This window comes from Cottoperca gobio, chromosome 17 (assembly GCF_900634415.1).
Source record: "Cottoperca gobio chromosome 17, fCotGob3.1, whole genome shotgun sequence".
Lineage (NCBI taxonomy): Eukaryota > Metazoa > Chordata > Actinopteri > Perciformes > Bovichtidae > Cottoperca > Cottoperca gobio.
The window spans coordinates 15,722,784-15,783,731 of NC_041371.1; the positions used below are offsets into that span (position 1 = coordinate 15,722,784).

Here is a 60,948-nt window from a genome sequence, read left to right on the forward strand (position 1 = left end):
AACATGTATTGCGAATGGCACATATGGATTCATACAGTGTATCAAACTCTTGGAGTGTCACGACTTTTATTTGTACCCATGGGGTATGATTATATTTTGTTAAAATTTCCATGTTTGGAATTTTTTTTTACATTTGTCAGCAGAGGTCTTATGACAGAGCAAATCAGATTCCACTACAATTGTAGCTATTAGTCCATTTCAATTTGCTTGGGGACACTGGAACAAAAATGTTCTGAAGCTTTTGTATGTTTTATTTGACCAGCACCCATAGTGAGCCACCTGTGATACCCTGCCCGTCCAATCACCACCACTGTGCACACAACAGTTTGAAGTAGTGGTAGGTTGGGGGTCATGTGTTTTTACTGGACCTCATCTGAATGGAGAAATGTCCTGGTTTATAAGAAAACGATGTTGGAAATGCACATGAACTGTTTTTCACTTGACCGTAACATTTTACATTTAGAGAGCTGCAGTTCAAACCATGAGAGAGATGTTTGATCCAGTGCTGATGTTGAGATGATTCCACTAACAGTTAGTTGCTAAGTGTTGTTTCAAGTGTTTCATTCATTAATGGCTCTTTGGTGTTTCTTTAGTGTTGAGTTTATCACTGGCAGCTTCGATTTTTCTCACAGTTGAATTCAAAAGTACCATTTTGCTGTGCAGGTGAAGCAGCTGCCCGACTTTGGAACATTTCTAAACTGATGTTCGCAGTTAACACATGTTCATCAAAGGCATTTTGCTGACTGACATGATCTCGGTGTGCTGAACGTGCAGGTGACAATGTCCACTTTTCTAACGTGCGCAGAGAGGGTTGCTTGCCGCCTCCTGTGTGGAACCAGCTGCTGCCTGCTCCTCACAGCCGAGGATCGCGGTCGACTCGACACTGAACGGGTGAAAGTTGACCTGCGCAGTGTCGTACTCCCACGCTTGCCTCATGGCGAAGTCTGTAAAGGTTGTATTATTGATGGACACCAGGGGTTCCATACCGTTCCTGAAGCTGGCTGTGCGTACTGACGCGTAACTTGTGTCATCGCTGTTTAGAGACGGGGGGGAGTGTTGATCTTCTACCCAGTCGATGTTGTCACCACGAGCGTCCTTAATGTGGGCCGCTGTACTCTTCAGCTTCTCACAGCCCTTTAGCAACAGGTTCTTCCGGCACAAAATGTACACCCAGGGGTCTAATATGGGGTTGAATGAGGCGAAGCGGATCGCCAACAGGTCGCTCCCGTAGTCGGGCTTCCCTCCAGCGGAGATATAAGATGGGTCGTATAGCTGGTTGACGAAGATTCGCACCTGTCAGATAGAAAGATAATGTTTTAATATCACATAAAATAGAGAGCAATAACTATAAGGCATGCAGTGTGCGCAAATATTGTAATACACAGCATACATTAAAGAAAAAGAAAAGATGTCCTTACTACTAAAGGGATGGAGCAGACCAGGAACACGATGGTCATGAAGATCAGAAGCCAGAACATTTGGATCTCCGCTGCTGAGGTTACCGACGGCAGCCGGGGGAAGCGGCAACGTGATCCTCCCCGCTCACACAATGTCCTCTGGTTCATCCCCACCAACGACCTGCACACCGCCAAATTACACAAAACTGTCACTGCGATCAGCACCACCATCACTCCGCCGTACAGGAAGGAGTAACAGGCTCCGAGTGAATCCATTGCCCTCCAGTCCAGAAAGCACCAAGTCCCAGGAAAGTGCTTGACGTGCTGTCCGAAGCCAAAACTGGGCATAATGCACAATACTATGTTAGCCAAGTAGGTAGCCAGGAGTGCAAAGCGCGCCATTGTCCGATCTATGTACTGGGAGTAGAAATACGCATGGTTTATGGCCAAGTATCGTTCCACAGCCATGGCGCACAGGATGGACATTCCAGCGGAGCCAAAGAAGAGCATGGAGAAGGAGAAGAAGTGGCAGAGCAGCACCCCTCCGGGCCAGCGGTTGGCCACATATGTGGCGATCACCACCGGGCTCGTGAAGCATGTTCCCAGCAGATCCGTGATGGCCATCCCGCACACCAGAGTGTAGAAAGTGGTTTCTTTCTGCTCCTTTTTGGAGATGCACAGCACGACTATGGCGATGAGGTTCCCCAGGACTCCCACGGCGAACATCGTGGCTGAAGTGACCAGAGACTTGGACTCCAGCAGGAGCGCACGGGACACACTTTGGTTGTGGCTGAGAGCGAGAGGCGGCAGCGGCTCAGAAACATTCGTGTCCAGTTCTCCAAAGGCAAGAGTGTCGTTGATCATTATTAAAACCAACAATACACAAGGCTTACAGTGAAATAAACGTTCTGCTTTGTTTACAAAACTTGCTCTGGGAATTTAGAGTGCTAGTAATAATAAATCCTTAACTGTAAAGTTGCATTCTGAAATTTTCCGTTTCAGACAGAGCATACAGTTCATTACATTAAAGTGCTTCTTCTGTTTAATTTCCAGTAGTGGGTTGGTCTCCCGATGCGCCCACATGAAGGTGTGCCTGCTCGTGTTTACACCGCTCTGTGCTGCGGGTATTTAAGCTGTGTGCTTATGTCAGGAGAGTGACGTGCGGGCTGTGAGCTCAGCAACCCAGGTTTCCCAGGATCACATTTCTGCAGCCAAATTATTATTATTAAATACTTTTCATTGCTGGCCATTTATCGGCATGAGAGGTCCAATGCCAGCAACGTTAAACACAACAACCAACATGTCCACATCTGATGGCATAAACTTAAAACACTTAAAAACATGCTTTTGTAAAGACCATCATTTGCGCATGAATTTGCTTTATCTTTGCTCACAATTAAGCTTCCATAATAAAAACTACAATATCTATTCTTGGGTCCCAAAGTCCAACTGAGATAACACAATATGTCCATGAATGAGAAAATGCACACTATTATGGTAATAACTACCTGTGATTCAACAAGCTGGACGGGTTAACTTTAAAAAATAAAACTAATCTGTGTAACCATATAAGGTCCAAAATTCAAGTAAAGACATCAGGTCATAAATCCTAAACTTCAGCACCAAGGTCAGCGCCTTGAACACAATCAGCACCCGCACAGAGACAGTCATCACGCTGCTGCTGTTTAACACATTCAGCATTTAACCATTTATTGATCGCTGTGTGCCTGGTTGAAGTTGCAATCGATGGCACAACACAGACCATAGTTTGGAAGTGCATGAAGTAATCCATAATTTCACCAGATGCGTAACTGAGAAAGTGTTTTGGTATCATCCAAACCAATAAAGATCCATACCTTTAAAATATTTCCAATGCACCACCAAATGCATTTCTAGCCTGATTTCTGATAAAGTTGTGATCCTGTTTGTATTCTGATGTCAAAATAGAGCACACATGATGAAAAGAAGAGCTAATAAATCTAATTAAATATATGTATGGCTACATCCCCTTCGCTTTATCTGTAGACTGGTTTTGACTTTTAGGAATTGTCACAGGCGAGAACCTTTTTTGCGATAACAACACAGTTTCAGTAAGAAGGAAAAACTATCCTGAGTGAGTTTTTTATATTTATTTTTCCCCCAGGCCTTTTCAAAAAATCATATCAGCAATGTACAACACATGAATAGTTGTTCTATTCAAACTCCTTTTGAAAAAAGTTTTGAGGCACTTTGTCTTTACAGAACACGAACAAAGCACTGCTGACTGCCCAAATAGACTGTGAATTTGAATGAGGACAAAACACTACAAAAGGTGTCAGCCACGTAGAGCCCTGCTTTCTATTCACTTTCCAACTTATTTCTGAACCTGGAGTCGTGCGTAATTTACCTCCTAAATACGTACAATGCCCATAGGAAAAAAAACGTCTTAAGTAACATACCCAAAATTAGTATTAGCTCCTAAACCTTAAGGCTTTTATGCATCTGTCTCCTTTGAAAGGTAAGAAGCTAATGAATATGAATCCGTTGTAAGTTAACCTATATCTATTACCTCAAGAGTAAATGAAGAGGCAATAAAGGAAACATTTCTTATGTGTAGTATAAAGTACAACATTTCAAAGGCAAACTCACCATAATAACAAAGATGCCATTAATAATGATGCAACTGAATGTCTTCTCCTACGTTTATACAACTGTAACTGTACATTTGATGAAAATACACTAAAATATACAATTTATGAAGATATACTCAGATGGCCTCCTGGTTTTGACTATGTTTACATGTTGACAGTTTACTGGGAGTTTTACTTCAAAACACTATTTATTACCATACATGTCACAAATAACATTAATCTCCCCAAAGCATTGGAAAAGATACAAACACAATGGATATTGATTGAAGAGCTCTGTGTTATACAGGCAGATAAATGGATAAAGCAAGGTCCCACAGAGCTGTATGAGGTATCCACAGATTATTCTCAACCAGGTGAATACAGTCACACGAGGCTTGTTGGTGTCAGTGCTTCGATACAGTCACCACATGGCCACAAACAGTCAGAGCTCCCACCAGTGAAAGTCAGTCAAAATTGACTCGGGTGGCTGACTGCCGGCCCAAACTTCACTCTAGAACCATAAATAACTAAAGTCTTTAGATTTGGGTGAAAAACAAAACCTTGGAGAAATATTTTGGCAAGAGCATAAAGTTTGCTTTAGAAAGCTTGGAATTTGTAGTTTACAGTGATACCAAACATGTTATTGTAGACTGAAATGATCCTGGTTCCTTTGAATAAAATATTTTGCAATGACACATAGTTTGGACCCCACGCTTTCAAAACAGTATAACGTGCGTGACCTTCTATAAATAGATGGTTTTTCATCGCGACCTTCCGTTACTACACCACAGGGTCGTGTCTAAAAGGTAACCCTAGATTTGCAAAACTGCGAAACTGCGAAACTCTTTAGAGACTTGCTGCCCGGCGACCTATTGTAACCTTAACCATTTGAGGTCAACTCCAAACCTTAACTATCTTGCAAGAGTTTTGCAAATCTTGGGTTACCTTCTAGACATGACCACTCCACCACAGTGGGGGACCTGGTACCGCGTCCGTCTGGCTCCATTAGCTCCATTAGCTCTTCCTCTCTCCTCCGATTTTTCATAAGCTCTTGTGGGTCTATAATGCCATCGCTTCTCTTTTTCATTTCCTTTGAGTTCGTTTGATAAATCATACATTATAAATAACCCCACAGCTCACAGTCTATTATAATTTCATGAGTAATCATAATTAATAATTCAGCAGTTCTCATCTGAAATCCCTCCCATGGTGCATCTTCTTTGTAAAATTGGTAATCTCTGACAAATTATATCAATTTGTGCCTCCCGAGCTGCAGCCGCAGACTGCACCTGCAGGGCATCCTTCGGCCCTGAATGCCCCGTTAACCAGGGGCTAGTTATGCACAGATTTAGAGAACACATTTAATGTGTAATACACTTCATATGTGCTGCGTGTGCTGTGGAAATCTGGATTCAGGTGTTTTGATAGCATCGCTACGTCCTAAATTTTATTTAGGAGATATGAGTCACTGAATTGAAATGAAACATGTTGGCAAGTTGCTGTTCTGATGGGAGTTTTGGTTTATAAAGTATGTTTCTGCAGCTGTGTATGGAGAACATGTCCAGATCCAAATCTTAGTTAAGTATATGTATGTAAATATTATTATCAGAATGATTTTAAGTTATAAAAGTAAAATTACTTAATGCAAATAGTCTATGAAGTAGCCTACATACTACCTTACATCATCATATCACTCTTTAATAAGCATTTAACGTTTGCAGTTGTTGCAGGTGAAGCAAATGTTTTAACCATTTAAATAGGGTTGGGTACTTTATTCTACAACAGTTCATTACGTACTATAAGATCATCATATGTATTATACGTGCAACTATAACTGTCATTTTAGTTGAAAACTACAATATTTACCTCTGACAGTAAAGTAAGCTTACAATGGAAACACTCAGTATAGTACAAGCAGCTCAACACTGTACTGGAGTAAATGCATTTTGTTACGTTCCACCACTGATTGGTTATAGCACTGTTGACGCTGTGAAAGACTTTTAATGTTATGAGGTCAGTTAAAGTGTGTATGAATCGAGAACTTTCCGCTTTGATCAAACTAAAGCAAAGTTCAGATTTGTGCATGTGATTTTTAGTACAACATATAGAGCATATACTGTAACATGTTACATACATGGCCTATCAAAGGGTATACAGTTATATGATGTAAAGTGGATAATTGAATAAATATTCTATAATTGGTACTACAATAAATAATAGTAGCATACATTATGTCTAAAAGGCTAACTTTATAGCACACGCATTTATAAGCTTATAAAACACACACACACACACACACACACACACACACACACACACACACACACACACACACACACACACACACACGCAGCAGCAGATAATCTAATCTGTTGAAATGAAAGAATTCATCATATAAAATGAGAAAAAGTTTGCCGTCTGATGGTGACGGTGGTGGTTGTTGTGGCTCTTTGTCTCTGTCTGTGTAAGTGTGTTTTACTCCTCCTCTCATGGACCGATGCCTCCTGGGAATGTGTGTGTGTGTGTGTGTGTGTGTTTGTGTGTTTTACTCTGCCCTCTGTGCTGTAATAACCCTTTGAGATGTCAGCAAAATGAGGCCCACACATAAAAAATACACTCTTTCTCTCTCTACACACACACACACACACACAACCTGAGGGACTCATGGCCGCCCACACTGAGCAGAGCGGAGTGGATTTAATAAAGTTTCCTTCAGTGTGTGTGTGGTTATATATACGTATATGTGTCTCGCCTGGCACATATAGTCTTTGGGGATTCCCTTTTCTAATGACAGCACAATAATCTCTTTTCAGAGCACCTAATCAAGTGTAGGGTATGTGCAGTCTGGAAGGATGTGGAGACATTGATACACACATTCATTAGTTTGGCTGTGAAAGGAGGATGCTGATATATACTGGAAACCACACAGGCTTGTTTTAATGGTTTGAGTAGTTCTCACCAAGCAATAAGGCTCAAGAGCTTTGGCAGATTCTCACTGCTTATTACAGACAAAGCACAATAATCAATCTTCTGTGTCGAGGGGAATCAATATGCAAGTTAGGTATTGATCAGCATGTGATGCGTTTTCAATCAATAAGTCAAAGCTTTATAATGGGCGGACTGTAATTAAAACAATTTATTTGATTCAAGTGATTTTTATATTATGTTGTTATTTTTAGAATAAAAATGACTTCAGCTGGGATAAAAATAAAAAACAAAACAAATGAACAGGCTCTGTGTTCCTGCAGTTTAACTGTTCTGCAGGTTGGTATTAAGGAATATTTGCGTTCGCTTCGAGAGTTAGATGAGTGATTATTAAGCGACAGCCAGGAGACGGTTAGCTTAGCTTAGCATAAAGACTGGAAACGGGGAAACAACTAACCTGCCTGTCCAAAGATAACAAAATCAGCCGTATATCTTGTGTGATTAATCCCTCTAAAAACTCCTGTAAATATGACACGATGATACGAAAGTTCTTGGCCAGAAGCAGTGACTCTCTGAAAGTCTCCAGGGAGCAAGAAATGCAAGAAATAACATGTTAATTATTGAGCTTTAGATGTTCGTGTAAGCATTTGTGTTACCTTGGACCAAGCAGGCTAGCTTTTCCCAACTGTTTCCAGTCGTTATGCTAAGATAAGCTAAACCTCAGTAGCTTCATATTCACTGTACAAACATAAGAGTGTTTGCAAAAATGTAATAAACGTAGTACATAGAAATGTCAAACTATTCCATTCATTAAATGAAAATAAGCACATTTGCTATTTTCCTAATTGTATTACTTGTATAACAAAACAGCTGCAGTAGTTCCAACAAAATAAATCTATGCCAAAGGTTTTTGGCTAAATATCAGAAATCGTCACATCCTGCACAGGTGAGAAGACAATGAGCAAATTCATGTTTCAATAAACGTGTCAGCATTCGTCAAAAGAGTACTATGATAAAAGTTTTTAAATCGCTTTTTCTTTCTCTAAAATGTTTCTTTATTCTTCCACACACAGGATGCCCACACCTACACTTAGTCACAAGCTTGAATACGTCTAGGGGCGATATTGCAAAAATGTTTTGCTTTTCCGCTGACGTATGTGAGTTAATTAATGTTGATGATATTTGTCCCCAGTTCGGAAGCAATAAGGATTTTAGTAATAACAAGATGTGTTTAAAAGAGTGCGCAAGGAGAAAGAAAGAAAACAGATTAAATGAGCTCTCATCAATTAGTCTAGTTTGCTCCTGAGGGATACGTAGTGATGGCGAGTTTCCTTTCTGGAAAAAGTGAAAGAATGAGGTGTGTTGATGGCAACATGTAGGTGACGTCTGCACCGCTGCTGTAATTTGAAGGTGATGCTGTCTTTATGCCGTCACACTGCTCGGTGCTGGCGGGGGTTATCATCCAGCTTTATCTGATTTTTCTTCTTCCACCTCTGCTGCCTCTCCACGCAGGCATCCAATCACACTGCAGCTCATTGCTCCGGGGACCTAAGGCTCATTTACTGTCTACTCTACTCCATCTTATTTCTTCTTCTGCTCTATGGATCTCTCTCTCTCTCTCTCTTGTCCCTGTCGTCCAATTAAGTCTTTGAATTTCTATTTTTTCTTTCTTTTTTCCTTTTCAGTTATACTTCCCCTTTTGTAGCAAGGTAACATTTTTTATTTATTGTGTTTTATTGTGAGCTTGTTAATAAAGTTGTTTATTATTCCTTTGTGTATGTAATGGTAAAGGTAAGATGCTTGTTGATTTGACAATAATCTGTGCATGTGGGTGCACAGTGTGATCTATTGTACATTAGATGGCTGCGATAAACCCCAGGGCGACACCCATCTGTTCCTCACACACACACACACACACACACACACACACACACACACACACACACACACAGATGAATTACCTGACAGTTCTTTTGTCATGTAGTTTGAATGCTAACATCCCACACATGCCCAGCTACTTGGCAGTGTAGGTCAATTGTATGCAAAGACGTGTATATATGTTTATGTGCGTCACACACCTCCATCTTTCAGGTTGCCTGATGTTAGGGAGCCTGGAGCTCGCAGGACAATGTAAGTGATGAACTCATTGGCCGTCTCTTTGCTGTTTGAGTCGCTTCTAGGTGAATAAATGGGATATGAAATTACTGATAGATTATTCCGGTGTTATATTTTCTATGGAATGACAAAAACACATCAAACCTAAACTCAAAAAATGTGTTTGGAGAGCGACAGTTTAGCAGTAATTTGCATTTTGGAGAGTGATGGGTAATTTCCATACAATCCACTCCCATGTAAATTGAAATGGGTTTTGTGTCTAATTGCTTTTAGTCTTGTATTTGTGACAAAAAAGAATGTCATCATTATCTTTCTCATTTAGTGGAGACAATAACTGGCTCAGCCTGCTCAGTGCTAATGGTCCTCCATACTTTGTTTTTCACATCATGTGTCAGGTGGCTGCAGGATATTAAAAATGTTTATCATGTGAGCCACTACTAATACAACCGCACAGCTGAAAATACTTGTAACATAAAACACACACACACACACACACACACACACACACACACACACACACACACTTCTGACAGATCTGGAAAGCTTTTGAAAAACAGATGTTTAATATCTCGATGCAGATGCCAGTCTAATTAGAGTCTTAATTTCTCGGTTGGGAGAAATTCTGTGAAAGTACTCATCTTGATTGTGTGTGTGTGTGTGTGTGTGTGTGTGTGTGTGTGTGTGTGTGTGTGAGAACACAATTATTATTCCAAATTCAAACACACTACCAGTGTTTTGGATTCTAATTTGAAATCCTACATAGACTGCACATAATGAATCCAAGAGGGAAATCAGCTGCTGCAGTGTTTGGATGACCAATCTGCTGCTGCGGCATCTGTATCTGACTATATGCAATACACTCCTTAATATCCAATGACAAATAAAAGCCACAAATCAATGTGGCTTTGTTGCCTCAAAGTTTGCTTGTGATAAATTGTTCACTTGTCTGTCCAGTATGTTAGCTTGGCTGGTTAGGGGGCGGGCACAGCAAGGCTTGAGCCCTGCTAGCATAACATGGACAAGTTTGTGACAGGGCTCCCAGGGGGGGCTCGAAAATATTCTTATCTACAAAAGGGGGGCCCTGCAGAAAAGGTTTGGGAACCTCTGCTCTAACGAATGAAACTTCTACACCGCTTGGTTTTATTAAAGCGTTTTGTCTTCAATGGCCAATTCTGCCTTTTTTCTTTTTCTGAAATGTAGTTTTCCCTTGAAAAAAATACAAAAAACACTTTTGCACAAAACAAAAGTTGAATATCTGTGACTGTCTTCGGTATGATATTGAGTTCTTTTGTAAAACTAAAGTGCTGCTTTCCCCTCATCACAGTAAAGACAGTCTACTGCCCACTCACTATTATTAATATGACAGTCATTAGTATAATTTAAAGTCATCTCACCTCGTCTTTCCTCCAGTTAAACCCCCGAACAACATTAACTGCAACCTCCACAGTTGCAACCTCCGCAATTCTCAAGCATTTACTGTAATGTAAATCCCATCATGGTTACTTAGAGTATCCGTTTCACACAAGTGAGCCAGTGAGAGGAAGAAATCACATTATTCACAGAATCTTGACGAATGTTTAATAAAACTAAAACCTGCCGAATGAGGGATGAATTTCATATCTCTAATAAAAAGAAAATGGAGACATTCACATAATCTTTCATTGTGTGTAAAGAAAACAATATTATGTTTTTTTAGGCGATATCGACACTATGGAGGTAATTGCTAAATATCTGTAAGAAAAACAAAGACAAAACACACACACACACACACACACACACACACACACACACACACACACACACACACACACACACACACACACACACACACACACACACACACACACACACACACAGCCACAGTTTAGAAAAGCTTCAAATACACAGGCAGTGTGTGGTATGTCGGCATTGAAGGCACAACATCCAACGTATAATGAACAACAAAATGCAAAGTTGGAGTCTACAAGAGATGAACTTTGGAACAGAAGTTCTGTGATTGGCAGCAGGCTAACTGATCTAACAGCTGATTAACTGACAGTGGCTGCTGTTAGCACTAGTTAGCGGTTAGCATTACAACGAGAAAAACCTTCATGAACATGTACTTATTAACATGTTCCTGTCTTTATGCTAAGCTATGCTAAGAGGATGCTGGGTAGTGGATTTATTTTTCTCATCTATCTCTCGGCAAGAAATCCCTGTCACAGCAGCAACATAAGTTATTCATTAGAGGGAGAAGGATTTGGCCCAACTATATTATCCATACCTTAACAGATAAAATCACTGACCTATTCCTCTCCCACCTACACTATTCAGTAGTACATAATTACTGTCTGAAGGTATTATTAAACAGACTTCCTAATTGGAAAGAAGCGATGTTAGCTGAATGACTTTTAAAGGCAATTAAAAGCACCCTGAGACATCAGTTAAACAGAGTGCGTAGCGACAGAGAGACAGGGTTATGGACCACAGGCAAACTAATTATTGAGAGAAGAATAAGTCGCTTATCCACCATCATCTCAGAGTTACTCAAACAGAAAATGTTTGCCTATATTTTCCTAAAAATAGTTTTAACTGTCTCACAATTGTTCTCCAATAGTTTGCCTGAAAACTCATTGTCTCATTACTGCAGACACACTGTCAGCTCTCCGGCAGCACCGGACGCCTTACTGGCTGCCGAACATGAGATGTGACTGCCGTCTGTCATCAGTACTTCATTAACAAGTAAACGTTTTACTGTCACAACAGTAGTTATATAAATTATTAATCTGAAGATAATGAACGTGATGAAGAATGAGAGAACTGAGCTTGAAATGTATTCTCAAAATGTATATCACTGGTACAATTCTCAAGCTTTGAGAATAGCTCAGTTCACATGTGGATTATAAAAACCTTATTCACTTCTGTTATGTGGTTTCTCAGTCTTTTATTGATTATGTTTTGCTACAGATTTTTGTGTTAAGCCCTGCGGCATAAATTGCCACATGAAAAGAGCAGTTTATTATCACTGTAGATGCAGTGTTTCCATGGCTATGACCCGATGTTTTGTTCAAAACATAAAATGTTTTTTGTAAGAAAGATCACCTCATTCAAACACAATGAAGAAATAAAAAGAATGAACAAGAGAATTAAACACAATCTTAAATTGTAATAAATACACATTATTGTTGAAGAAAGGACATTTTTTCAACAGGGATTGGAAATTGGTTCATAAAGTCCGGGGTTAATACATTTGATCCTGGAGGATTGGATTTGCTAGTTTATTGACATATAAATCTCAACTTTAAGGTCCCCTTACTTGCTTTGTGTAGCTAGTCAGGGAAACTCGAGTTAATAAAGCTAAATTACAGCTCAATCTGAATCCAAAACTGGAGATACCAGGTGTTCACATGACAACACGAATACATAATCATGTGTTCAATATTATGTCAAATATAAGATTTAAAATCACAGTCTGTCCACAAAGATATGTACTGCAACTTTTAGAGTTTACTGAGTACTTCTGGAGGCCGCACGCTTTGCTGTTCTTTGCTGATATTTTTGGATTATTTGCTCAAACTTTTGAAGCTCCTCCAGCAACTTCATTGGCATGTCATCATTAATGAGAAGCCTCCCTACAGCACGTCTGTCTGTCTGTCAGGGGGAAGTTCTCCACGATACCATTTGAAGGCCTGGCACACCCAGCAGGCTCTCTGCAGGGGGGAGCCTGGTGTCAGTGTGATGGAAGAAATGCATGAAAATATGACTCTCAGGAGGAGTTGTATTCTCTGACAATCGGTGCAGAGTGAGCTGTCGGTCTGTAGACTTATTGTGAGATGAGTAACTACAGTCTGTCTCCTCAGAAGCCGCACATGTTGACAGCTCCAAAGGCCAGAGATCTTCTATTTTGAACTATGTGAACCACAAAAAAAAACAATAAATCCTCTTCACACTGCTCATAAGTAAAAGGGATGGATGAAGGCTCAGAGAAATAATATAGCGAGCAGGACTGGAGGTGAAATCTGAAAGAACAGACCTTTCTTTTCTCTTACCTTTACTGTTACCATGTAAGATGGGGAGAATTCAACAAGTTCTCTCATATATTTCCAGTTATATTGAATGTACCTAAAAATCTGACAAGCATCACTATAACATTTGTGCATCATTCAGATTCTGATGAAGCCTCGTGATTCATATTTACTCTCTTCTCATCTAACTCGCTACAAGAAGGTGAATATGTAATTTCCAAATGCCAAACTATTCTTTTTAATCAGGTGAGTAAAAGTTGTGCGCTGTCTGGAATGACAGGGCTGCTAGGTTGACCATAGATTGTTTGCTTTGTTGTTCTTCAGTAGTGTTATGTCAAAGCTTTACTGTCTAAGTCACATGTAATCCTCCTACAGGGCTTTACAACAGCAGGAACCTCTGTGGTTTTTTAGGAGCACAGGGGATTCAGCAGCTTACCTTTTCTCTTTCATGAAATGAAATATCACAGTGTTTGTGCCAATGATATTGATGTTTGTTGTCATGTAGGCTTGTGCGAATATGGTCACCATTACCCTCTTTACTTCAAAAAGGCAGAGTGTATATCAAATGTTCGGTATTATCTGTGTTAGTTCTTCAAATACAAATGACTTTGGTTTCAGTCTGGTTTAGATCACTTGGAGTCTTCTACTGTGTTTTTTGTACTCATGAAGTGACATCTCTCTCTGGTGGCCTTCCTTCCTTAATATCTCTATCCATCCTAATGTACGTACCTTCCAGGCATCGGCAGATACATCCCTGCTCTCAGAGGGTCTATTTGCCAGGGATGGTCTGAGATGAAAGTAAAGGATTGGGTTATTACTGTACCAAGCTCAATGTCACAGACTGCATTTGCGTACTCAGATATAACACGGTGAGTCATCCGCCATATTGTCCCTGTTCTGAAATAATGAGCAATTATTATTCTAACGGATCTTCTTCAGGGCACTACTATATATGCTTTAATGTAATATATTGCAGCATGCATTTAAAATATTAATTATTAATATAATCGATTATTTAATATTATAAAAGATAATAAATGTTACTTCAATCAATGCATACTATTTTGGATATTAATCATAACAATATAATATGAGGTCAAGAAAGCTATAACCATCTAGGTCCTATAACATATTTGTATGTTCTTTTATTAGATAAGGAGGTTAATTGCTTCTGATTTTCCAAAGCCAAAACAACCTAAAAACACAAAAGCAGGCAAACAATGGGAGTGTATAAAATAGTGTTTATTGTAAATCATAACTACTTTAAAATATGTGTGGACAAGTTGACAAAGTTGATATCCTGCTCAGTATCACAGCATTTGTATATATCAACAAGTATTATATATAATACTTACTGTTATCCATTCATCTATCGTCTATCGCTTATCCGGGGTCGGGTCGCGGGGGCAGCAGCTCCACTAAGGAATCCCACACTTCACTTCTCTGGGCCACATCCGCCAGCTCCGACTGGGGGATCCCGAGGCGTTCCCAGGCCAGTGAGGAGATATAATCTCTCCATCAAGTCCTGGGGACTTTGGGGAGGAGAATCTAACTTAGTCATCAAATTATTAAAAATCATGCAGTTGAAACTTACTTAACAGTTATGTCTGTGAGTCAAATAACAATCTAAACACACTAAATCATCATTGGCAAAATATTTATTTTAAATAAGATTAACATTGAATTTGGCCTCCAATAATGGAAAATGATACAGCCTACAATTAAATAACATTCAAGACGGCTCTTATAATAAATATAATCCACAAATTTAACTGGTTACTGGTACTCGTGTAGTCTGAATGACGGGATTACTGGACCGCCGACCCGTAGTCCTGCAGTCATCCATCCTTCTCACATCTTCTCTGTCATCAAGGAAACCCTGGATGTTGAGTCTCAGTCTTCCATGTTATTGCTTTGTGTGGGCGGTTGATGCCGTGTGTTTAATCCTGAAGGTTGGGAAAGAATTTGCCAGCAACCTTTGTTAACGCTAATGTAGTATTGACTTACCCTTGTCTGGTATAAAGAACAATACATAACAGTATAACAGAGAGAGGAAGAATAATAATCTCTTAAATTAATGCTGTCATTAATTGTTGACTTACCTCTGGTGTAGGCATCTACATCTTAGTTAGAGTAAGTAAAGTAAGTAACTTCTTCTTTGATTTGTTTGATTTTAAGGATGGAGATTGTCCAGTTTTTGCAGCTTTCTTTGTTAGTTTAGTTTATGCACTGATGGTTAAGGGCCGGGGGGGCTCTGGTTTTACGGCCCCAGTCTTCCGTCATCTTTTGTTGATTTGGCTCCAGACGTCCATAGTTCTGGTTAAAATCATGGCATTTTTTGTAAATAAAATAATTTTACTTTAACACAGGAGGATACACTTGTCACCATCCATGTGGTGGGAACGGCTGGATGAGAGTGGAGCGAGGTCTGTTGATGCCATCATCGTCTTCTCCATCCTCACACAGAATCTTTGCTGTCCCAGCATCGTCATCTGGGTCTTCATCCTCCTCCTCATTGGTCTCCATCGGTCGATGACCATCTTCCTCTGACTCATCGTTGGGGTAGAGTGGGGGAATGAGCTCATCTACATTCATAACACCAATCTAATACTCACCTTTAGGGAGGCCATCTTCTGCAGGACGTTCATTTATGTGGTTTACACCACCTGAGGGGAAAACAGATAGCACCTGAAAATCTGACTTCAAATTATGAGGATTTCTCTTAACGTTAATATTTGGGACTAAATAAGCAACAATCAAAGCTAAGGTTAGATACAAACTAGACTCAACCACACAGGTTTCTAAGACACCAACACACAAGGGGCGAACCATTTTAACAGTAATGTCAAATATTGTGCAGATCTGTCTATTTCATGCTGCATTCATTTTAAATTCGAGAGTGGAATACTAACCATCCAACTATTGTAATATATTCGAAATGTAAATTTGCACCATTCAGGCTTCTGAGCACAGTAATAAGGGACAGCTGAGGCAAACACTGTGTTATAGGTTAAACTTTAGTTAAATATAATAGAAATTACATTTCAAATTAGAGCACATATTGAAAACACTATATTTGTTTAAAATGATGTAATAAAAAACAACAACAACAAACCAGAGATAAGGTGGAGACACATGAAGAAAACAAGAAAGAGAAGAGGGGGGGAAGACACAGCATGATGGAAACTACAGAGAGTAGGCCAGTTTGAACAAGTGAATTTTGAGGTGGGACTTGAATGTTTTAATAGTTTCAGACTGTTGGATGTGTAGAGAGATGCAGTTCCAGAGCCTGGGAGCAGTGCAGCTGAAGGCCCTAGCACCCATGGTGCTGAATGGGTGGAGGCGTGATGTAGGGATTGTCAGTAGACCAGCTGAGGATGAGCGGAGGGAGCGGGTGAAGGTATACCCCTGAAGGAGGTCAGATAGGTAGGTGGGGGCGACTTTGTGGAGGGCTTTGTAGGTGAGCAGAAGGTTTTTGTAGTCGATCCGGGATTGAACAGAGAGCCAGTGAAGTTTCAGGAGAATAGGGGTGATGTGTTCAGAGGATTTGGTGCGGCTCGTAATCTGGGCAGCGGTGTTTTGGATGATTTGAAGTCGATTGAGCAGTTTGGTGGGAAGGCCAGAGAGAACAGCATTGCAGTAGTCGATCCGTGATGTGACAAATGCATGGACCAGAACTTCTGTACTGGATTGGGACAGGGACGGGCGGAGTCTGGAGATGTTGCGCAGGTGGAGAAAAGCAGTGCAGGTGATGTTCTTTATGTGGGGTGCAAAGGAGAGAGTGCTGTCCAGAGTGACACCAAGACTTAACTTGACTGGAGAATGGTACTGAGAAGCCATCAATGATGAAGTTTGGGGCAATGGCGTTTTGTGCTTTGGATAAAAATGCTTTTGGAGCAAATGAGAAGGGCCTCAGTTTTGCCGCCATTAAGATTCAAGGAGTTCCTGGTCATCCAGCTCCGAATGTCTTGTAGGCAGGTGGTGAGGGATGTGGGCGGCAGGACAGTGGTTGGTTTTGTAGAAATGCAGACCTGCGTATAATCGGCATACCAGTGAAAGTGTATATTGTGGTGGCGGAGGATTGTGCCAAGGGGAAGGAGGTTGATGATGAACAATAGTGTACCCAGTACTGACCCCTGGGGGACACCCCGTGAAACAGGAGAACACCTTGACTTGTGGTTGCTCAGTTGCACATATTGTGGTCTGTCGTAGAGATAAGATGAAAACCATGAAAGTGCTACACCAGAGATCCCATTGTCAGCCAGGCGCTGGATGAGTGTTAGGTGGGAGATGGTGTCATCCCTCCTAACCCTCCATATTTGAGCCATTTTTGCATGAAAAATTACTTTAACGATTAATTGATTGTGAAAATAAGAGTTGGCAATTATTATTATAATCGTTGCAGCTCTACTTATGAGTAGATACTGTCAGATGTGTATTTTCCTGTGTGTGTGATGCCATTATGTAAGTCACTGAACCACCTGCATTCTTCTTCTCCACTTCTGATCTCTAAAACCAAACAGACTAGATAAAGGTTTTGGACTTGATGAAAGCTGCTTGTTATATTAGGATTAAATAGCATTTACATATGAATGAGGAAAATGATTTCTTGTACTGAAACCAGATAAAAGAAAGGATCCCCCTACATAGAGTGAATCATGTGAGGAAAGACTTACTCATTTGATTTAATGAACACATTCATTCTTCTCTTTACCCTCTTCTAGAACATGAATGGTTTGCTCAGATAAGATATGTAACAGTTGGTTTACACTTTGTTATTCCCTAATCCTATCCCTCTGCATAAATAATTAAAAATGAATCAGTCACACTTGGTTTGCAGCTGCTATTTCTCACTTTAGAGAGCTCATTGAAGACCTGCTGGACTGGGAAGCAACTCTGCGGACATTAGTCAGGTGGCATGTGTGTGGGTGGATGGATAGCTGAATGGTCGGGTGGATGTGCCCTTTACTTTGACAGGGTACAAGTCTGTTTCTGTCTGTTGCTCTACTGCACAGAAACACGTCTTGGCAAAGGCACTGCGAGAGGGAAGAAGAGAAAGAAAGTTGTAAGCAAAGAAGAAAAACAGAGAATCAAGAAAGAATTTATGCAAATGCAATTGACACCAATCATATGACACCTTTGCTCTGTGTTTAAAGGCCAGAATTAAACCTTAGCTCCATTAGCTTATGCCAGATGGGCCAGCAAAGTAACTCAACTGTAGAGAACGGTATCATTGACTGGCTGTTATCAGTGGTTATCAGCATAAGTGTTAGAAGGGGACTGGTACACCTAAGGGTAGGTTCAGAACGCCGTTATCCTCTATTCACATGGTTGCTCACCAATATAAACACAAGAAGGCGGTGACCTCTCGTGGACGTACAATTATGACATGCAAAGGAGAAAGTAACTGAAAGTGAAACCTAAGGAAAATGCAACTCTTTCATAACGTTGGATTATGCATCTTCTCTCCTACTGGTGGGTGCAGTTCGCTCAGTCTGAAGCATCGGTGTGGTGGTGAAAACAATTGGTAATGGCCATTTAACGGCCTGATAACGTTGAAATGTGAAATATGTCAAGAGCACAACATCAACACAATACAATACTAAATACAAAAAAATGCACATAAATCTTGTGAGTTACGGTTATTTGCTTTATAATGTGATATCGACTAATTTCCCTCAGGGCACCAACAGTCACCATTTGTCCACCTAATGATAAGAGGTTTAAAGGTCAGGTGGAAATTGCAAATACTGTCCTCCTGTGCCATTTAGCTAAATAAAGAAATGAAAATGATTTCTAATGTATATTACTGGTAAGAGGATCTGTTGGCTCAAAATGCATTTAAAAGAACATGGTGCACTTATTACTTAAGGCTTTTAAATATCCCTTCCTGTAATGCACATTAGATGGATCTTTCCATTTTCACATAATGCTGGGAAATCAATGTTGTTGCAGTTCATCTTGTGTTTATCTGGAATACAGAGTATTAAAAGTTGTTGTGGGTTTGACAGAGCCATGTGATGTCTTGTGCTCCTACTTATCGCATGGGCTGCTCCTACTTATCGCATTGGCTGCAGTATCTGCAGTAACATCAGAGACTAGTGTTTACTATAAATGTACAGTCAACTTAAAACCCACATATTCGGATCCGCAGCCCGCAGGGGAACAAACCACCTCGGATTACATCTCAAATGTTAACCAATTGAAACTGTTGATGAGGACAGCCTGACGCAGAATGTGTTGCTTTTCATAATAGGAATCATCATCCTGTTAAAGATGGAAACTTTTAAATGCTTTATAAATTTCCTCTCGTTCTGCTGAGCATTAGTAAATCCAATGGAAATGTTAAAGCTTAAAGGTCTGCTTCAGGAGAACACTGCAGTTTTCCATCAGAAAGATCATAATAGCTATTTAAATGTCCCATCTAAAATTAGACCATGGCTTGACTTCTGATTTGAACTTTAACACGAAATGTTCAGTGCAAGACCTTTGTCTACATGTCACCCACCGAAACCATTATAAATATGATGATGATATTTTAAAACTTCTAAAAGTTTGAGATTGGACATAATTTTGCTTTATAAATCAACTTGCCCCATTACCTTTTCTTCCTCTTCACCTTTTAGTTTCCACAGACTGAGCACTGTGCAGTGATTTTCAACTACTGTGCTGTGAGAGATCGTCAGGTGTACCGTGGGAAATTATCCAACTTTTTTTTAATCAATTGTCTCCGACAGCACTTCATTCACAACATAACTTCAAAGTTTATTGGGTTTAGTCAACGGCTCGAATGTGTGTGTGTGTGTGTGTGTGTGTGTGTGTGTGTGTGTGTGTGTGTGTGTGGGGGGGGGGGGGGGGGTATTATTAAAAGAAAATAAGGTTGTGATGTGGCACTGCATCAAAGGAGAACCTGCTTGTTGATATTTAATTGTTTTTTGTTACCAATTTTGCATCATAACCTCCATACTTAATGTTCATGATCACAACTGAATGAGGAACTCAGAGCTGCTGGCCTTGTATTTAAGACTTTTAAGTATTTAAACCTTTGTTTTCCCACAGCTTGCATATTCAAATCATACATTATTTTAATTTAAATATGTTTATTGAGCCAAAGAAGATTATATATACAGTATATTGTTTTGTCAATAACGTGGGCATCAGACAGGACCAGGACAACAGGTGCGGCCACGATTCATGATCCAGATGAAAGACACAGAAACTCCAGGGATGATGCTGAGTTAGTGACATGCATTTAATGGACATGAATGCATACAGATAGAGAGGGAGAGGAGGAGAGAGAAGAGAGGTGTAAATCCACCGGCAGTCTAAACCCATAGCAGCATAACTAGGGGCTTGGCTCAAGACATTTTTATTTAATGATGCAGGAAACAATAAACAACCTTGTGCATTAATATATAAATAAGACATCAAATAAATCTTAATCTAAGAATAAAAAGGTAACTCAGATAAGGCAGTCTAGGATAATTTGATTTCTACCTTTATCTTTCCCCTTAATCATTAATAATTCTTCCAGAGTTTGTATTGAGCACCAACATTGATAACAGAAAGAGGATAGTTCCTTTCCTTTATTTTTTTGAGGATTTACTGCAACTGTACCACTAATAATAAATACAAATTAATGACCCGCATTAGTTCAGACAATAGAGAGAAAAAAATAAAAAGTGTCATGTTTCATACAGATTCTATCCAGATTCCTAAGTTCGATCCCGGCATAGATTTCACTCAGAAACAAACAAAACACAGGAGAAGATGACCTAGATCCAGCATGAGAATATGAATTGAGCTTAATGGAGGAAGCTAAGAAGACACTGGAAAGATCCCAGTCTTCATACAGGAGGAACGACGAGGGATGAGGAACGACGAGGGATGAGGAACAACGAGGGAGGAGGAGGAACGACAAGGGATGAGGAACGACAAGGGATGAGGAACGACAAGGGATGAGGAACGACAAGGGATGAGGAACGACGAGGGAGGAGGACGCACGGCGAACGACAATGGAGCGCGCGCGCCGAACAACAAGGGATGAGGAATGACGAGGGATGAGGAACGACGAGGGATGAGAAACGACGAGGGATGAGGATCGACGAGGGATGAGGAACGACAAGGGAGGAGGAATGATGAGGTATGAGGAACGACGAGGTATGAGGAACGACGAGGTATGAGGAACGACGAGGTATGAGGAACGACGAGGGATGAGGAACGACGAGGGATGAGGATCGACGAGGGATGAGGAACGACGAGGGAGGAGGAATCGACGATGGATGAGGAACGACGAGGGAGGAGGAACGACGAGGGAGGAGGAACGACGAGGGAGGAGGAACGACTCAGGTATGAGGAACGACGAGGTATGAGGAACGACGAGGGATGAGGAACAACGAGGGATGAGGAACAACGAGGTATGAGGAACGACGAGGTATGAGGAACGACGAGGGAGGAGGAACGACGAGGGATGAGGAACGACAAGGTATGAGGATCGACGAGAGATGAGGAACGACGAGGGAGGAGGAATCGACGATGGATGAGGAACGACGAGGGAGGAGGAACGACGAGGGATGAGGAACGACGAGGGAGGAGGAATCGACGATGGATGAGGAACGACGAGGGAGGAGGAACGACGAGGGAGGAGGAACGACGAGGTATGAGGAACGACGAGGGATGAGGATCGACGAGGGATGAGGAACGACGAGGGAGGAGGAATCGACGAGGGATGAGGAACGACGAGGGATGAGAAACGACGATGGAACGCCGAACGACGCTGGAAAGCGCCCCGAACGACGAGGGATGAGGAACGACGAGGGAGGAGGACACACGCACGCCGAACGCATAAAACACATAATGCATAAAGCAGGAGGAGAAGATCAGGGAGAGGATGGAGACCAGGGAGAGGACTCTTCTCTCTGCTGGAGAAACTTGTTGACAAATGAAATGTAAATTAATTGAAATAAATAATATATATAATGATAAATATATTGTGTATTTAATTTACATGAATTATAAATAAAAATTAATGAAAATTTAATTGATTTCAAGGTTCAAGAATTGTGTACATATGATTTATTAATTTAGAATAGGGATTATTTAATTTATAAAACTACCTATCAATGAATGGAAATGAATGATCGAACAAAGAAAATGATTGAATGATTGTAAACAGAAACATATTATAAAACAATATAACATTTACAGTATATACAGATAAAGTTTGCTGCTGGACTTGGATGGGATGCCACAATAAAGCCCCTGTTGTCTCCTGATGCATCATCTGGGGTGGTCTCCAGCAGTGACGTGCGGTGAGGTTCATGGCTGGGGAGGCACTGACTCTTTCAGAATCAGATTTACAAATATATGAACCCAACTCTGTAGCACTTTGAGTTTTGTTTATTCAAATGAAAAGTACACTTATAAATACAATTTATTATTATTATTACTATAACTGAGTAGCTTATTCACCATTTTCTTGGACCAAAAAATCCCGTCAAATTCTCTCAACCTCGGTTTTACCAGGCCGGGGAACGTGCTCCTCTTTCAGTCCGCTGGGCATTATTTTACATTACAGTTCATTTAGCTGACGCTTTTGACCAAAGCGACGTACAAAAAGTGTAAACAATCATGAGGTTACAACTCCGAACAGCAAGAATCTTGTAAGTACAATAGCTTCAAATAGGTACAATCTTATAAGTGAACACTGTCTTCAAATGAACCAGTTTGAAGTGCAACATAAGTGCAACATACAGAAACAGTAGATTACAAATTCAACTATTAGCTATAAATAAGCCAAACCAATATAAGTGCAACATACAAAGTACAGTTATTTTGTTTTCTTCATTCGCCGAGGTGCAGTCGAAACAGGTGAGTTTTCAGTCTGCGATGGAAGGTGTGAAGACTGTCTGCTGTGGTCCATAATTATTTCCCTCTGAGATGTAGTGGAGTATAAGTATAGTAAAAGCATCAAATGGAAAGTACAAGTTCATTTGTACTTAAGTAAAACACTTGAGTACCTAATTTCCACAACTCTCCCACTCCACTACATCTCAGAAGGAAATATTGTACTTTCTACTCCACTACATTTATTTGACAGCTTTAGTTCCTAATTACTTAAAGAGGCGTTCTGTGAAGAGGTGCACTATTTCCGAAAAGCCATGTGTATTTGACACAAATATGACGTCACCAGTCATAATACCAGCGATTGGTCGGTGCAGCCACGAGGCCGTTCGTCCTCTCTCTTTCATTGGGTGCAATTTTAAACCCCCTCCCCCTTATTGGCCCGAGCGTCGCTTAGCTATTGGCTGAATTCACAGACCGACAATTTGAAAATCGGTGTCACGTACACAGAGTGGGGAGCAGCTGCACGGAGAAAGGGAGAGAGACAAAGATTAGGACGTAATCTGTTCACAAACAAAGGTAAACGGAAGCTAAAGTTTCCCCTTGACTACGCTTAACGTTTATTTCAATCACGCAGTCACATTGTTACCACACAGTCTTGTGTTGTTACGTTAGAGTCTGGCGAGATCACGATGTTTAATTGTTTGTGTTGATTGAATTAGGCACAGCTGCGGTGATGTTACATTGTTGCAGGCCAGGGAGTTAAACACAGGATTGTTTATTGTTTCATGCATCATTAAATTAATGTGTATATATTAAACTGCTGGTCAAAAATAAATATAAACTCTGGTATTTGACAGAAAGTTGCCGCAATGTTAGCCGGGGAGGACGGTGCCCAGCTACAGTGCTGTTTGACCGTGGAGCATCTGAACACCTCCGGCGAGGCCACCCGGAGGCAGGTCATCCGTAAAGCGTCTGTTATTCTGGGCCGGAATGAGTTCCAGGAGATTATCCTCCGGGTCCACGACGGAAAAATCCCGCAAAATTACCATCTGAAAGAATTCAAACTTTTTACTAAATTCGTCAGAGATGGGAAGTGCACCGTCAAACTGCTCCCTGAAAACACCCAGCTGCTCTTCTCCAACTGCCCCCCTGACCGGCTGAACCTCTTCCTCAAAACCCTGAGCATCAAACACCAGGCCCGGCTGAGCAGCAAGTCTCTGAGCGACCGAGAGAAGCTCAACGCCGGTCTGCCCCGCAGCTTCGAAGCTATCAGCCCCCTGCAGCAAAAAGATATCCAGAAGGTGAATGAGCTGAGGAGTAAAGTGGCTCCCAAAGGGCTGGCAAACTGCACTAATAGGACTGCTGTGGCAGGGACAGGACAGCAGGTCAAAAGGTCGAGGAGTGACACAAACTTCAGCCCAGTGAGTTAATGAACACAAACAATGAACCGTTCTCATACAATTGTATTGACCTACACCAACCTTTTCCCTCCTGGATTGATTACATTCTCTCTCTTTTGTATCTAATCTGTTAAATATGTCACCGGCTGTGTGTTTCAGGTGAAGGCCAACCCGAGCAAGAAGCCCATTCTGTCTCTGCCATCACGTAAACTGAATAAAGAACAGGCCGCTGTCCTCAGTGCTGTGCTGAGTGGAAAGAATGTCTTCTTCACTGGAAGTGCGGGTAAGTGTGTAACAATAGCATTTTTTAAAATTGCATCTTCATAACAACTTTGTAATAACTAGATGTCAAAAAAAGATGCTCTTGCATAATACATTCTGCATAACTGAATTATGTTATGTCTTACTGATGCTGCCATTAAGGCTTTTTAAAAAGAATTTCCTCAAGAGGATCTAATGCAAATCTCCTTTCATGACACATTTATGGTGTTCTTCCTCCGGTGATTGTGTGCAATTATTACCTTTTTTATATTTATATAAATAATTATAATGTTTTGAATGTGTTTCTCAGGTACAGGAAAGTCCTTCTTACTGAAGAGAATCATGGGATCTCTTCCTCCAAAGAGCACGTTTGCCACAGCCAGCACAGGAGTGGCTGCGTGTCACATTGGAGGAACGACGTTACACAACTTTGCTGGTGAGTCGTTGGTTGGAGATGAAATTGATTTTTTACAAAAGACTGACATAAATGTCTCTGTAAATAACACATCATTATTGGTGAGAGGTTATTCCACCACTCCAAGTAATTGGCCAATTTGCTGGTTTCAGCAAAGGCCTATCCTAATATTAGACTGTACTATGGGACACAAAGTAGAATCCTTATCAGTAGGGTAGCAAGTAACTGCTTTTTTCATGAATCGTTTAGCATTCAAGTCAATAGTGAACAAATGCCTATCTCAATTCCTCATAGCCCAAGGCAGCGTATTCAAATTGCTTGTTTAATCCGACCAAGAGCAGCGAAGTCGAACCAGTGAATGTCTCCTTGAAGAATTACTGAAACAAGTATCGATGTTCAGCCTGTGTGACACACACCTGGCCAAATATATACTAGCTAAACCTTTCGGGGGAAACTGAACATAAACTAAAACTTGCAAACGCACTCTAAAAAGGAAATAAAACTAATTTAAAATAACATTGAAAAGTCAAAACCTTTATAACCTTGCTTATCATCAGTGTTTTGTGTACCTTGCTGCAGCCTTTGACTCTTATCTGTGATGTGCTAATTAATTTGTGTGTCCTCTGGCCGTCTGTCTCTCTACCCTCCTGCATCCGTGCACGCTCTCAGGTATTGGCTCCGGTTCTGCCCCGCTGGAGCAGTGTATCGAGTTGGCTCAGAGGCCCGGGGTGCTGCAGCACTGGACCAGCTGTCGACACCTCATCATCGACGAGCTCTCCATGGTGGAGGCCCAGTTCTTTGATAAGCTCGAGTCGGTGGCAAGGTGAGACGACAGTCTGAAAAAAAATCTCCTTTATGATGCTACAGTATATCATAGAAGTTTTAAATTGAGCAGATTACAAATTGATTTATGTTGAAGCGCTCTGCTAATGATTCCAATCATCCCCAACCACAGAACTCTGTTATTTAATCATTCTTGTTATCTTAACACTTCTTGTCACTGGTGATTGATATGATTTAATTAAAGCTCTTTCAGAAAGCTGTTGGGTAAGCACATGGCTTTTCACAAAACTGAAACTATGTTTTGAAGGGTTAAAGTAAGATTGGAGAGTTTAAACGGTGTACTGAAAAGTTGAATACATTTCTTAAACATGTTAAATGTCTGTAATCAGTCCAACTCATGTTTGTAGTTTTGCAAAATGTTAAATTCAGTTTCCAAATGCGTGGACATTTTACAGGTTACACACTCCTTTCAGAGACTCACATTTCCTCAACATCCGTTCACATTATAGTGTTCCTCAGAGTTAGTGTTAGTGCACAGTTACCTCGAGCAATTTGAACACATCAAAAGTTAATTTTGTGTTTCAGTATGGATCCGGTTAGAATAGATTTTCTGTTTTACTAAAGCTCAGCGGCGACCTGTGAACTATATTGTGTGACACATTGTAGGATTGATATTAGATTATAGGCCGTCACGTCTTCTCACTGCACTCCTTTAGGTCGGTGAGGAGGTCGACTGTGCCATTTGGAGGCATCCAGCTGATCGTCTGTGGCGACTTCCTCCAGCTCCCTCCTGTTTCCAAGGGAAAGGAAAAGGCCAGCTTCTGCTTCCAGGTCAGACCATCGTGGAGCTTTAGAACTTCCGATGTGTTTATTTTATGGATTTTTAGTAACTCTGTGTCAGGAAGATGGTAGGGGATTAGCGACGTTGGGTATTTTACCTTGAAATAACTGAACATTTGAACAACTCTATGATGTCATGCTTTGTTCCTTTAGAAAAACAGATCATAATGAAACTAATTGATTGGACAAATTGCTGCAGCTCTACAGTAGAGTCAGTACTGTTTTCATGAGTCTGTTCCACAGAAGAGCATTAATGGATGTAGTTTAAAAAAAGAAAATAGTATTTTCCTATATTTCAGGCCAGGAGTTGGCGTAAAGTCATACACGTCAACATGGAGCTAATGGAGGTTCGGAGGCAAACTGACCAGTCCTTCATCTCCCTCCTGCAGAAAGTGAGGGTGGGCAGGTGATGAAATGGGCATACAATAATAAATAAAAATAAAAATTCATACAACTAATGTGATCCCAGTGCACACCCATTTATACCAAATATACAAGATAATGTGTTGTGTATTTGCATTTCGAGCTGTTACAGGCCTTTCAGGCACAGCAAGTCATTGCATAGACTACAGAACATTTGTGCCGTGCTGCATAAATGGCTTACTAAAAGAAAAGATCTGTCTTAATTACCACCATTCAGGGTGACTGAGGACGTCACCGCTAAGCTGATGGAAAGCGCATACCATCACATCGAGAAGGACGGCATTCTAGCGACCAGGCTGTGCACGCACAAGGATGACGTGGAGCTCACAAACGAGAACAAACTCCAGCAGCTGCCAGGTCTGACTTCTTCCAATTTTTTATTATTATTATTTGTTACTCAAACAGTTCCAGATCCAGGTGAAAATCGATGGCATTAGTCGTGTATAGAAACCCATTTCCTCCAGATAGTTTTAGGACTCAGCCAGACTCTACTTATTTTCTGTGTTATCCTGTTTTGGTACACTTTTGTTTTTTAAGCCATAACTGCATCACTTTTTTTGGCAGTTGAGTCTGAACCAACATTTTTCATGATCTTTTAACTATTTTGTTGTTTGTGGTTTAATACGCTAACTTTAGGTTCTTTACATTACTGTTTGCATGTCCCCATCATATTTTCTATGTAAAACTGCAATAATAATAATAATAATAATCATGTGCATGTATAAATAATAATAATTATTCTCTCTTTTTCCCTTTTTAGGTTCAGTGCGTGCGTTTGAGGCACTGGACAGCGACCCAGTCCTGGTGAAGACGATCGATGCTCACAGCCCCGTCAGCAGACTGATCCAGCTCAAAGTGGGAGCTCAGGTGAGGCTGCGTGCAGAGAGAAATTTGGCATGCAACATTGCACTTTTGATTTGTGTCCAGTTGTAGCAATAGTGTGCCCGGTTTGAATGAAGACACTCTTTGAAATGTGATGCTTGTTCTTTTTAAGGTCATGCTGACAAAGAACCTGGATGTCGCTCGAGGTCTGGTGAACGGAGCGCGAGGGGTTGTGGTGGCTTTTGAGTCCGGAAAACATGGTCAGTATATTTTATTTCTGCATCTTGAAAAGCCAGCATATGCTCTTAGTGGCAAGAGAATTGCATATACTTACTTTAAGGGATCGTAACTGGAGGATACTTGATAGAAAGTGTTCTTTTAAACATTTCTTTTTATTGTGGCAGCAGGTCAGGCAGAAACAAAATAACAAATGCCTTTTAATGAAAATCCCACACATTTTCTTTTCAGTAATAACAGTGGTGGTAGATTTTCATCCATCTATGTACTGACTCATTCCCCGTTTCCTCAGGGCTCCCACGTGTGCGTTTCTTGTGTGGCGTCACAGAGGTGCTGAAGTTTGAGCGCTGGGTGTTTAAGTCTGGTGGTGGGATCCACCTGAGTCGACAGCAGCTGCCACTCAAGCTGGCCTGGGCCATCTCCATCCACAAGAGCCAGGTGAGCATCTCGCACAAATACTGAGACAAATGCTCACGCTCACCGCGATGACATTACTTTCTCTCTGTGGAAGACAATGTTCAGTGTTGCCATGGCACACCTCTGTTTTGTTTGTCTTTCTTTTGAATGCATGACTCATGAGCCAAAAACTAATTCATCTCTGTTTGTATTTGTAGTCACCTCGAGGCCGCCACAATTGGCTTCAGGTTTGAATTGTGAGCTGGCCTTGATGCTCACTCACTGTCCACATTATCGCTTATCATTTTAGTGTTAAACAGGTGAGGGAAGGTGGACGCACTGCCAGAAATATAGACTGTGTTCAGATACGTTTTGCACAAGAAAATATTTCAGTTTTTGCATTGTCTATTATCACTGGATTTAATTCTGACACCAGCAGCATAGTGGGGACATAAAGCTTGCAGACACTCGGTCACTCTGCATCTTCTTGCCATTATCGTGAAATTTTGTACTGAATACACCTAACTTAAAATAACTTTTATCTAGTGCCTCCAGCAGGCCAGTGTTTACCCGTGAAATACCTCAACATCTACCAAGTGGATTGGCACATTAGTTACCGACATTATTGATTCTCAGATGACTATTTTTCTTGTATACCAACTGCTTCAGCAGTATACTTTAAAGAGTAGAATTGTACTACTTGATATTGTAGTACACTTTTGGTTAGCAGTATGGATTCTTTAGTCTTGTTTTTTAAAGAGCTCCTCTGTTCAGTATGCTCACTGCTATTTGTACCACTACTTTTCCTTGAGATGGACGGCCAGGCACTCTCACTCGCTGTGCTATTAACAGAGTGATCGTGTTGATCTGGTTTACAGAGAAGACTGATCTATCATCAGTCGTGCCTTTCACATCTAAAATGTAACTACACAATCCTTTGAGTTTTAAACTAAGATTGTGTAAGTGATGAAAGAAACATGGCAAATTATTAATAAGTGAGTATGAAGTTAGAGATTCTTGTATTTATATAAACAACTATAGTGCCCCACTGTCCTCCTCACTTCCTGTCATTTGTCAGTGTGCTTTCCAATAATAAAGACACAAAATAAAACGTTTCTACTGTTTCAAAATCACACAGCAAGCGGAGATAAATAATGTGGGACATTTTCTATAGAGACCTGGTCGTACAAATAAAAGGGAGAAAAAAACCTACCAACCCTGTATTACTGCTACCAACAAATGAGCTGTAATTGTGTAATCGCCACTCTGTTGCCTCACCACCGGCTCCGGTGGCAAACTCCATATCCTGTCTTCACTCTCTGAAATTGGTTAGAGAACAAAGGGTTCCTCTAGGTCAGGGCTCGGGAACCTATGGCTCTTTCGATAACGATATCGCTCGCTGACATTTTTTAACATGATTAACAAGTAACAAATAATTATACTGTGCCATTTAAAGTAAAACATTTAGCAGCGGATTTTGTTTGAGTTCTCCCCTCTCCTTTCCTCCGCTCCGTCTCTGACTGTAACTGTGTCGCCATATTTGATCTATAGCACAGGAGCTAAAGCGACTCAACTGCGTCCCTTCAAATGGAAATGAGTGGGCCTATAAGAACTGCAATATCTGAGAATAACAGGCTGGGGTGGGGACATTGCCCATGTCAATTTTGAATCCTGTTTTTGGATACGCTTTATGTAAAATACTGTGTTTTTCATCCATCAATGCATATTTTGAGAAAATAAAAATAATCTCATTCTGTTTAGTAAAATTGCTTTTCTGACCTGTAGCCAAATGTATTTTAGGGAATGACCCTTGACTGTGTGGAGATCTCTCTGGCACGCGTATTCGAGAGTGGCCAGGCGTACGTGGCCTTGTCTCGGGCTCGGAGTCTGGAGGGTCTGCGAGTGATGGACTTTGACCCCCGCGTGGTCAGGGCAGATTCAGATGTTCTCGTCTTCTACAAGAAACTGAGAAAGGAGAGACTTCTCATGCAGGTAAAAGCAGAGCTCTCATTGAATACAAATAATTTGTGTGTGTGTGATCACAATGACTCATAAAAGCAGTTACATTACATTTAGGAGTGTTGCAGAAGACTTTCTTTTTTAGGCAATGTTCAATCTTGTAAAATAACTTTGTCTCTGCAGGCCTCTATGGATGATTTTCTTGGCAACGCAACAAGAGAACTTTTGGTGAAGGAGAATTGATCTACATCTTTGATATTATGCACCGTGTGCATGAGTTATCTTATTTGGTTTTCTTAAATTACTGCAGTCTACCTCTCAGTTTCTGCTTTAAGCTGCAGCACTAAGTCACACTGCCATCTAATGGCCATGTTTGAGATTTTTATGCCTTTTTAATTTATTATGATTGTTGGTATATATTCCAATAAAGTTTGTCAACCTGTACCTGTGTGGAGCTTTTATTAGGCCTGAGTGCCCTGCCATTACACCACAAACTATTTAAAATACTCTTTAAGCAAACATATCTATTTTGACTTCCATAGTAATATAAAGGCAGCACAACACTGCATGACAATTCAGTATTTCTCCCCATGTCATTTGTCTATTTTTTTTAAACTTATTTGAACAACCATTTTTTTTTTAAAGTATGCACTGTTGTCCAAATTAGACACATTTCTCAGACATCAAACTGCTAATTTCACAAATGACATGTCAACACTTTACTTCATTAAAGTTAGTACATTGTTTTACGTACAAATGGTGGGTTTCAACAATTGAATAGTAAGGAAAGCACTTTCACAAAAAATGAAACCAAAGCAAACCTTTATTTTCTGATCAAAGTGATGAATCCATATACCTGAGTAAATATGTATTGCCAGAGCAGTTTGTTTGCTTTTGAACGGACCTCAGCGAGTGATAGTTCTTTGCACAACCTTTAACAACTTTGATTCACTCATTAACAAACAAGCAGTGACTCGGTATACAGAAAGGGTGGCAGGTATTTAGACCAGCAACCAAATAAACTTTTTACATGAACACAGGAGAACAGAACAATCCTGATTATTTTACAATTTTAGCAGTAAAATAGATTTTACAGCTGCTAGTGGTGGAAGCTGAGCAGGACGTTTCATTTCACATTGTGGAACAGCTTGTGTGCCACCTGTGAAGAGAAAAGGAAAAAACAATTGGCATCTTCATTTGAAGAAAAACACACATGACCTTTTACAAGTCAAGTCACAGGTAGTCCAGCTTCTCATATGCCATTTGGGCACTGAAAGGTAAAAGAAGGAGACATCATATTTTGTATTCACATCCACCCTCTGAACCTCCCATTTAAACACTTACACAATGGTCCCGTGCATGCAAGAAGTCAAAGAGTTCTTCTGTGCATTCCTCAGCAGTTTTGGATCTGGAGGTGACTCGAGTTTCACAGGTCTCCAGGCGCTCCTTGTAGTGCACGCAGTGTTCAGTCTGCTCACACTTGGCTCGTATTGTTTCTAAAGGATCCTGTGAGGGTCAAAAAGAAAATGTGTCAAACCATGGAAAAATTGCCTAAATATAATTTAAAATATCAAGAGTAAAAGTGCTGATCATGCAGAACTATCCATTTCAGAATAATGTGCATCATATTGTGGAATTATTTTTTATGCATACGAGTAACTTGTGAACCTCTCCCAGGGGTCAATAAAGTATCTTATCGTGCATATAAACTTTATTATACTGTGGTCTGTAGTGGATTAAAAAGTACTAAATTATAGAAGTATAAAGCAGGAAATTGAGATACTGCAGAAATGTACATCAAATGTGTACTTGAGTAAATGTACTTTGTTACTTTCCACCACTGAATAAAACTACATTGATGTATTCATGGCCTTTTTAATTTTGCCTCTTTCTCCTAAAAATATTCCTTTGCATAAAGTAATATTCATACTTTAAAACTATTGTAGTTTTTAATGAAGAACAAACTCACCACCATGTCTTCCTCCTCTTCTTCTTCCTCTTCTTCCGCCTCTTCCTCCTCAGCAGGTGCATCTTCCTCCTGTTAATTGACAATAACATTGTGGGCATTAATGAGTTTGGCATAAAAAATTTTTTTGAAGCGAACATTGGCTGCCCTAAAACCAACTTCTGCTCATAATTATAAATACAATTACAACTCAAATTACAATCCAACACGTTTGCAATTGTGTTGCTATTTTAACTGGGTGATGACCAATAGGAAATGACGGTGTTACATCCAGAGAGGTACCCTGGACCAATCACAGTAAAAACGAGCAAGACATCTCTAAAAACTCATGTACAGTTTGTGTTACAATTTAAGCCCCACATACATTTGACACTAGAAGTAACATCTTCAAAAGAGCCGACACTAAACTCGTTAACTGCAGAGATAGGCTAACGTTGCTGTTGGGTAACATGGCCAAACACATATGCCAACAAAATGCGACAAAAAGACACATATCGATATTTTTCAGTACCTCGTCCTCGGGGTCGCCGGACGTGAGCATCTTCCTCTCGAAACCCATGATTACGGCTCTGATATTAACCGAAAATCCCTACAGAGGACAGAAGTCAGAGCTGGTCGGTTGCACTGCTTTACGTTGAGGACATAAGGTCGGTCACAGGCAGGAAATGACGAGAGGGATAACCGGATAACGTTTCCTACTGGTTAAAGGGGATTATCGAAGTTGCTCTGGTCCAATCATTGACTTCAATTGTGTGTAAGCCCCGCCCATACAAGAAATCGATGAGTGCGGAACTTTTGTTTTGGCTGTCGGAGCCAGACGGACCAAAACGACTGTCGCACAACATGATGGCGCTGCTCTTGGACACCAGACTTCTCCTGAGAAAAGTTAAAGATTTAAGATGTTTAACGGCAAGATGGTACCGCGTGAAGGAAAAATGGGTATGTTGTCTGTGCAGAAATATATAAAGCAGTTGGTTATGGTCATTATCTGTAAAACAATTTCCTGCCTCAGAGGTGTAAATATCTTTATGTTTGGAACTGTCCAGACTATAGACATAGACTAAATATTTAAAAGATTGTATTACATTTTCACTATAACTATGCAAACCATGGCGAACTTAATCAATTAGAAACATATTTGCCCTTGAGCTTCGTTAAAATAAATGTCTTTAATTGTTGTGGCTTCTATAAGAAAATGTTATAAATGACACAATACACTCAATTCACTCATTGTCAAGTTTGTCAAGGCATGCATTAACTGGTGTTCTGTCATTCAGCGTCATAAAATCATTTGTATTAGATTTTTATAGAAGAATCAAAAATATACCTTTTTAAAATCATGTCCCCAATTATGACTTAAATGTTTAACTTAACTAATTAAACTCGCACAGAAAATAAGAGAACATCCAAGCAAGTGAACCTTTACAATGTGTTTGCTGCTATCTGACAGGCCACCACACGTACCAAGCACCCTGCCACCAGTCTGGCCTTGCAGTACTTTGATGCCACTTACGGCGTCCAGCTGGGGCAGCTGTGGCCATCTGTCCGAGCCGCCCTGCTGTCAGAGAGGAAATACGGTGCCCTGCTTAATAATTGCTCCAATGATGATGTTCTGGCAAACCTCCATGCCCAGGGAAGCAAAGACTTCCTCAGTGACACAGAAGGTAGGTGTGCATTTATCACTCTTACTAAGCTATCAAGAATAGCACGCATAACTTAAAAAAGCTCCTACACAAATAAATAAATAAATAATCTTCGCAATTTCAACTTGCACGATAAACACATCCTGAAAGACTTCGATATTGTACTCTTTTGTTCAGTTAATGGAAAGAGAGTATCAGCATCCTTTTTTGTTCAGTAAAATGTTTGCGGTGTACTGAAAGCAGCAGAAAGGTCAACTGATGTATACAGTATAGCACATTTAAAACAACAACAGTAACAATAACAAGAAAACAATAAACATTGAAAAAAAGAACAGCACAATAGTACAGTGTTATTAAAAAATAAAGTCATATACTAGAATTATGATTCAAACCAGATTGTTGTTTGCGTTTGTGACGTCTACATATTTTTCTCAAAAAGACTTAAATAGTGATGGTCGATCGTTGTGTATAAGAGAAATGGTCAAATAAAGAAAGAGGAAAATAGAAATATTTTTGTTAACTGCAAAAAGCCACTTGCAAGTCTGTCTTCTCTGAAAGTTGTAATATTAAACTCCACAGATGGTTAAAAAGCGCAATCTCTCTCCTCATGAGATGAATTCTGCATTCTTCATCGTTTCTGCAGCTCCGCCATGCTTGGAGCAAGAACCAGAAGTTGTGTCCGAGGAGGAATCCAGTGATGTTTCTGTGTCTGACCTTGATGGTCAGCAGCGTTCTCCTCTACAGCTCAGTACTAACATCAAGTGCTTAGTGTTTCCAAGAGGGGATATCACAAGATTCAAGCCTGCTAGGTGAGCTTATGTTACTTTAGAACAAAAGTGAAAATGGTTGAACATTTAGAGGATCGTATTCTCTTACAAATGAACCTAGGTTTATTAACCAGCAATTATTTACTGTCATTTTCAAGTTCTTACTAAAAGTCAGGCCTGATTCTTTGTCTTTTGTCCTCTCAAGACCAGACATTTGCGGGTTGTTGGGTTACTACCTGATGGATGCAGCGTCTGTGCTGCCTTGTCTCGCACTGGATGTCCAAGAAGGTCACAGTGTACTTGACCTCTGTGCTGCGCCAGGAGGCAAGACCCTGGCTTTACTTCAGACCCAGTTTATAGGTAAGACTGCTACGCTCATTTTTCTGTTTTCTTTACTTAGTGCTGTTGTTCTGTTTGTTAGCTGTAAGTAACCCTCTATCGTCTGCATTAAAAGGTTTTTTGTGCGTAAATGACACCTCGGTGTCTCGGACATTACGACTGAGAAAAGTCCTCCAAAGCTACGTTCCTAAGCCGCTTTTGTCAGACCAGAAACTATGCATCACCTCCTTCGATGGCACCAAGTGGGAGGAAAGGAACACTTTTAACAGAGTAAGCCACTGTCATGCCATCATGTTGCCAGTGCCTGATATATGACGTGTTTATACAAACCTTTTTTTCTCTTCTGTCATCAGGTCATTGTTGACGTCCCCTGCACCACAGACAGACATTCACTCATGGAGGACGATAACAATATATTCAGTAAGAGCAGGACTGGGGAGAGACAAAAGCTGCCGCAGCTACAGCTGGAGCTGCTGCTGTAAGTTTTGGTGAACATACAGTTAGGTCCATAAATATTTGTACATTGACACAATTTTCATCATTTTGGCTCTGTACACGACCACAATGGACTTGAAATGAAATAATCAATATGTGCTTTAAGTGCAGACTTTCAGCTTTAATTTGAGGGTATTTACATCCAAATCAGATGAATGGTGGAGGAGTTACAACACTGTCAGGCCTCTACTGCAGCTGTCGTCACTTCCTGCTTGTTCTCTGGGCAGTTTCCCTTCAGTTTTGTCTTCAGCAAGTGAAATGCATGCTAAATTGGATTCAGGTCAGGTGAATTACTTGGCCATTGCAGAACATTCCACTTATGTGCCTTAAAAAACTCTTTGGTTGCTTTCGCAGTATGCTTTGGGTCATTTTCCATCTGCACTGTGAAGCGCCGTCCAATGAGTTCTGAAGCATTTGGCTGAATATGAGCAGATAATATTGCCCGAAACACTTCAGAGTTCATCCTGCTGCTTTTGTCAGCAGTCACATCATCAATAAATACAAGGGAACCAGTTCCATTGGCAGCCATACATGCCCACGCCATAACACTACCACCACCATGCTTCACTGATGAGGTGGTGTGCTTTGGATCATGAGCAGTTCCTTCCCTTCTCCATACTCTTCTCTCCCATCATTCTGGTACACGTTGATCTTTGTCTCATCTGTCCATAGGATGTTGATCCAGAACTTTACAGGCTTTTTTACATGCGTTTAGCTAATCTTGTCTTCCTGTTTTTGGTTTACATGGTGTGGTGAACCGTCTGTATTTACTCTGGTGAAGTATTCTCTTGATTGTTGACTTTGACACAGATACACCTACCTCCTAGAGAGTGTTCTTGATCTGGCCAACTGTTGTGAAGGGCTTTTTCTTCACCAGGAGAAGAATTCTTCTGTCATCCACCACAGTTGTCTTCCATGGTCTTCAAGATCTTTTGGTGTTGCTGAGCTCACCAGTGCGTTCTTTCTTTTTAAGAATGTACCAAACAGTTGATTTGGCCACACCTAATGTTTTTGCTATTTCTCTGATGGGTTTGTTTTGATGTTTCATCCTAATGTTGTCTTGCTTCACTGATAGTGACAGCTCTTTAGACTTCATATTGAGAGTTGACCTCAACAAATTCCGACAGCAAATACCACACTTGAAATTAACTCTAGACCTTGTATCTGCTCCTTGTAAATGAACTAACGAGGAAACAACACACACCTGGCCATGGAACAGCTGAACAGCCAATTGTCCAATTACTTTTGGTCCCTTAAAAAGGGGATACCACATATTAAATGTGTTGTAATTCCTCCACCATTCATCTGATTTGGATGTAAATACCCTCAAATTGAACGTCTGCACTTAAAGCACATATTGATTGTTTAATTTAAAGTCCATTGTGGTCGTGTACAAAGACAAAATTATGTCAATTGTGTCGATGTCCAAATATTTATGGACCTAACTGTATACAGATAGTGTGGTTATTATCTTTTATGTGGTTACATTTTGTCACGTCAATATAAAATGAAGCTTCGAATGAAGTTAACAAACCCTCTCTCCATCCTGCAGGGCGGGGATCATAGCAGCTTGTCCAGGTGGGGAGATCATTTACTCCACCTGCACACTTTCTCAAATTCAGAACCAGAGTGTGGTGGAGCAGGCCGTCCACACGGCTCAAGAGGTCCATGGCATTCACCTTCAGGTCAGTCACACAGACACACAGACACACAGACACACAGGAAGTATTAAACCAACAAACGTCTCCGGTCATAATGTCTGATGAAAATACTTTGCTCTAAGCATAGTGTGTGTTTCCCTTTGTGTGTGTGTGTGCAGCTGCAAGTGGGAGAGCACAGTGAAAATAGTATAATATTCACTACTGAGCCTGTTAGTGACCGTGCGGGCCAAAGAAAAGCCCCCGCACACTCGGTGAAACATGAGAGCAGAGTGTTGTGCTGCTGCAGAATGTATATAGGGGGAACACTGATTAGTGTAGCCGAATCTTTATGTGCAACTGTGCAGAAATAGACCTGCAAAAACTGTTCACGGTGTGCCACATTCAAATGTTGATTTTTAGAATCTGAACATTATGAATGAAGCGTTGAACTATTCTCTACAGCTTTTCTGAAACCAAGCTAGTCTAATGACAATTGTCCATCAATTGTTTTTAAGCTCAATAAACTCAGAGGATATTTGACCGGGACGTTAAAATCATCCAGACGGAACTCGATTGATGAAAGGAAGATCATTGGGGTTCTGATCGCTGGGAACTAAATTACAACAAATCATTTGACCTTTTTTAACTTCCTTTTCCCCCCTCTTGTCCTGGTCTTATTCAGGTTGTTGATCTGCGACCCCTCACACGCATGTTTAGGAAAACCTTTCACTTCGCTCCCGACCTCCACCTGGGTGAGATGGTCATCCCACACTTGGCCGCTAACTTTGGCCCCATCTACATGTGCAAGCTAAGGAGGCTCACATAGACCGTGGACTGATGGACGGCTTTGCCCGAAAGCTTCGTGGACATTTGAATGACCGTGTTGCTGCTTTATGGACTAATAATATGATCCGTCTGTGGCCTGTCTAAGCACTGGACTACAGTTGGTTAAATGTGACGGGACACTCAAAGAATCCGGGGGTAGGACCTGGACCATGACATTATTATTGTGGACAGCATTGAACTGTAGTTTTCTTACGGAGATGTTTGGACTCAACCAACAGCCACTCTTGGTTTTTTCTTTTTTTTTCTTTTCAAAAAAGAAAATGCCAATAAAAACAACTCTGTACCATATACACAGTATTTGCATAGTTGGTCCAGTAAACCACACACAGCATTCTTCTAGTCAGCAGAGAGCAGAAGTATTAAACAATGTGTTGTACATGAACAAAACAATCCCTCAGCTCAGTCAATTATCTTCCTGCCAGATTCAGTCCCGAGCAGATTCAGAGGTTTCTCCCACCAATACGGTGTACTACGGTATTCTACAATACGTCTAGTTGTAATTTTAATTTGACCCTGTAGGTGGCAACAATAGCTAAATAGTAAAGTGTGCTGTGCCCACTAGGACACTACGGATGTGTCTGTAAGCGCCACAATGTATGTCACATTACTAAAACACACATTCCCATCAGAATTACCTGCTCTCTTTAACTCTCCAAAGGAGATGGGTTTGGGCTTGTTTCTATGGTTATTCATCAGGTTTGATGGCTTTGCCTAATAACGCGATATGTGGGTGTGTGGAAGGAGGGCGTAATGAACAGGCAGGTAATGACTTATTTGACTATTTGGCTTCTCACATCTGAATCTGTGCAACTTTCATTATTACATCTGGATTGACTCTGTTTTGCATTGACATCACTCAGAGGGGAAATGTTTCCTCTTATCACTGCCTAATGTGAGCGGAGAGGTGCCTCTTTTTCCATCACACCGCCGATGACCCTTTATATTGTCCTGGCCGGGCAATGTAGCGTGAAAAAGGTGTGTGTATCTGTGTCTAACGAGTCCAGCATCCACATCCCACCGTCATTAAGCTGCTCCAAGTGCAGGAGCCGACTCCCATCCCCGTGCAGGGATGGACGGCAGCCATGCGGCTCCCAGATGAACATTAAAGAGGCAGCAGAGAGCTAAAATGGGACGTCTCGCCCCGTTTTGCCCCTCCGCTTTTTGATTCCACAGATGAGTGCAGATAATTTTCTGTGCGATTGTGAGTGATTACTGTATTACTGCGGTAAAAGGGGGATGTATCTGGGAATGCAGAGGGAATTAATGACACATAAAAACTATTTTTGTATTGACTGCTTTCGTCTCCAGGGCCTTGGATGCCTCTCCGCACATCTTGTGATTACCTAAACGTATTGTAAATATGTGTTTCCTATGGGCTCTTACATAAATTTACATGTTTTAACACTCAGGAGACGGCAGACTGTTAGAGATGAGTTACTCTCTATTCTGCCTGTCTATAGACTCCACTGGCTGTCTGCTTTATTATTGAATTAGCCAATGAACCACTGCATTTGTGTCCCTGTGTGTAAGCCTGTGTTAGGCAGACATCTGCTGTGTATTAGAAAGATGAATATTATGGATTTAACTACACAACCACGCTTCTGTTGAATTTTCAAATACATTTTAAATGTTGCATTTTTGGTAATTAACATGCAAAACGCTGTAATAGTGTTAAGTTTTCACCTCACAAGCTGCTGAATGAAGAATCTTGTACACATTCGAAATTACCTCTACATAGTAAAACTGAGCACCTACAGTAGGTTGTTAAATGACGGCCCATGGTAACGCCACTGAAACTTAAACCTCCTTAAAATGAACGTGTTAAAAATCTTAGTTTGTCTAAATGGGTTGATTACCTGCCATGACTAAAAGTAAGGATTCAGTTTTGTATTTTTAGAAACAACAGTCTGGAGATGAACAATGAGGCGTCTTCATGTTTAATAAAGATACACACGCTGACTTAGTTGTAGTCTGTGTATTCAAAGCAGATGCTGTGTTCTCCAGCCCAGAGGTGAAGATCAGACCCAGTTGGCAGGGGCAGAGAGGATTTCACTGATGGGGGTCTTCGTTGCCGATGCACTGTGTGGACTGAGCCCAGCGGGATGCTGACTTTCTATTTACCTTTTAAAGGCATCAAATCAAATGTATTTGTATAGCCCAGTATCACAAATTACACATTTGTCTCAGTGTACTTTGCAGATTGTACAGGATGAGGAGGGATCCCTCTCCCAGGACGGACAGACGTGCAATAGATGTCGTATGTACAGGATAAACATTGTACAAATACAACATTTGACAGAAATTATGTTGTGTTGAAAAAAGAGAAAGTATGGATGAATCCAGGAAAATGTCAAAAAGGCTTCCCGGTGTTCAGCAGGACCAGGGCAGCAGGCGCAGCCACTATTCCTGATCCTGACGTAAACTTTATCAGTGGCAACCTGCCACATGAGAGACACAGAAATGCCGGCAGTCTAAGCCTATAGCAGCATAACTAGGTGATGATCCAAGGCAAGCCTGAGCCAGCCCTAACTATAAGCTTTATCAAAAAGGAAAGTCTTTAGCCTGCTCTTAAATGTGGAGAGTGTGTCTGCCTCCCGAACACAAACTGGAAGCTGGTTCCACTGGAGAGGAGCTTGATAGCTGAAGGCTCTGGCTCCCATTGTACTCTTAGAGACTCTAGGAACCACAAGTAACCCTGCAGTCTGGGAGCGCAATGCTCTAGTTGGTTTATAAGGTACTATGAGATCTTTAAGATATGCTGGAGCCTGACCTTAATTGATTTGTAAGTCAGGAGAAGGATTTTGAATTATATTCTGTATTTTACCGGGAGCCAGTGCAGAGCAGCTAATACAGGAGTAATATGATCCCGTTTCCTTGTTCTTGTCAATACACGTGCCGCTGCATTTTGGATCAACTGAAGAGTCTTAAGCGACTTTTTGGCACAACCTGATAACAATGAGTTGCAGTAATCCAGCCTTGAAGTAACAAATGCATGGACTAGTTTTTCTGCATCATTTTGAGACAGGATGTGTCTTATTTTTGCAATGTTACGTAGATGAAAGAAGGCAGTCCTTGAGATTTGTTTTATGTGGGAGTTAAAAGACAGATCTTGATCAAAGATAACGCCAAGATTCCTTACAGTGGTGCTGGAGGCCAAATTAATGCCACCCAGAGCTTTTATGTCATTAGAAAATGCGTTTCGGAGGCGTTTAGGGCCAAGTATAATAACTTCAGTTTTGTCTGTGTTTAACATCAAAAAGTTGCTGGACATCCAAGTTTTTATGTCCTTAAGGCATGCTTGAAGTTTAGCCAATTGATTGGTTTCATCTGGTTTAATTGATACATATAATTGGGTATCGTCCGCATAAAAGAAGTTTATAGAGTGGTTCCTTATAATATTGCCCAAAGGAAGCATATATAAGGTGAATAGAATCGGTCCAAGTACAGAACCCTGCGGAACTCCAAGACTGACTTTGGCTGTCATGGAGGATTTATCGTTAACACATACAAATTGAGATCGCTCAGATAAATAGGACTTGAACCAGCATCTAGTTGTCTACCGACATTACAGAAAGGATCATTTGTACTGCATGTTTTAGTGAAGTTTGCATTGCAGTACAACAACAGAGTGACGAGGTGACTCTTTCCCTTCATTCTCTTCCTTTCTCTGTCAACTATCATTTGAATTTTTCTGTACCATTTAATACCGAGGTAACAATCTTTTTAAAGATCCGTTTGTTTTAAGCTATTGTGGACAAAGTTGCAAATCAATCAGCAGCCACTTTTTTTGGCAGTAATGTATTTTATATGATTTTTTCATTAACATAATGATTTGTGAAGTATTTAATTTACCAGATAAGTCATTCCTGCCTGGTTATTTATCCATAGTTTCTCAATTAAATGTGTTTTATCAAAATATATTGATATTATATTACGTACCTAAAGTCACACGAGGACAAATGTTCTGCATAGTGAAGATACACTACATCCTATATTGTGGCTCAGTTTTGCTTTCATGTAACATTTGATAACAGGATGAGATATTTACGCACTGTTATGTTGTATACGAATATGTATACGTATACGAGCCATAAACATGTTATCTAAGCATTCTCCGATAGACTCCATGAAGTGGCTGAGAGCTCTCCCGGCTGGTTCAGTGAGGCCCACATTGGAAATGCAACCGTAGGTTTAGGCTGCAGCCAGATTAAGAAGAGAGAGAATGGGGGTTTTCTTCTCCCTAAGAAGATTAACCGGGGAGGGGCGAGATGGCAGTCAGAGTGTTTAAGAAAAAAAGGACAAGAAGAAAATAGAAGATGAAGTGGAACTAAAGGAGGGTGGCCCAGGATACACAGTTTAGCCACCTGTTGTCTGCCTCTTTATATCACTCCTCTCATTGTTTCTCTATCTCTATAACTCTCTATCTTTGCTCTCTCTTTCCCTATTCATTATTAAACATATTACAAGTTATGATATATTAAGAGTTTAAAAAGTCAATAAAGGGCAAGGATTGTTGCAGTTTCACCCTCAAGCATCATGTATGAATTTAATTTTTTTCTTTTTTTCTTCTTCATGTGTATGTGCAGCTGTGAGCCTGATTGTACTCTCCCTTAAGTTCCTGCTGGTGGTTTCCAGGAGGGCTTTGATGTGTATCTGGGCAATGCACTATTAGAGGGATTTCCCTGGCCCTGACAGCTCAGAGAATATGGCAATGCTAGTGGACTAAAAGAATGCTGGAAACAGGATTAGGATCATATTCTGGCAGACCCTGTCACCTCCTCAATGGGCCGAGGTTTCTAACGCTGGCACTTTTCATTCTCGCCATGGTTAAAACCTTTAAGAGAACCATGGAGAGGAGGGAGGAAAAAAAGCACTGATTGAATGGTACACTGTGATTTTTGTGTGGGGGGCTTGCTCCGGGGGGCTGTGTGCATGTGCGTGTGCGTGTGCGTGTGCGTGTGCGTGTGCGTGTGCGTGTGCGTGGGTGTGTGTGCTGTCTGTGTGTGTGTGAGAGAGAGAGAGAGAGAGGGGAAAAAAATAAAAGCAGGCGATGCAGCAAACTGGTGGACCTATGTAAATCAGATGCAGACCTTTTCTTATAAAATATGTAAAGCTTTACTTTCTGCAGTCTTAATTCTATGGTACAAAGAAAAAAAGTGTACTCTGCAATATTTACATGTTAGGTATACTTTTATAAAATACTTTTTTTTTTTGGGAAGAAGAACAGCCACAATGTTAAAGTTATTGATTGAAGTATTTAGCTTCATATCTTTGTATTGCTGCCACAATTTATCGGGCAAATTCTTTTCAAACCTCACACACACGCACACACACTCAAATACACACACACAAACACTCAAATAAACACACACAAACACTCAAATACACACACACACACACACACACACACACACACACACACACACACACACACACATACACACACACGCACATACACACACACACACACACACACACACACACACACACACACACACTCAAATACACACACACTCAAATACACACATGTCATCACTTGCTTAAAGGAAAGTAGATGGAGATAGGTGTGTGCCTATAACAAGGTGGTTATGGGAGGTAAAGTGGTGAATATACAGCCCTGAGTGTTGGAGATGGAAGCACCTGATCCAGCATCAAGGGCTCAACACACTTGACCCTGCAGCAGTACAATCTAGCAATCCCTGTTCAACCCCCAGGGTGTGTGTGTGTGTGTGTGTGTGTGTGTGTGTGTGTGTGTGTGTGTGTGTGTGTGTGTGTGTGTGTGTGTGTTTGGGGGGATGGGTGTTAAGAAAAGAGAGAACATTTGGAACAAGAGTATTGTGTTATGTTCTCCGCTCCAGAGCCCCATGGGAGGAAATCCTGCCTTGTACCTGGACAGATTCCTACCCCTGGATAACAAGGACATTCATTCCTGCATACCCACACCCCAATCTTATCAGTCACACCATCAGGGATGCCCTTGGCTGAGGACACACAACATGTATGTGGTGTAATAAAACACAACAAGGGTTAGGGTGAGGTGTTACACCCACATTAACGCTGCTAATCTGCTGAGATCATTATCACATTGTTGGATCGTGGTCATTCATAACGGTCGGAGAAACTGCTGAAATGCAGCAGCCAAGGTGCATTTGTTATTTACACACACACACACTGAGGGGGAAATGTATGTTAAAGGCCGATTCAATTAACAGCAGAGCAATGTCACACAGCCTCGTAAAGTTTACTGTGGGAAGAGCAAGGACACAATTTTGGATGTGCGTGTGTGTGTGTGTGTGTGTGCGTGCGTGCGTGTGTGTGTGTGCGTGCGTGGTGTGTGTGTGTGCGTGCGTGTGCTGTGCGTGCGTGCGTGCGTGTGTGTGTGTGTGTGTGTGTGTGTGTGTGTGTGTGTGAGAGAGAGAGAGAGAGAGAGCAGGGTTGGGGTGGGGGTCTGTGCGTTTTGACAAACCATGCTGTTAAAGATATAATAGCAGCATAATCACCGCCCCAGGCCGTCATTCTTCAGGATAATGGCCTGCTTATTCATTGGGGATGGCTTATGTCTACGTGTGGCTTTTTTTTTTTTGCAGACTTCGTTGTTCTTTTTCTGTCTCTTTATTAACTCCCCTACTCTTTGTCTCCCTGCAAATTCTCATGCATTTTATCAGTATCTTTTTTTTTTATTGTTCTCTTAATAATTTGACCTTCTTCCTGTCTCTGCATTGTCTTTTTTTCTTCACCTTGCCACTTCTTTTCCCTCTCACCATCACCTGTGCTCCCATACTCTCATTTCTTTTTAGCTTTAAATATACAATATAACCTGCATTATATTTGACTTGCTAATGTATATTTTACTTTTGCCAAAGAAGCAATTCAAAATGACTTTGTTCCTGCAGAGGCTTTTTGGTGCACTTGATCAATAAGTTTGTGTACTCGTTGAAAGGAAGATTAACAACATAAAAACATAACATCTTAAAGTATTTCTAAATTCATGCTGTTTTAGGACAATGTATTGTAGGTTTTACCTTTAGCATACCATCCAGTCATGTCAGTGTTTGGCCAGTACCACCCTCATACTGTGTAAATATGCAGCACAGATGGTCTTCATTGTAAAGATCTCCAAGCAATGTTTTTATTTGCGATTATTTTACAACAACACTATTCAAGTCTACATTGTTAGGGAGGAGTAAAGGAAACAACACTGCTGATGGTCCACTCACTCTCTCCTCCTCCGTTATAAATCTATCTACCACTGGACCAAGTAGTTTGACAGAGACAGTGGGGGGGACAGCATCAGAATAATAGCAACAACAGAACTCAAATAGAGTCAAGACAGCAGTACACAAAGGACTCGGGTCAATTCACTGAAATCTGTTCACTTTCTTCTACTTCAGGCTTTCCTGTCTGGATTGCAACATACAGGAGGTGACAGTTTTGTAGCAATCCATATTTGTTCAATTGCTTCTTTGTAGCCAATCCCAGAGGAGAAACTGAACACATTTAAAATATTAATTCAACCCAGGATCGTTACACAGACAACCAAGGGAGGAGGGGTAGACGGGGCTGCCAGTGAGGTCAGCAAATACATTCTTACAATCTGACAGCTAAAGGAATTTTATCTGAATCCATTATCAATTTTACAACATATTAGGAACTTTACAATGACCTTAACAGTAAACATTAATAGATAGACTTTTTTTTTGTATTTTACATATTAAAATAATGTGCATTTTTTTCATATGAAGACATTAGCTTCCAGAACACATTAACAGAAAACATCAGAGACGTGTGTGATTCTCCTCAAGTGCTAACAGTCAGTCTGACTTTCAATGACAAGCGCCATGTTTTCCTCAAGAGAATATTAAGGCGAGAATAACTGCTGACAAAATACATTTATCCAAATTTGTTCATCGTATCATTTCGTATTCAAAGGAAATTGATAAATTCATGTTAAAGTGATGTCAATCATGTTGCTACCTTAATTGACCGTTTTAGTGCACAGACCTTTTGAATTTGTAAAGGCGGTCTTAAATGGTATGCATGTTCATAATTGCATTTGCCCCGGCTCCCTCAGCCCAGGGCAAAAAGTAATTAAAAGCTTTGAGAATTTACTCACTGAAATCATTTTCTCATTATCAAGCCAGCCTCTGTACAAAGTGGCATATTACTGGCCATTAAACTGGTAAATTAGTCACTTTTAATTATGCTGTTGAGGACAACATGGCTTGAAGTTTATTTTTATTTATGTGCTGTTATGTAGTACATGCTATGTACATAACCACGTTGCTTAATTGAAATGTCAATGGTCCTGTGGCAGAAATGGTCTCTGCTGCACGAGCAATGCAATTTTCCTCATGGCCAACGAGCCCAATTCCCTCAAAAGTGCCTCATTTTTTCACATTGTTCTTGTAAACATTATTTGCATTGTCTTTTAAACTGAGTGCATCCATCATCAGCTGTGGATATCATTTTCTTTTTTAAATTATTTCAGATGTTAAGAAGGCCCAGCATTACGTGTCTGTTGAAAGCATCATCGTATCAGTATCAGAGTCAGTATTACGTTCACTGTCCGCTGAGTCGGGACATTCATTGGATCCGTCGCGTCAATGTTTAATATCTTATGGGTTCTCTTTTCCCGAGGTTATACTGTTGGACCTTGAGCTGCAATGGAAGCAAAGAGGAGTCAAACCAGCTGTTGAAATGTGGTCATGGAGTTCTGTAGGTCCAGTGCACGTTGGCATGCTTTGATTTTTGGACATCTCGGCATGTGTTGTGCCCATCTGCTTGAGACGGGGTCAGTATACAGCTCCTAAAGAACTATCACAGTCACACGGACACGCAGTGGGATGGGATGATGTGTAGACCGAGACTCTGGCCGAGTTTGTCCTCCATACAATTTGATTCTCAGTTAGACATTGTGTCCAGTCCCAGCGAGGCCGCGTGCTGTTTGGCCCTCAGACGCAGGTTCTCAATGCTGGTGGTCTTGCTGTTGTGGCTGGCGAGGCCGCCTGCAGCCGACGCCTGCAGCAGTGGGCTGCTCCACACCTGCTGGGCATGATGGGATAGGGACTGGTAGTAAGACTGGCAGGGCAGAGAGCCCATCGGCGCGGGGGGCATGTTTACATTCATACCCAGGTAGGGGAGTGAAGATGGGGCAGAGAGGTCAAAGGCAGGGTAGTGCACCAGGTTGTTGGTGGCAGCCATGTGCTGGCGGAACTGCTCCTGCAGACGAAAAAGGCTGAGAGGGGAGGAAGAGTAAGAGTGGCTCTGAGAAAGGTGACCAGGGTTGGCCAGGCCGCTGCTGGAGGAGGAGGGCGTCACAGACGGAGAGACCATAGGAGAGTCTGCACAGAGAGAAGAGGGGATTAAGAAAGTTGAATTATTCAGTCTGCTGATAATAACGGTCTTGCACATTCCGTGAAATACGTTTGTGAAGGATAAAAAAAAGAATTTGGCTCCTTGTCAGAGTAAAGCGCATCCTATGTTCTTACCTGGTTTAGGGCTGAGTCTTTTGCAACCTGGAGAAATGTCCTCAGGAGTCGCTGCTCTCTCACACTTCATCTCCTCTCTCTGGGATTTACTCTCGTCCTCCTTATCTGTGGCATTGTCCTCTGTCGCAGACTCACTGCCAGAGTGTTCTGCTGATGTGACATTCAGCTCGATGTCCAGCGTTACAGGGCGGACTACAGGACCCTCTGTCTCCAGAGAAGAAGAAGAGGAGGAGGAGGAGGAAGATGGAGGAGGGAGCTGGGTGTCAGGAAGGATAGTTGTGGAGGGAGCTGCGTCCTCCTTCTCGCTTCCTCCTTCCCCTGACGCCTCCTTCTGCTTCTGAAGCTGCTCCTTCTGGAGGCTGCGCTGCTTCTTACGGAACTTGGCTCTGCGGTTTTTGAACCAAACCTGAAGACAGAGGGGAGAAGAGAGCGAGTTAGAGGGAGAACATGCAGAAGAGATGTACAACAGGGGATGAAAACTGTAGTAGTGACTATAACACACACTAAATGATTTCAGTCTGCATCAAATGATTGAGTCCCAACAATAACAAGCATGTCCAAAACACTGCAATGTAATTAACTTGTAGTAAAAGTAAATTATCATAATAAATCTTACATCAGTTTTTACAATATTAATACTAGTAAGCAATGCTTGATACTTAAAATAAGACTTCATAAGTACTCCTTAAAAAATATGTTTTAATTAGTTTCCTGTATTGATAATTATGCAAAGTCCCTGTTTAAGTGTGTAAGTGTGTGTTGATTGAGGAAGCAGACATTTAAGGTAGGCCTATTAAATATATATAATTATAAATCATATTATTACTTCTTTACAAAAAAGTTGCCATCCCAAAAGGATAGGATAGTCCACGATAGTATACTGTGCGAGCACATCAGACCATTTAGAGGTGCAAGCAGAAGATACAATGCCTGTAATAAACGTAATAAAAGCACTAGTAAGCAAAATCCCCTCTAAACACAATTGACTGCTACAAACACACACACATATCAGAACATTTGTTTACAGTGTTTTCCCTTTAGTTATAGCCATACCTGCACACGGGCCTCGGGCAGGTTGGTGCACATGGCCAGCCGCTCCCTCATCACCACATCCGGGTAGTGAGTCTTCTGGAAAGTCTTCTCCAGCGCTTCCAGCTGCTGTGCGGTGAAGGCCGTGCGACTCCGACGCTGTTTGCGGTGCTGAGAGCCGTAGCGAGCCTCCAGGATGATGTCTTGAAATGCGCAGCCGTTGGAAAGGAAACACACACGGCAAGTTTATTTTACTGGGAGTGATGGGATTAGACACCTTACTTTATTTGCATGAATGTCAGCTGCTATAACACATGTTTTTAACTTTGCCTGATATCCGTTCAAGTTCAAGCTTTATTTTAATAATTTGTTGGCTGTTATTATTAATACTCATATGTCACTTATAATTAACTGCATGTAGGAATATCACAAGAAATACAAAAGTATATGTTTTCACAATAATAGTTTGAACCTAATTTGTTTGTCTGCACCCAGATAGGAGTTTGTGTGTGAGTGTGCACTCAATTACCAGCTAGTCTCTCTGCCAGTGTGAGCGCGTGCACGGACGGCCGGTAGTCGGGCGCGTGCTGTGCCTGCTGCGCGGCCTGCTGGTGCAGGTTGTACATGGCGCTGAGGGAGTTCATGGCGTGCAGAGAGTAGCCGTTCACCCCGTAGTGCTGCATGGTGAGAGGTCGCTACCTGCGGAACGGAAGAGAGGGTTGTGATCTACAGGCAGAGGAAGGATGGGAGTTCACTCAAGGACATTTTGACAGGAATGGCGCGTGGCTGCTGATGGACTCTGTGACTATTGAACATGTGACCTCAAAACCTTCGTTCTTATAAGATATTCATGGTAGATGCACTGAGAGGCTAGGACACGACACGAGCCTTTTATTAGTACATGACAGGAGGTCCTCGCGCTCAAGGGCCAACAGATTTAATGTGCGCAGTCAGACAAAAGTGTTATCCATTAACATCCAATTATCGCTGTGTTCAATCCATTAATTATACAAAAGACTTTTAATTGGGGTAATTATCACTCGTTCACATAATGAACCGTGACAGAGGCCTTATTCATGAATTTATTCACGTCGTTTATGATCCCGGAGAAGCCAAATCCCCACTGAAAACGTTGCTTTGACAGATCAAGACGTTGATGAAATGTGTTGAAAATGAAATAAGGAGATTTGTTCCGGGTCTCGGTGGCAAAAACCTGCAACCTGATAGAAAGGATTATTTTTTAATAGGCTATGATTACGGAAATGCCATTCTCAGTAAGTGCTGTTCAATTTCAGTGTACGATATTTTCACTTCTGAACATTCATTTTCCTGCTACATTAATTTGGGGTAATTTTACGTTATTTAAAATGAACATTTGCACCTAGAATTTCTTGAAGTAAAACATGATACAGTCTTTCACATTGCAGCAATTTTCCAAACTGTATTTTGTAGTTCTCCTTCACGACCGAGATTTTCATAGATGTAGCGCTTGAGGACACGATTAGATATGTATTAGTACGGAGCAGGCTGACAGGAGGGAATATCTCTGAGCCCCAAACAGTTATTATAACTATTACAGAGAGACCACAGGGAAAATATATAAATCTTTTTCCATATGACAGGTACAATATCCAGGGAATTGCTCAAGTTCTTGGACAGATAGGCCTACATCTAAATATTTTCAGGTTATCATTTTACTCATTTTGTTTTATTTAATTCGACTAATTCACAACGCTTTATTTATGTATGCTGTAAATGTCAACAGTTGAATAACAACAAATCAGCATTCGTTACTACAGGTATTTGGTAAGCAATTATTTTATATTTTAGAACCTTTTAAATTGCTCCATGCTCTGACATTATGCAGGATATTAATTATAATTTAAAACTAAATTGATGTTAATTTGACCAAGGTCATACTCTTTTACGTGACCTTATTACTGGTTGACATTTTTTGATAATGACTTGATAATTCTTGTTACAGTCAAATACATTTAAATCATTGGATTTCATTATTAATCTATAGAAAAATAATAAATGGCTTTTTAATAATAGTAATAATAACAACAACAGCATAATAACAATAATAATAATGATAATAATAAATAGCGTAATAATAATAATACTAATAACAATAAATAGCCTAATAATAATAATTAATTCAAATGGCCATATTAGGCTATTGCAAACCTATTTTATAAGACAGAAGAGACTGGGTGGTCGTTCTTGTAAAAGGCAGTTTTTTTCCTACCAACTTCTCAGCTTTTCTGTGTGTGTGTGTGTGTGTGTGTGTGTGTGTGTGTGTGTGTGTGTGTGTGTGTGTGTGTGATGCCCGCAGTGCCCATTCCCAGCCTATTAAGTGGCCGCGGCGGCTGATGAATGTGATCAGAGGGCAGTGGGGAATAGTTTAATTCGCCGGGACAGAAGGTGCTTCGCTAAACATTTACTTTACTCCCCCAAGTATTTGAGTTGAATGGGCCCCCCCTCCCCGTCTCTCTCCCCCTCCCCTTCCCCTCTCTGGCGGCCTCTTATCCCATCGCCCCGGGGCAACGTTTTGGCTGAGATGTATGGCCTCTCCGCGGGTAAAAATATGCACGTTGATCCCCATTTGGCTCCCCGTCTAATGGAAGTGCAAATAGGTTTCGACTGCGAGGCCCTCCATTTATCATCAACGCTGACACGGACGGACGTACAGTGGGACTAAGGTAGTTAGCTCTGGGTTGGAACTCCTGCGTGTGCGTGTCCGCGCGGGCAAGTGTGCGCGTGTGTTCTAGTATTAGGCCAACGATTTTGCTCAATTGCGGTTTTTTTCAGTGTGCTCTGAAAATGAAGGTGTTTAATCGGATTACGCATTAAATCACAAAACATGTTTAAGGGAAATAAAAGGCACCATGTATGTATTAACATTTCTCAAAATGTACAGATGTTCATTTGTTTACACCTGCAAGCACTGATGAAAGTTTGAGGGACTCAAACATCTGCCATTGATTTTACTTTTTGCAAAATGCAATTTTCCGAAAATAAAATATATTGATCTTGGATGCATGTTTACTCTTTCCCCCCATATTTCGTGGTGGAAGTAAACTTTTTAGCTTTAAGCCTTCCTGCATGATTACCAGCTTTACCCACCTTTTATATTTACCACTACATCTCTGGTTATAGCCTGTATCCTCCTGCCCATATCAAATTCAGCACAATAGCTCATCACTGTGAGCCTGTCAGTGCTGTTATTGTCATTCATAAGCCTCTCTCTGCTCCAGGCACTGGGCCCTCCTGGCAGCCCTGCTCAATGCTTCGATTATCAAACCGTCATTATGTAAATTGGCATGTACAGTGCAACTCTTTGATCCGACTAAATGAGGATTTTTTTTATTTACTAACAGCCCTCAGGGGCACGAGTCGACCTGACAATCTGCTCTTTGCTGTGTCACAGTGTAAACTGTCAAAGGGCAAGGGACGTGTCTTTGATTTTTTTTCTGAGCTGTTATTATCATGAAAGATATGTGTTGTGCAGTACGCAGATTGATATTTCAAGGTATTTCGATGTCGGATATTTTATTGTCTGTTTTTTTAAGCATTTTTAAGATCCTAATGTCAAATTATGATTATTTTGTCACAAGGATGCACACACGAAAATAAAACCGCAAGATCTTCATAGAGAATTTAGAAAAACTTTACATTAGGCTACTTTGTTGTGCCTCTATACATTGTTAATCACTTTAGAGTTATTCAAGTTTTTTTTAAATAGTAAACAAGAAGAGACCAATATGTGGGCAACCAAAATGAGTGGCGAAAAGATGTCCCTTTTATTTTGGGTAGCCTATTGATGTCGGGCTCGTGCATTAAAAGAAACAAGCGCTTGTTAGGCGTTAGCCTTTTATTTTATTTTTGTATTATTTGTCATATGAACGTTGTGAATTTTAACTCTCACGCCAAGTTATATTTTGAGTTGCAAAACTTGTACCAGATTTATAACAAATATAATGCCTCCACATTTGATACAGGCTACTTACATACTTGCATAACACTTTACACTTTACAAACACAATTTACCTAGGCTATTCTGATTCAGAGGAACCATTGTGCTTGAACGACTTCAGAGGCTGATACAATGCAAACCAGTTTAAGATGAACATTAAAGCATGTTTTAACACCGTTTGTAAATAACGCAACATGGGAGAAATACTTGACTGAATAAAGAGATGGAGAAAAGTGTTTACCTCTTGTAGAGATAGTTGTCGTCTCCGTCACTTCAGGCAACACAGAATCCGAGCTGCTCCTTCAGGTTTCTCTTCTGCTCTTTCAGCTGCCGTGTATTTTTTAATGCCCACTTTTTCCCGTCCTTTTGTCTGACAGTGAGATAAACAATTCAGGGCAATGTAAAAGTCATCCAGTCTGTTGAGTCACTTGAAGTCCGTCCGCTCAAGCTCCACCTGCTACTCTGGTTGTGAATTCGCCGCGTCTCGCGCAGAAGTGGGAAGCCGCCATCTGCTGGTGCGCGAGAGCCCGGTGGAGGGATTTTAAGGAGAGTCCTCGCTGGGCTCATGCTGGCTTTCTATTGGCTCTCCATGCTGTCAGTCAAGTAAATAAGATAGCTGATCGTCCAGAGGCGGACTCTGGCGCACTGACTTCTGGAGTTATTTTTCAAATATGATCAATTTAAGCACATTATGTCCGCTTAATCCCTCCGTGTCTGTCTACATGTTTTATTTTATTTATTTATTTTCATTTATTGAAATTGATAAACATTCTCCAAATATGAAGCTTTTTTAATGGCTCAATTTTGTCAAACATTTGTAGATATTGATTTGTTGTCGACATAAAGTAGGATGAATTTTATTTCTGTGTTAAATCTGCTGTTATTTAGTAAATAATTCAATAACATTGAACAAGTGAAAACATATTCCTGTCATGGCATTTCTTTGCAATACATTTTAAACATTTAAATATTTTTTCTTTAATACACTTTGTCAACCTGATTGCATGTGTTTTAAATTGATTTGATTTGTTTTACTTTTTTTGGATCTACTATCCTCAAACTGCTTGTATGCACTTGCATCATGAATCCAATTGCCTTTCCTTGGTTTTTGTGAGGAAAAGCAACCAGCCTTTAGTTTGTTTGCTCTTCGGCTTTTTCCTCCATGCCACTGGAGAAGAGAGAGACTTTCGAGAGATGGCTAATAGATGCCAGGGTGCTGCCTTTAGACTCTCTCCCGGCCTGGAAGGATTTGGGATGGGATAGGGAAGACAAGACGCCATCTCAGCCACCAAAAACCCCTGTCTTAAAATGACTGCGGGTAAGAGGATTAGGGCAATAATGCCCTTCTCTTCTTGAAGGGTTTTTAGAGAAGATTTCTTCTCCCAGAGCAAAACCGTTTAGGTAGGGAATTAAGGGCAGTGCAAAGTAGCCTTTTAATGTAAAGCTTGCATATTTTGTTGGGAGATTCTTTGGGAAAGTGCTTGGCCTATAACGCAGTTTTATCTCTGACCATGTTTCTCACTCTGAACACATTTGAGCAGTAGACAAAAGAATTCATGGAACAGAGAATATTTATTTCCATGCGTTTTGAGGCGCATTACAAAACACTGTATCCAAATGCACTGTTTATAGACAATCAGTGGTTTGTGGACATGTATGATACAGTGCGCGCGCGTGTGCGTGTGTGTAACTGTGTGTGTAAGTGTGTGTGAGAGAGAGACAGAGATAGGGGCAATGAAGGTGAAGTGAGAGGTGGGTTTGTTTTTTTGTTTTTTTTAATCTTGTCATTTTCACGTCAAAATAGTCTTGTAGTCTATTTGAAATAACAGCTAAACACCAGTCATATATTCTAGTTTTAAATTATTACATTTAGAATGTTGAAATACAACACTATATAATTAAAGTACGAGAAAGAAATGAACATGAGAATAACTCTTGCGGTACACTCTTGATAAATTGTAAGCACCATCAACTACAACCAATAACAAACAAATAACACTGTTATAATACAGCCTTCTGGTCATTTGAGACAGATTAAATATTCGACATGTTTATTTGCTTAAACGTTGAATTAATTACAAACATATTAATAAATCAGTGCATTTATTAACTGTGGGGTACGTTTTTGTATTGTAGGTTATTTGGGCCATACAAATTATTATGATTATTATTATTATTATTATTAATAATAATAATAATAATAATAATAATAATAATAATAATAATAATAATAATAATAATAATAATAATAATACTGGTGTAATTGATGTGGTCGAAATGTCATCTCCCTGGTGCGTCTTTCCTTCTAAATCTGTTTCTTTTCAAGCACCCAAAACTTTTTCCATGTGTGCTTCAAAGTCTTTCCCCCCTCGTCTGGAAAAACTCGTGTGCCTCTGTGGTTTCTGTCGCCTTGGTAGGCTCCTATCACTCGGTTTCTCTCCGAGGTCTGAGAAAGAAAGAGGATTAACTTGTGAACCAATGGAAATAAGAACTTAAACGGGAGGTAAATCTGGCCACTGTCTCTTTGTGAGGACCGTCTCTAAAGCAATTAAAGCGAGAAAGAGTTTCTTCTCAGCGCCTCTCCACCTAAAGCTCCTTAGAGCGACTAGAGCTGTCCAGCGCATCTGAAGGGCTTAAACGCCAAAAAACAGCTCCCCTTACCCCTGTACCCAGCCATGCACTGCTGAATACAAGGTGGGTAAACAATGACCTCCAGTTGACGAACAAACCAGAATAAAAAAATAAAGGAACTTGGGATATAAGGATTCTTTCCCCTCAACAGTCCCATAACCTCATGTAGATTTTAACATCTAGAGTAAAACGTCTGGTCCAGGATTTCTGTTGTTACTTTATTGATTTCAACCCTTTTTGAATTTTTTTTCCTCCTATTCACATAATTCATACATATATCTAAATATCTCCTCTTGTCTCAGCCTGTATTTGATAGAGGTATTTGAACAAAACCATCTTTAATGCCGGTGAATTCTGCTCTCTAATAGCTAATTAATACTCTTAATGATGTTTCTGCAACTTCATGAATACATTAGGTCTGAAATCCAGCAAGCCTCAGCCTCCCCGGCACCATTCAAGGGTATTTCAGCATCTGTTCATCCCAGTGCAATTAATCATTTTGATGTGTAGTTTAAAATCGACTTCTTGCAGGAGACCTTATTTTGACAAGAATAACAAAACAATTTGCCAGGAGGCAGCTCTTAGACACGTTATTAGCAGCTCTTTCAAAGTAAGACCCACTTTCCTATTTATTAAAAAAAATGTGTTAGATGAATGAATTTAAAAAGACAGTGACAGTTTTGCAGTTTATTGTCAGCACCACGCCTCTGAATCCTCCTGAAATCCCTTTTATTGGTGACAAGATCTCAGGATCTCCTCAGCAAATCCCTCCTCTAAAAGTTTTCAACCTGTCAGTTTCCTCTAAAAGCTGAATAATTCCCCCTCTTTTTTTTCTTTCCATCCATCCATCCCCTTCTCTCTTTCTTCTTGCCCTCTTTTCTCCCTTGTCTCAGTCCTTCTGTCTCATTTCTTTTCCTTGCCTTCTCTCCTCTCTCTCTGTCGCTCTCTCTGGCCCGGATCCCTCTGCACAAGGGGCCCCATTGTATAGTCCTAATCCAGAGGCAACACAGCTTTAGGGACATGCAGGGATAAAAGGCCCATTAAGCCCACAACTTTATGGGGGCAAATCTCTCCCTAATCCTTCGCTTTATCTAAACAAAAGCCCCTCTGCCTTAATCCACCTATGTGTTGAAAAAGAAGAGAGGAAAAACTGGAGAGAGTGTCAGAGAATGAGAGAGAAAAGGAGAGAGAGAACAAGGGAGAGAAAATCTCACACACTGTAGGATTGAACTAGGAGAGATCATACAGGGAGGGTCTAAAGTTTCCTGGAAGATCTAAGTAATAGTGACAAGCTTTCACCTGCATGGAGGAACTTTCACATGTGTTAACTATAACTGCTGCACGAGTGGAGTGAACCGTGATCCCCTTAAAGACGCAATTCATATTTTGACCACATCATTCTACATTCTGGAGAGTGATAGCAGTTTCCAATTTTGTGGTTTGATTTTCAGTGGTGGGGCCACCTTTCTGTATATAGATGACATATTGTGTCATTAATTACAGTTTTCCTCATTATGAAAATCAACTGAAAGCGCTCATATCTGTACAACTGAGCTCAGAAACTGTTCATACTCATACGTGTATTTACAGGTGTGCTGAAACGTCCAGACTGACCTCTGCTCTGTGTGAGCACAGTGTATTTTTGAGATGTTACTTCATCTTTCTCAAAGACGAGTTTTCTGTCCACATTCTACACTTAATGTGTATCAGCTACTGAAAGCACACAGAGATACAATTTGAATAACATTTCAGCAACTGCAGCTCCCACGAGGCTTAACCTGTTTCTCCTGGGACTGATGGGAATTGTTGTTTTTGAATGCAAATGATGAGGCGTTCAAATCTTACCAGTGCAATAGTAGATAACCATTTATTTTACATTAGGAGCAGAAAGGTCCAGTACCAAAGTGCTTAGATAAGTTACATTTGTGTGTGTCAGTCAAAGAATTGTCCAAATCTGTATATTCCAAATACTGTTTGACTCAGGCGTGGCCTTTCCTCTTCTACCCTCTGTTAATATCGACACAAGGTGTGGCCTCCTTTGTGCAGATTCCAATTAAAGAAATGGGTTCATGAGGCCAAATCTTAACAGCGATGACAAAGCTAAAGCTCCTCTGTGGAGCCAGAATCCCTTCACTTCCTCTAAAAACATCTGTCTTTACCAGAGAAAATCCCACTGTATCTGCTCCACCATACGGACAATCAGACCCTAATCTGGAGCTGGGTTTAGCAGACTGAGCGCTCAAGTCTGATGGTTTAAATCAGAGCGCTGAGGGATAGGTGGTGAGACCCACTGATACCTGCTGCATTAGGAGTAAATACTTACACTTACATTTTAACTGACTGATCAATGTGTTGAATATGGCATCATCCGGAGAGTTTTAGTTTCTACGAGGTCTTTCCATCTGTAAAAGCCTTTTTTTGTCCCTTTTTAAAATGTAATTTATCTGAGATCCTTTCAGAATAAAGTGCACCACCTATCTTTAAAATAAATCAAAATCAAAAGCAACACACTTCTTTTAGTTTTACTTTCAGCACGGCACTCATCATGTTGCCTTCATTAACACTCTCAATTACCGTCTCCTCTCCGGCTCCGCTCCTCCCTAATAGAGCTAACACAAAGTTAATGAAGCGAATAGTTGGGACAATTTAGTCATTAGAGACAATTAAGACAATCCAATGCAATCCAACTCAGACCAGGAGACGAGCAGAGTAGTCGGGGAGAAATCCAACATCCAGCCACCCAAACCAAGCACAAATTCCTCTGCAGAGTCAACCAGTGTAGAGGGAGCTTTCAACTGGATTGAAGGAATTTTCCCTCTGGTGGTATCACTCGTAATACTTGAACCATTATAAGGCTGATCAGCAGCTGGCTGAAGGCATCTCGTTTCCTCTGCGTAGGGATTACACCTGGCCTCAGGAGGGGGAAAATATTTCCCAAAGAGGCAGGCAGACACAAGGCAGCCTGGATGCATTCCACCACAATAAAGTATAAATCCTCCTCTTCACAGCGTATTACAGGAATGAACATAAGGGATTGTGTCATTGTTGCCCTATAATCTGGCTTTAAACTCCTTGTTTTACAAATGGTCCTCTTTAAAAAGCTCCTTTCTTTTTGTGTGGGTCTTTTTTTCCCCACTCTCTTCATCCTGTATTAACCTGCTGTTTCCTCATCAGCAGCATTTTATTTTTTTGTTCCTATGCATTTCAGATTTGGAGGTGTAACTATTTATATTTGTAGAATTCCCAGGTAATTTTTGGAAACGTTGTTTAATTACACACAAGGAAAGTGGATCTACTCTCCTTCTAAAGGTCTTGTGCAAAGTGCATCATATTTCCTATTAGCCTAATTTGCTGTGTCACCAAAATAGATAATTGACACTGAAAGATACAGTACATACCAGGATATTATATTATCATTCAGAATGCCTTTCCATGTGTCCTTGTCCTCACAAACTAAGGGTAATATGCTATCCTGCTTTGGAAGTGGAGATGGAGGCACTTTTTTCTGTTCGCTGAACAGGCAGCCTGCATGAAATAACTCCTGATAGAAATGCTCAGGCTGTCATCTTCTCTTGTGTCTCCACCTCTTCTGTCTTAACTGAGCCTGAATATACATCGTATGTTATTTGAGAGCAAATCAATTCAAACAGTTTTCCCCATTAATGTAATGTAAGTATGTTAGCAGTGTTATTGTGAGCGTGTTAGCATGCGGGCTTTAGCGTTTAATTCAAACCATTGCTGTGCCTAACGGAGCTGCTAGCATGCTGTCGACTGTTGTTGTATAGTCAACAGTTGACTCAGACGGGTCACAGAAGAGATGACGATAAGAAAGACAAGTAGCCAGAATCTAACTGTGAACTTTGGAGTTATGTGATATGTGTTTTAGACGACTAGGCTACAAAGATTGCCACATGCGTCTTCTTTTAGTCAGCCAGCTATAATTATCCTCCATGAAACAGGTCTTTCTGCTCGCTTTGGCTATTAGTCAGTGATCAAGTTACTTTGACAGGCATCTAAACAAAAGAAGCTCTTTATCAGTTTCTCATTAAGATGTGTTAGCTGTGGTGATTGAGACTTCTGATAGATCACAGAAACAAGCAACTGTGACCGACAGAAACGATTTATAGAACATCAATATTTTGGTCTGCTCTAAAGTCAAGCCTCTTTCCTCAAAAAGAAATAGAGGATTAAAGTTTGATGACTTTGCTCTTAAAGACTGAACAGAATTATGTTACAAACATATTTTTGGTCGCCAAGTTAGCAGTTTCTTAGAGAAGTAATTAACAGTTGCATCAATGTTGAAACACTCGTGGGCATGATTGGTTCTTCTCTCTTACTCACACTCACGCACAAACACACTGACAGATTGGGGGTGACGCCAGGCAGCAGGTCTGGTTCCAGCCCGCTGTCCTCTGGTCGTCTCCTCACTCGATTTCTCTCTTTTGTTTTCTTCGTCCTGCTCCTTGTTTGAGTCTCAGAGGCCCTCATCCTCCTCCTCCTCCTCCTCCTTCTCTTCCTCCTCCTCCTCTGCTCTCTCCATCGCCTCTGAAAGGAACCTTGCTGGGCCCAACTGTCTGTGTAACGAGCTGGGCAGGACGGTCACAGTGGGGTATGCGATTGTGTGTGTCAGTGTGTTTACATTTGTGTATCTGTTTGCAGTGAGCACTTAGTGTTTTTTTTAGGGAGTCTCTCCATGAACGTACTTTAGGCCGTATTTGCTCCCACCTCACACACACAAACACTCACATGTTGTCACCTCTCAGTGATCCTCCAGCACTCTTCCACAGCAGGGAGCAGAGGGAGGAGGTGGAGCAAGAGACTAATGGATATGTTTGTTTACCTATTTGTCCTTGACATGATCAATTGATCAGCAGGCTAATTCACTGCCACCATGGGCTCATTACATTTCCATTTAAATTGCAAATGGATTTCTTCGAAGCTTCATCTTCCTTTCCCCTTTTCGACTGTGCGGGTGTGTGTGGCGTGGATGTACAGTAGAGGTGTTTGTCTGTGGACACCTCTCGAGCTGCACAACATAAAGACCTCGCCCACATACATTTATTTGTGAGCATGAGGAAAAAGGGAAAACCCACCTCATGTCACCTCTGTCTATGTCTTCCTTATTTTCCATTTTATATGGAGTACATCAGGGATAATTACCTTTATCATGAAGTGTCAGTCATTAAATGGTTGTCATCAAGTCTCACACACGCACACACACACACACACACACACACACACACACACACACACACACACACACACACACACACACACACACACACACACACACATGCTCTTGGGAGAAGTGTGAGCTAATTCCTGGGCCTGTGATTATGTGTTGCTGGGAAGATTACAGTGAATGATTACTGATGTGGAATTTAAACAGTGGGGAATGAACAGCTAAATTGAGCAGCAGCAGGAGATCGACATTATCGCAGATGAGCTTTTGGTAAAGCCTTTTTTGGGCTGCGGAGCTGCGTTTTTAATACACTTAAACAGCAGGTCTGGACATTTGAGCACTGTGGGAAGAAAAGTTACATTTCTACTCATTTTAACTGGTAAATGATTTGTTTTCTTTTCATAATTTAAATGAATAGATAGACATTTTGGGAATGTGCGCCTTTTCTCTTTTAGTCTCTATAGTCTGAGTTAGATTAGAAGATTAATACTACTTATATCTGTGAGAGTAA

The 60,948-nt window shown here is 40.8% G+C and overlaps 5 protein-coding genes across 7 annotated transcripts in view; 2 read left to right on the top strand and 3 right to left on the bottom strand.

Annotated features, from left to right (window-relative positions):
- Positions 1 to 2,317, bottom strand: part of ptger4c (prostaglandin E receptor 4 (subtype EP4) c) — a 2,469-nt gene extending 152 nt beyond the window's left edge. The window contains exons 1-2 of the mRNA XM_029453543.1: positions 1,419 to 2,317; positions 1 to 1,293 (exon numbers count right to left, since the gene is read on the bottom strand). The exon at positions 1 to 1,293 is cut by the window's left edge and continues 152 nt beyond it. Coding sequence (XP_029309403.1) covers positions 793 to 1,293; positions 1,419 to 2,261 — 1,344 coding nt within the window. The 5' untranslated portion in view covers positions 2,262 to 2,317 and the 3' untranslated portion in view covers positions 1 to 792. The remainder of the gene's footprint in view (positions 1,294 to 1,418) is intronic.
- A 21,033-nt stretch (positions 2,318 to 23,350) lies between these two features.
- Positions 23,351 to 30,876, top strand: pif1 (PIF1 5'-to-3' DNA helicase homolog (S. cerevisiae)). Of its 2 annotated transcripts, none has more exons than XM_029453665.1 (13): positions 23,351 to 23,472; positions 23,754 to 24,317; positions 24,456 to 24,579; positions 24,868 to 24,993; positions 25,642 to 25,795; positions 26,472 to 26,586; positions 26,895 to 27,001; positions 27,236 to 27,375; positions 27,779 to 27,885; positions 28,013 to 28,100; positions 28,370 to 28,515; positions 30,274 to 30,465; positions 30,616 to 30,876. In XM_029453665.1, exons 2-13 carry the CDS (start codon positions 23,766 to 23,768, stop codon positions 30,673 to 30,675), a joined length of 1,911 nt encoding a protein of 636 aa, XP_029309525.1. In that variant the 5' UTR covers positions 23,351 to 23,472; positions 23,754 to 23,765; the 3' UTR covers positions 30,676 to 30,876. The 2 variants fall into 2 exon arrangements, with proteins under 2 accessions (XP_029309525.1, XP_029309526.1); XM_029453666.1 differs by having other exon boundaries at positions 23,352 to 23,472; positions 23,758 to 24,317.
- Positions 30,877 to 31,212: 336 nt separating this feature from the next.
- LOC115022621 (cytochrome b-c1 complex subunit 6, mitochondrial-like) lies at positions 31,213 to 33,077 on the bottom strand. Its single transcript, XM_029453669.1, has 4 exons — positions 32,910 to 33,077; positions 32,402 to 32,470; positions 31,777 to 31,938; positions 31,213 to 31,591 (listed from the first exon to the last, which is right to left on the bottom strand). The coding sequence occupies exons 1-4, from the start codon at positions 32,955 to 32,957 to the stop codon at positions 31,559 to 31,561; spliced, it is 312 nt and encodes a 103-aa protein (XP_029309529.1). The 5' UTR covers positions 32,958 to 33,077; the 3' UTR covers positions 31,213 to 31,558.
- A 110-nt stretch (positions 33,078 to 33,187) lies between these two features.
- nsun4 (NOP2/Sun RNA methyltransferase 4) lies at positions 33,188 to 39,420 on the top strand. 2 transcript variants are annotated; one of them, XM_029453667.1, is made up of 9 exons: positions 33,188 to 33,337; positions 33,849 to 34,062; positions 34,285 to 34,288; positions 34,619 to 34,850; positions 35,014 to 35,168; positions 35,263 to 35,417; positions 35,501 to 35,625; positions 37,195 to 37,327; positions 37,965 to 39,420. In XM_029453667.1, the coding sequence occupies exons 2-9, from the start codon at positions 33,901 to 33,903 to the stop codon at positions 38,106 to 38,108; spliced, it is 1,110 nt and encodes a 369-aa protein (XP_029309527.1). In that variant the 5' UTR covers positions 33,188 to 33,337; positions 33,849 to 33,900; the 3' UTR covers positions 38,109 to 39,420. The 2 variants fall into 2 exon arrangements, with proteins under 2 accessions (XP_029309527.1, XP_029309528.1); XM_029453668.1 differs by lacking the exon at positions 34,285 to 34,288 and having other exon boundaries at positions 33,849 to 34,068; positions 34,685 to 34,850.
- A 7,486-nt stretch (positions 39,421 to 46,906) lies between these two features.
- dmbx1a (diencephalon/mesencephalon homeobox 1a) lies at positions 46,907 to 52,974 on the bottom strand. Its single transcript, XM_029453975.1, has 5 exons — positions 52,866 to 52,974; positions 49,175 to 49,344; positions 48,670 to 48,848; positions 47,617 to 48,022; positions 46,907 to 47,469 (listed from the first exon to the last, which is right to left on the bottom strand). Exons 2-5 carry the CDS (start codon positions 49,326 to 49,328, stop codon positions 47,030 to 47,032), a joined length of 1,179 nt encoding a protein of 392 aa, XP_029309835.1. The 5' UTR covers positions 49,329 to 49,344; positions 52,866 to 52,974; the 3' UTR covers positions 46,907 to 47,029.
- Positions 52,975 to 60,948: the final 7,974 nt, after the last annotated feature.

Bases quoted from the DNA above. Each gene is read 5' to 3' on its own strand.
- pif1 (XM_029453665.1), top strand. From the start codon at position 23,766: ATGTTAGCCGGGGAGGACGGTGCCCAGCTACAGTGCTGTTTGACCGTG. The intron at 27,002-27,235 runs GTGATGAAATGG...ACCACCATTCAG, and splicing joins CAGAAAGTGAGGGTGGGCAG to GGTGACTGAGGACGTCACCG. The intron at 27,886-28,012 runs GTGAGGCTGCGT...GTTCTTTTTAAG, and splicing joins AGCTCAAAGTGGGAGCTCAG to GTCATGCTGACAAAGAACCT.
- LOC115022621 (XM_029453669.1), bottom strand. From the start codon at position 32,957: ATGGGTTTCGAGAGGAAGATGCTCACGTCCGGCGACCCCGAGGACGAG. The intron at 31,939-32,401 runs GTGAGTTTGTTC...TGACCCTCACAG, and splicing joins AAGAGGAGGAAGACATGGTG to GATCCTTTAGAAACAATACG. The intron at 31,592-31,776 runs GTAAGTGTTTAA...TTCTCTTCACAG, and splicing joins TGCATGCACGGGACCATTGT to GTGGCACACAAGCTGTTCCA.
- nsun4 (XM_029453668.1), top strand. From the start codon at position 33,242: ATGATGGCGCTGCTCTTGGACACCAGACTTCTCCTGAGAAAAGTTAAA. The intron at 35,418-35,500 runs GTAAGCCACTGT...TTCTGTCATCAG, and splicing joins AAAGGAACACTTTTAACAGA to GTCATTGTTGACGTCCCCTG. The intron at 35,626-37,194 runs GTAAGTTTTGGT...TCCATCCTGCAG, and splicing joins CTACAGCTGGAGCTGCTGCT to GGCGGGGATCATAGCAGCTT.
- dmbx1a (XM_029453975.1), bottom strand. From the start codon at position 49,328: ATGCAGCACTACGGGGTGAACGGCTACTCTCTGCACGCCATGAACTCC. The intron at 48,849-49,174 runs GTAATTGAGTGC...GCGCATTTCAAG, and splicing joins ACTGGCAGAGAGACTAGCTG to ACATCATCCTGGAGGCTCGC. The intron at 47,470-47,616 runs GTAAGAACATAG...CTCTCTGTGCAG, and splicing joins AAGACTCAGCCCTAAACCAG to ACTCTCCTATGGTCTCTCCG.